At 33.3% G+C, this 61,886-nt stretch overlaps 4 protein-coding genes across 4 annotated transcripts in view; all 4 read left to right on the forward strand.

Annotated features, from left to right (window-relative positions):
- Nucleotides 1–409, forward strand: part of LOC106101000 (zinc carboxypeptidase-like) — a 2,811-nt gene extending 2,402 nt beyond the window's left edge. The window contains exon 6 of the mRNA XM_013280068.1: nt 117–409. Coding sequence (XP_013135522.1) covers nt 117–379 — 263 coding nt within the window. The 3' untranslated portion in view covers nt 380–409. The remainder of the gene's footprint in view (nt 1–116) is intronic.
- A 15,028-nt stretch (nt 410–15,437) lies between these two features.
- LOC106100936 lies at nt 15,438–22,595 on the forward strand. Its single transcript, XM_013280001.1, has 15 exons — nt 15,438–15,783; nt 16,107–16,503; nt 16,696–16,780; nt 16,914–17,116; nt 17,578–17,662; nt 17,744–17,798; nt 17,994–18,219; nt 18,884–19,191; nt 19,312–19,524; nt 19,961–20,153; nt 20,266–20,332; nt 20,410–20,612; nt 20,734–20,818; nt 21,772–21,826; nt 22,268–22,595. Exons 1-15 carry the CDS (start codon nt 15,491–15,493, stop codon nt 22,491–22,493), a joined length of 2,694 nt encoding a protein of 897 aa, XP_013135455.1. The 5' UTR covers nt 15,438–15,490; the 3' UTR covers nt 22,494–22,595.
- Nucleotides 22,596–35,753: 13,158 nt separating this feature from the next.
- Nucleotides 35,754–38,059, forward strand: LOC106101016 (zinc carboxypeptidase-like). Its single transcript, XM_013280085.1, has 7 exons — nt 35,754–36,053; nt 36,258–36,415; nt 36,540–36,766; nt 36,962–37,049; nt 37,129–37,331; nt 37,511–37,595; nt 37,814–38,059. The coding sequence occupies exons 1-7, from the start codon at nt 35,770–35,772 to the stop codon at nt 38,002–38,004; spliced, it is 1,236 nt and encodes a 411-aa protein (XP_013135539.1). The 5' UTR covers nt 35,754–35,769; the 3' UTR covers nt 38,005–38,059.
- A 1,014-nt stretch (nt 38,060–39,073) lies between these two features.
- LOC106101008 (zinc carboxypeptidase-like) lies at nt 39,074–42,229 on the forward strand. Its single transcript, XM_013280077.1, has 6 exons — nt 39,074–39,419; nt 39,704–40,091; nt 40,289–40,373; nt 40,873–41,075; nt 41,325–41,409; nt 41,928–42,229. The coding sequence occupies exons 1-6, from the start codon at nt 39,121–39,123 to the stop codon at nt 42,185–42,187; spliced, it is 1,320 nt and encodes a 439-aa protein (XP_013135531.1). The 5' UTR covers nt 39,074–39,120; the 3' UTR covers nt 42,188–42,229.
- Nucleotides 42,230–61,886: the final 19,657 nt, after the last annotated feature.

A 61,886-nucleotide genomic window follows, 5' to 3' on the forward strand; every position in this document is an offset into this window, starting at 1 on the left:
TAACAATATCTTCGTAAAAAAACTTCAATTTAGACACAAAACTCATAATTTTCCTATCGTGACAATAATTAAAATATCAAAGACTTTGAATTTGAATTGCATATCAAATATTTCAGACGAAGTCAGCGGTTCGAGTTTCGATTGGGTTAAAGGCGTTGCTAAGATACCAATAGTGTATCTGTTTGAATTACGAGATGTCGGTGAATACGGATTCCTGCTACCCGCTGAGCAAATCATTCCTAACAATGAGGAAATTGTCGACTGTCTACTTGAAATGGATAGAACGACGAGACGAATTGGATACTATTCCAGTGCCGGTTCTATGACTAGTTCTATAATTATAGTATTATTAAGCACAGCGATACTTATTGTGAAGTAAATATTAATTATAATTAATAAACACACTTTTAAATTGTTAGAATTTCATTTAAACCTGATGTTATCCCTTGAAGAGTTTAACTATTTTGGTTTCAATTGGATTTATTTCTAACTAACTTTAGCCCGCGACTCCGTCCGCGGGGAATTAAAAAAAAACAAAATTGAGTAGCCTATGTGTTCTTCCAAACTATCCTGTACATCTATGCGAAATTCCATCAAGATCCGTTCAGCCGTTTAGGCTACAAACGCTAACAAACATTCATCCATCCATCTAAACTTTCGCATTTATGATAATACTAAGACTAAGACTAAGATTAAGGCTAAGACTAAGATAGACAATTCCACAACTTAACATAGTTAAATCCTTACCTATATTTATGGCATGTCAACCAACGAGGTGGTATGAATGGTATTTGCAATATATTAATGTTGATCAGTAAGAAGATGCAACAATCATAAACACTAAACAAAGTTCTTGTTAGTATACAGTAAAAGGCAAATAGATGATATCTTTAGAAGAATCATTACTAGACATTTAATTAGTAGCAAAGTTATGATAACAAAGTCAATATAGTATTGAAAGTTTAATTTAGAACTCGTGTTTAAAAATGTACATATTCTGGAAAGAAATTCTTTAAAAACGGGCACCAAGCAATAATTCTCAGGACAGAATGTTTCAGTAATTAACAGAGGTGATTTAGCAATGCAGACAACATTTACTGCCCCCATGAGACTTACAGTAAGGGATCATTTATTTTTACTGACACGACATCATACAAGCTACTTACATTCTCTTGCTCAACAAGAACTTAAAAATATACAAGTAACATTGTTTTTCTTTGAATAATTCATCTAAAACTTTAATTGACTTCTCAATGAATAGGTACACTAGTTTCAAATTTTCTATTTCTAAACCAAGTAATCTTGCTGTTGTTATACTGGCCAATAAATAAAATACACTATGAGATAGTTTTAAAACAATAAAAATCAAATAACAATAAACGTATATAAAATTAGCTAAAAACAACTTCGTAATGGGGCACCGGATGATGTGAGTACGGTTGACAGTAAATGGTAAATAATAATAAATTACGTCCACCCCCAAAAACGTGACGCGTCACTGAAATCAGACGTCACGGCGGGTCTACAAATCATAACACACCTACTGGCACTTCGAACAGGATGAGGGGAGGACTCGTATTTTACTAAAAATATTTTAAAACTATTTATAAACTGATATGTATTTGAAAATTAATGTGTACTTTTGTGTTACCATAAAGACATGGTTATTTTCAAAATTTTAAACTGCAGTATCAGCATATGGTTGTTGAGACGTCATTATTTTCGTTAACTATAGACAACTGCAACAATGGTATAGGTTGTGACTAAACAAGTATACATGTATACAGCACTTATGGCTGAGCGAGGGCCCAATACTGTCAGCATTGCAACGCTAATTTTAAATATTTCTTTTTCTTTTTTTTCATTTCATTAGTTACGTTTCTCATTATTTTGTGTTTAATATTTTTTTTTCATAATTGTAGTGTTGACAAGGATTAAACATTATTTTTTTTTATTTTTAGATATAGATTAGGTGACTAGGTAGGTACGTGTTTTGGTAAATTTGTTTTTCCAAAGAATATTACCTCTAGTTAAATTAAATAAGAAATATTGTTATCACAATAATTCATAATAAAACTATAATATATCAATAGAAAGCGACTCTATTCTTGTCTCTGTTACAAGATTTTTTCAATTTGTATAGTAATGTTTGGTAATGATTCTTTTCATGTATCTATTTTAAGATTTCTCATAATTATTACGACGTGAAAAAGGATTCATAAATATTGTAATGCTCGATATGAAACTTCTAACTTCATACAAACACGTGCTGTGATTTACAAACCGTAACATTCAAAAGGTTCAATCATGCCAATTTCAATCTTATTACTATAAATGCGAAAGTTTAGATTGATAGATTAATGATGTTAGAGTTTACAGCCTAAACTGCTCTCGATGAAAGGCATACATGTAGATGATATTCTGGAAGAACAAATAAGCTACTTCATTACACGCGGACGGAGTCGCGGGCGAAAGCTAGTTTAAAAATATTTAAATTATTATGTAGTTAATTACTCATCAACATATGTAATTAACATCAAATATTTCATGAAGTAATAATATATTAATTAACCTAATTATCAATTTTGAGTTAATTACATTAAAATTATTTCATAACTTTAATCTTTAGTTAAGCTTTTATCGAATTCATTTAATTTTAAAATGATAGATAACGTATTAATAGTCACAAAGTGTACTTCAAAGAGAATTAGCAAGAAGTATACAGACTACATATTTGTATTATCTATGGTTAAGAAATAAATCTTACAAATAAGGTATTGGAAAATGCAACAGAATTTTCTCAACTAATGAAACCTAAGACCAATATTATAACAATCAAATATAACACCCTACAAATATCTTAGTGGCTCAAGGTGCGGTGCCTCCCCTTGCAATGTCCCGCTACACCTAAAATTGTGTTCTACGTTGAAGAGCGGTCAAGATATATGAAAACTATTATATTGTAATTGTTATGGTGTTTTAACAGAGTTAGAGCTCGTTTACCATCTTAGCATTGCAGGGCCGGCTCGCCCGGTAACACGACAACACAGAAGACAGGCTTGAAGTGGGAGCAATTCCGCAGTTCGTCTGGTGAGTGTGGTGCCGGAAGGTCACCTTTAGTCCCTTTGCCTTCCCACTCTTTTTGAAATTGACAGTGGAGGAGACGCATTGGAAGGGGAAATATCCTCTTCGTGTGATTCAGGTGGCCGCTAGCTCGTTTGCCACCTAATGATAATAAAAAATCTTAAGCATAGTAAGTACTTTAAGTTACTCGTTATTCAAAATTGTCAACAATAAAGTATTCATCCGTAGCGTAACTAAACTCTTTTTCAACATTTAAACCATCTTCAACACCATCCATCATTCTAAAGTCGTTAATGAGCTAAAACTAAATATTTTCTTTAAAGTAATTTACCCTTGCACCAATATATCAAGACCTACCATTATTGATATTTATTGCGAGCTCCCAGGTCCGAAGATAGTTGGATGACCAATTTACAATGGACCGGTCTGTTGATATTTTTCTTTTAATTCTCGGATCATATTTATTGGTCGATTCACTCTATATTTAACATCGACACGTTTAAGTTTTAAACTATTATAAAAGCCATAAACAAGTGGCATAGTCGTTCATCGAAGCTTTAAAATTTTATACACGAAGTTATTTTGGACAAAGCGGATGCTTATTTGTATCAATTAGTTGTGATCCTCAAAGGAGTTTATTTTTTGTACCTGTCATTAAATTATGACGGAGAAATTTTATTTCGATATAAAAGTAGACAAATGTTTTCACTGGCATGTTTTAGTTGTAATAAAATACTCTTTTTTTAAAAAAAACTGTTCCCTTATCATAGAGCTATATAAACACGCATTTTTTTTTATCAGGATTCGAAATTTGAATTTTTTTTTTTAAACTCATAATAGGATTTATTTCTCGACAGTAATATTAACTGTTTAATATCACGTTCATCTAATAGCGCAATTCTATTAAAAAGTTACAAAGTTTTCCTTTCAAGTATCAACATAATCGTTATGTTATTTGATGAAAACTTTGAGTGGTGGTAATTTGTACTGAATTATTGCAGTCATAAAATGTAGTAGATCTCTAAACACGTGGACTAATTATTTGTTAAAATATTTGGGTCGTTACTCAAAACCACCATTCCACATTTTACAAGTCAACACAATTATTAGGTTGTGTACATAGTGACATGAATTTTAAAATTTTTTTATGATTACACAAAAAAAATCTTTAAATGTTAAGTATCTGAATTGTACTGCACGATTGTTTATAAGTACAATTTTAAAGTAAGTTTCCACTGAATAAACAATAGCTAAACAAGATTGAAGTCCTTCACGCGACAAAAAAATCGAGTTAACAATTTGTTTTTAAACACACAGTTTATTTTTTCCACAAACAAAGTTAACCATTTAACTAGATTGAAACATAAAGAACGAGCGATAAAAGTCGAAACTGTTACCTTAGAAACTGTGTCTTGGCAGTTTGCCGAGACACAGTTTCTGCAGATAACACTAGCGGAATGGAAAAATAGTCAACTTGTCTTTTAATACGATAACACGTTATGATAAAATAAAAAATATCCTAGTTCATGCCAAACACACCTAAGGAAATGTAATTTTATTGAGAGAATTGAAAAGAAAATATCATGAATCGCCTCGCTTACCGCTTCAGCTTATTAATAAAACCGCAGCTTTTTATCTGAGAACCAATAGTAGTCAATTTTTTTACGCAGCCACATTCTTTGCGCGCCCGGGGACCACTAAACGCCGTTTCTGGTAATTATGTGAAAGTTTGTGACTTCCTTTTGAATTCTCTTAAAACGTATTTTTTGTGACTTTTAAATATTCTGCATCAATTCCCTATCCGTTAATTATTTCGACTAAACTAAATTGAAGTAATCACATATTACGACTTAGATGGTACAATATTCGGAGATTAAATAAACGTATTTTCAACATTATTAAATGTTATAAGAACTTTTTAATTGTGTTCTACAGCTATTGCATCAGGTAAAGTCAGTGTTGGCAGTGACTGGATTTACTATAGCAAATACAATCAAATCAGTTGTGTAATATAACTAGCCGGTTCCATGAGGATTCATCCGCATGAAATTAAAAATTTTATTTTATTGTTTACATTTGTCAAATTGTCAAAATGACATGACATGATGACAACCTTGCTTCCTTGATGTTGGCAGCAACTTATGGTCTTTGTTCCACATTAGGGCTTTTATCCAAAATATTTACCCCCTAAGTATAATGGTGTTAAAATATATAGCCTAAAGCGTGACGTAAGTGTAGGGCTTTTTATTATAAAAATAATTTTTCAAAAACATGCTGTTATTGCTAACATCTTATGCAACAAAGTCTGTGTTTACGCTTTATTATAATAAAATAGATAGTCATTAAACTGTTTTAACATTTGTTTTGACACATTTAACGTGTTAATTTCTGTTTCTGAACTCTTCATACCTGGCGAGCAGCTGTGGGCCATTAACGACCAAGCGCGTCAGCCGAACCAGACACACCTATTCTGGAACCGGAAAGCGATCTTACTCACAGTAACACGAACCGTCAAAGAAACAAAACTAACAAACGCTACGGATAATTGATGGGGAAACGACGTCCCATTTCGTCAGCTGTCTACCGACGATGACATCCGAGATGACATTACTAATTTTAAACCTCACGACACGATATCGTTATGATGTCGTTAAATCCATAATAAGGATACGTAATAAATAAACTGAAGATTATCTTCGAAAATCCAATGGAAAAATAAAATTAAATTGAAACTGCTGGAAAGATGCAGTAGACTGACAGTTTTTGTTCAGAAAAAAAATCACAATCTTAAAGAATAGTGTTAAAATCCAAGATGCTCCTAGAAGTTAAAAGATGGATGGGATAGCCTCTTGAAAAGTGGCTAGCCGTGTGGATTCAGCATAAAGTATTGAAATAAGTAGTAGTGAATTTTTTTGTAGATGTTTTCATCCACGATTTAACAAAAATCGTGTAAACTAAATAGGATTTGTAATAACTTATGACAGTTGAAATGTTCACTGATATTTGTTGTGAAAGCTTTTAGTCTTAGAACTTCAAAAGTATACAAATAGTTAATCTGTATTTAGTTCTGTGTCAAAATATTAAAATTGAAAAGGACAGTCTAGCAACCGAAAATGCAGAAGTTACCAATATAGATTTATACATCGCCGAAGCTACTATCTTCTTACTAATATTATAAATGCGAAAGTTTAGATAGATGGATGTTTGTTACAGCTTGTAGCCTAAACTGCTTAACATATTACGATAAAATTTAGCATAGATGTAGAGGATAGTCTAGAAGACCATATAGACTAGTTTTAATCCTGGAAGTAATTACGGTTTTCTTGGAAAATATCAATTTAATTTTTTCAAGTTTACACGAAAATTCCGCAACGGTTTAACATATCCTTATGAAATTTGGCATAGATATGAAAACGTCTTGAGTAAGACATAGGATATAGTTCAATATATACAAACAGCCATAGACTTTTGTATTATGTTTATATTTACTAGATCATACGGTGGCAAACGAACAAGCTGCCACCTAAATTCGTCATAATAGCGAAGCGCCCACTACTCAAAGTCATAGATACTAAGAAACACAGATGTGTGACCTACATTTTATTGGTACTTACAGTAGGTTCGTATTTCTCCGGAGTTTTACACCGCATCTGGGTAATTAAATAAAAGTGCTTATGGCCACTTAAAGAATAATAGACTAAACAATTATGAAAGAAAATTGCAGAAGTATTCGTTTCTTTTGCATAAATTTAAAAGCAATTTCTTTTGAGCATTCAGAAAAAATTTTCTGTTAGATGCATACTTTAAGATGGATCATATTCCTTAGTGGCTAATTGAAACAAAGCTCGGTTTATAAAAGAGAAAAATTGCTTTGATTCGAGCCAGTGCTTTACAAAGGGAATTATATTCAACTTCAGTAGCTTTCGCTTTGAGGTATAATATTAAAAGAAAATATTCTAAAGGTGCATTTGATGCAATAATGCTTTGAATGTATTTAATACTAGCCAGGATTGCTAGAGTAATTTTAAATATATTAAATCCTGTACTAGCTATCGCCCGTGACATCGATCACGCAGAATTAGAAAAGGAAACTGAATGAGTAGCCTGTGCATACTACGGACTATGTTCGACATCTGTTCCAAATTTAAGCAAGATCTGTTAACTATGAAAAACAAAAGCTATACATCAGTTCTTCATGTATTACTCCAGAATTTGTTTTTTTCTGATCCAAATTTCAATAAGATATGAACCATTTCAGAGAGTATGAAGTATGACGTAGGTAGTACATGGAGAAAAAATAGTTCTAAAGCAGAGGAATATTAATAAAAGTGAAGTGTATTTAAAATTTTTACAGGTTAAAAATAAAAGTACAAAAATAAGAAAAATACAATTTGGAATAAACAAATGCTTGCTAACTTGTACACTTGTTGTATAGAGATTTAAAAATGTACCACAACATAGTAAAGGAAGTTACGGATGTTATGTGTATGGTCAGTGGAGGAAATCCTTTAGCTGACGACGTCCGCACTATTGAAACGAATGTTTTACGTTTAAAGAACATAAAAGCGAGAAACTAGAACATCTTTAAACAAGACTTAAATGTTGTAGTGTAGATTTTATGATACTCTTAATTTCTGTATATTAGAGAGGGCGCACCTTTGAGCAAATTATCACAAAACTGTTCAGCGATTGTCGATTGTTTCGGAACAATTCAACTATTTAGTTGCATAACTAACAATCAAGTAGTATACACACCTACACTGAAGCTCATAGGAATCAAAGCGAGACTAAGCAGTTGTGCGATAGTTTAGTTTGGATGTACGCATGCTTTTATAGTTGTTTACATATGTACACAAACAAATCAACGGTAATACTCCATTACCGAGTCATGTCAAGTCACTCCAGCCTATTGACAGATGATGCCATTTCTGCCGAGAATCGAAGTCGGCCCACCGTTGGGGGAGCGAACCTAACGATCCGTATGATTTATTACTGTCATTTTCCCCTATTCGGGAATCTAAAAGGGAAATATTCCTAAGCTATACCATTCGAATTCAGTCTATTTATGTTACCAATAAATTATAATTTCAGTCACTTCTGTAGATGTCGGTTATTCCCTTTCGATTGGGAGATGGTAAAGAATAGGATCTTATACTTGGTTCGTAATTGCGTTTTTGAACAATTCACTCCCCCACGTAATAAACTTTTCTTGTGCAATTGTTTTATTGTTACCAGTAATTATGAATGATATTCCGTGGTGTTTGTTAAAATTAACTAATGAAATGTTTTTTTGAATTAACAAGTTCTTAGTTTTAATTTAATGTAAAGGAAAACCACAATCTTGTACTTTTGTATACACAAGTTTATTTTTAAAAATTGTTCTGTGACAATAGTTAAATAATTTACAGCCGAAATGGCTTTCGCTTCGATTTATTTGCCATTAAATATTCACAACCTCGTTGTTCATGTTATGGTGCATCAAAAAGGTTGTAAAATATTTTTATTGTATGTATTCGATATCACGAGATCAAACATTTGTGGTGCTGATGACAGAAAGTTGTGATTTATAAAATAGTAGCTGTTCCCGTGCAGCTTTGTCCTCATAAAATTATAAAAACTTTTATGTTTACATTTTTCAAATTCTTACTTGGAAATATCAAATTTACCGTTACCATAATAACCTTGCTTCTATATTTTTGCATTTTGTAGTTTATGTTCCCTTTCAATTTAATTACCTTCTAAGTTTAATAGCGTGAAAATATATAAACTAAAGAATGTCGTAAGTGCAGGGCTTATTACTAAAGAGAGTATTATTCAAAAACATGCTGTGATTGCTGACATACTACGCCAGGAAGTAGTGTGTTTACGCTTTATTATATATGTACTATGTATAACATAGTATAGATAATTAAAAAATAATTAAATAAGCTATGCAAACAAACCCTTGACCAATCCTCAAAGTTGTTACCAAATAAAATTTCCATGTAACCAATTTGAGCATCAATCGTGGAACAAAGTATTACATTAATTTGATACTAAGCTACAATATTCGCCGTGAACACCGCTGCCAAAATTTATGTGGCAACTTTGAAAACATAATTAATTGGCACTTTAAACAAAGTTCGTAACTCTGTCAACAATTTATACACAAAGACATCTGAGATAAAACCCCAAGTATCTTTTCGTTCCATAATTAATTTTCACAGAGATTATTAATAAATTATTATTATAAACAAAGTTTGTCGTGCCTCCGTCGATCCTTTTGTTTTTGTTGGCTGTTTTTTATACGGTATTATGATACTGAGGCTTTTCTTTCCTTTAATGTTAAGGCGATAATGAAATCTGATTACGTGATAACTTTTTTATTTTATTTTTTTATCTCAAGGCTAACTTTTTCATGATGAAATTGATATGAATAAATAAAAAGGGCTTTTAATAATTTCAGTTCTAAATAATATTTATTGTATGAAATATGTAACAACATCGATGTTTGAAAACAATTTTAGTCACATCTTGAAAAGCATTACAAAACAAGCATTGAAATATGAAACGTTCTTTTCATTGTTAGTTCGGACTTTCGAAAATGTCAAGCAGTATTCGCTTTTCATTTCTATGGCTCATTGTACCGCACAGAGTAATGAATAAAAATTTTATGTATATCGAGTTCAATGTAATTTTATTGTCATTTAATAGTACGAGTATTTAAATAAAAAAATACTATAGTCTTGATCATTCAATTTACTTTTTTTTTGTGTTTGTGTGTTTCATTTATAATTTGTATTTAAAGTTCCAACAGGTGTAGTTTAACAGTCTATATATTTTTGTATTTAATAACACGAATCTTTTGAAAAAGATGCTACAAGCAGACAAAACGACGCCGCCCATGTTCGCTAGTAGTACAATATTTATTAAAATAATATCTCTGTTTTTAAGTACTCTGTGGGAATGACTTTTAGTTTGAAAGTTGCGAAGCGTGGGTGATTGTTCTGCGGAAACTTATGAGGGGCTTGTATGAGAAATGTTTTGTCTTATAACTTGTTTATTTCTTTCGGACCGAGTTATCTGTTATGACATTACTGTTATGAATCCCAAAAGCGCGCACACCTTTCTAAATCGTACAACTGTTTAGTCGCGCTTTGATTTCTATGAACTTATAAGGAGGAGCGACTGGATGTTTACTTGTGCAACTAAACAGTTGAATTGGCTGCGAAACAATCGACAATCGCACAATAGTTGTACTATAGTTACTCAACGATGTGTCTCCGCTATAACTTGTAGCCATCGGTTGTCATGATGTTGACATTTTCCATGACTCCATGTCCCGATTTTTGAACTCAATAAACAAAAAAGATCTCGGCTTATATTATCACCAGTAACACTTTTGTATTTTCTTTTATTGTTTTTGTTTAATATGTGTACCCTAATTTTTATTAGTTGTAATTAACGTGATTCAACGTTTGTTATTAAAAAGTAAAATATAATTTTTTTGTGAGCGCTGTGTACGCCTGTCATCTGTATGAAGAACATACAGATGCTTCTTTGTTTTTCATTGTATACGGTATATTAATTTGTGTACCTTTCCAATAAATAAATAAATAACTGTTGAATTCCATTCAAGTGAGATTTTGGTTACACTTTTGTCAAAAGCAGTTTAAAAATTGACGTACGGTAACAACATTTTACGAAAGTGTCGGAAGAGTCGCGGACAAAAGCTAGTTTTCATATAAGGTGATGGTGCAATTCGAAGGTGAGCAAGGTGTGGAAGAGTGTGGTGAGAGCAAGGAGTTCTTCCAGCTCATTGTAGAGGAGATATTCAACCCAGATTACGGCATGTTAACGCAGCAACCGGACTCGCATATTGTCTGGTATTACAAAAAGAAACTGTTTAATATCAGCCGCAAGGGAGTTATTTTCAAGTCAATAAAACAGTTTAGCCTAAGTCGGTCAAATAGTTTGGTATAAGTCGGTAAACAGCTTAGCAGAAGTATCCATAAATGTACAGATAGTCTGCCTCTAGACATCGAAAGCTTTTCGAGTAAAATATGATTATTACAAAAAAAAAACTTAAATTACGGTATGACATGGCTAAAATATCAGCGTGGGTGACATGATAAATTTAACGAGGGGTAAAATATTTTATGTAAGTAAAAACTATAGTTCCGCCCTTATTAATGTCACTCCTATGTTGCCAGTTTGCGTGAAATGAAATTATTGTGACAAGGCAATTTTTGGAAACAGGTACTTTAGAGGGTCAGGAAAAAGCCAATAATAAATGTTGACGTATTAGCAATCGCATTTTCTCTTCTGAGAAATGTACTTCTATACTTAGGGCTTGTCCCTCTGGCTAATAGAATCTCAGATAGCGTAGAAATGACGTTACTGTAAGATAAGGGAACAAAATCCCGTATTTCCATTACATATTTTACACCTTACATTGCTATCAGACAATTTACTATTTGGTGGGGCACGCCCTTTATCTTACTAATAAGTGCGAAAGTTTAGATGGTTGTATGGATTATAGTTTGTAGTCTAAACGGCTGAACGGATTTCGATGAAATTTGGTAAAGATGTAGAGGATACTCTCGATGAACACATAGGCTACTTAATTTTTTTTTTTAATTTCACGCAGACGAAGTCGCGTGCGAAAGTTTGTAATATTATAAATGCAAAAAATTTGATAGATGCATACGTATTACAGATATTGACGAATATATGCGTATATTTTTTACAAGTTTGAAAGCTGGGGTTAGCACATATTTATGTAGCTGACAGTACAAGGCCGGCAACGCATCTGTAGTTCCTCTGGTGTTGCGGATGTCCATGGGCGTCGTGGACGACCTCGGTGTTCTCGCCGTTCGTTTGCTCCCTTTTATTATTTATAAATAATCTTATTATGCGTATATTTTAAGTTAATATTAAATATCGTAGCATTGTTTATTCAAGTATGATTAATGTCATTAATTTCCCGTTTAATGTGCCTACAATGTTACTATTTATTGCCAAATGGGGGACCTCACTCCTCAATTTAGGGGCGCGTCTGACATGACGTATTGCGTTAATTCGTCACATTGTGTTCACTTATAGAGTACGTCATATTGTTATTGTTTTAGTCGTAGAGATTCAAAATATATATAGAAGAGGCATAGACATTTTACTTAAGATATTTTTCACGATCATCACTAACGATATATATTGAGAGCCTCAAACCAACTGTCAATATAATTAATAAAATTATTTAAACTTTCGTGAGACATTTTATAATTAATTGTTTAACGGCTTACTCACGACATACTTTTTTCCGGTGCCGTCACCGGATTAAATAATTAATAATGTAATTAAATTGTTTTAAAATTAAGAGCCAATAGGTTTCGTTGAGTAATATTTAAATGTTTACAATTGACTTTGTAACCGGTGTTGATTTTATTACGAGGTGGCGTACTAAACTTGACAACCGATATAGTACCTTTCACAGAAAGTACCGGTGAAGAAATTTTGTTTACTATGCCTCGTCTAGATGTTATTAAATGTCTTTAGTTTTGTTATATTAACCATGTAATGCTCGAAAATAAGTTGATTACACATTTAAGCCTATTTAGTAAAATAAAGGCTTTTTAATAGGATATAGAAGAGTTTTCTGTTACAAAGACAATTAACATGTAAGTATCACAGATGACAGCATGAACAAAATAAGTGAAAATTCCAATGACTGTAAAATAAATGTCGAGTCCGATGACATCAAAAGTTTTCGCATTAAAAAGGTACATTTTTATTTAACTTCTTAATCTCCTGTCCTATTGTTAGTTGACAGCTACTTAATGGGATCGAGAACTTTCGCTATTAAATGTACAATTTGAAAAATAAGACGCTATTAGATATTTATTCCGCTTGTTTTTATTAAATAACTAGATTTCGCTCGCGACACCATCCGCGTAATGGAAAAAAAACAAAAGTGAATAGCGTATGTGTTCCTCCAGACTATTCTCTACATCTATGCCAAATTTCGTTCAGCCGTTTAGGCTACAAAATCTAAACAAACATCCATCTATCCATCCATCCATCTTAACTTTCACATTTATACTGTAAGATAGTAAGATTAGTAAGATTATAAGAAGAACGTTAGTTGTGAGTGTGGAGGTACATCGGTAGAGGTAGACTTAAAAAGAGATGGATGAATTGCGTGAAATGTGACATGATCAAGAAGGGAGTGATGACTGAGATGACAGATGATAGAGTTATGTGGAGGACAAAAACTTGTCGCGCCGACCCTACGAGAGAAGGAAATAGAAGAGATTGATTTTGTTACTTATTACTTAATTGTTTCATTTCATGTTTTATAAATCAGTGTAGTAAATATGATTTTGTTTTGCAGTGAAACGTGGCAAACTATCAAACGATCAAAATTCGCTAAAACAGCGAAGTAACCATTATAACATATAAGTTTCTTGTACACCATTTTCACTTATATTACTATTGATAATCTTGGTTGATTTACATAATTTTCTCATTATCTAATCTAAATTCAAACGGAAATCCCTTTGAGATAGTTCTGATAAAACCATTTTTTATTTTACGTTCATAATCGTTATATATACAACATATTTATAAATGTATATTTGTAGATACAATATTCTATTTTCAAAAATAGAATAATATATTTTTGTACCAATAGCTTTCGCCTGCGTCTCCGTCCGCGTGGTATTCAAAAAAACAAAAATAAGTAGCCTATGAATTCTTCCAGACTATCCTCTACATCTATGCCAAATTTTATTGAGATCCGTTCAGCAGTTTAGACTACAAACTTTAACAAACATCCATCCATCTTTTCTTTCGCATTTATAATATTAGTAAGACTAATAATTTTTAAATGTAATAAATGAAAGTATTCGTTAAATTTGATCCTCATTTAAAAGCAAGACTGTATTAAATTGCCTTCTCAAGTATCAATATCGGATATTAAATGCAAAGTTTGCGGGATTTTGAGCAAGTCGAAGCTAAGGAACTCTTATCGAGTGATTGCGGTTATTCAAGGGCCACTTAAAACCTAATTTAGCAAATAGAATTTATGTTAATAGTGAAATAAGCTTTTAATATGGTAATAACTAGGGTTATAAGAATTTATTTATGGTTGTTAATGATGTTTAGTTGGTAAGGTAAATTTACAGTTTGTTTTATTTTATATTTCAGACCGGTTCTTAAGTTTCCGTTCCATCATCATCATCGTTCTCCTTATCGTACTCCTGTAGGGTTGGCGCAACTAGTTTTTGTCCTCCACATAACTCTATCATACGTCATGACTCCCTTTTTGATCATGTCACTTTACGCAATCTATCCATCTCTTTGTAGTCAATACTATAAGATTTATATGAAAATTTAGATCGGTTAAAACATTGCTTAATGACATAGAAATGTTTTCTGTTGAAGAGATAATATATTTTTCAACAAACGAGCAAGCAATCATTATAAGTGTCCAAAACAGCGAAGCGACCTCTGTTGATCCTAACTTTAAAATTTAGAGACACACAGGGGACATATTTATATTCTATTTCCAAATTTTTTCCTACTGAATCTTATAAGTAAATAGCTATCACTTGTTTGTTATTTTTACCTTTAAAGTTAAAATGATTAATTTGTATTTGTCAATATTTATTACAATACAATATCCATTACAACAAAAAAATATTTAAAAATACAGCACTCTCATTAAAAGTTTAGTCGAAGGAAAATATCGAGAGAAATGTGACTGTCTACAGTAAAGTTCTAATGAATAATACGAGAAGTTGGACCAAAGATGGCTACATAAGTTCCAATCTGCAGCAACAATTCTCTCTTTTTAATTAACCAAAACTTCCCCTTTATAAAGAAGAAAATTGATTTTTATTGAAAACTGTACATTTGAAATGGAATATAAGTGATAAAGAAACAACTGATCTAATGTAATTTCATACTTTATCCCAAATGTTTGTAATTGTATTTGGTTGGGCATATTATGCGGCGACACGTTGAAGATATACACATGAAAGCATTAAGATTGAACGTGGATGGCTACAAAAGGTAGACGAAGACCGAAGAAAGTATGGAATTGTATGAAACAATATGCTTAAGAAGGTAGTAAATTGAAACATGACAGCTAATAAAGATTTATGGAAGAGCAGCACAGTTTTCCGACCATCCTTAGGTACAAGGACATGTTGGTGATGATGAGGTTGTTTTTCGGATTTCGCTGAAATGTCAAATGCGACCTATAAAATTGATCCAACTGTAGTGTTGAGATGCAAATAAACAAACCAGAACAAAACTTATTGGACACATTTTCTGTCGAGAAGTAAATTAATCAGTTAACATTTTAACGTCAAAGTCATCATCTGTCAGCGATTTGGGTCCTAAAATTTTTTGTGTTGTTAAAATTATGAAATCATACTGTCTAAATCTTTTAATTTTGTTTACGATCTTTAAACTATGCATAAGTCGAAGATATGACAATTTCACACTGTTCAGTGCCACACCTACAGAAGAATATCATTTGAATTTCTTACAAAATTTGGTATCAGAAAAATATATAGATGTTATATTCTGGAAGAAACCATCTAAATTGTACAACGATGTACATTTTATAGTCAATCCTATGGACTTGGAAATATTCAGAGAGAGAACCCGTCATTTTAAATTGGAAACACAAGTGTTATTACGAGATGTACAAAGGTAACAAGTGTTGTTATTACAAAGTAGTTACGTTTTTTTCAAAACTTTTACATGGAGGTAAACAAAGGTTTTTAAATTAAAGACATCTAAACAACTAAAGTATAAGTAAGTTTAGATGTATGCATGGATGTTTGTTAAAGTTTGTAACCTAAATGGATCTCGATGAAATTTGGCATAGAATTAGACGAGAGTGTGTCGGAGAGGTTTTTACATTTTTTAAAATTTTTTATCTACAAATACAAAATACTATTTTTACTCGTATCGTGTTTTAGAACCTTCGATCTCAAATAATTGTATCAAAATAATACAATACTATTTTTCAGTGCGTTCGATTCCCAAAACATGAAAAAGTATGTAACACCAAAAGTAGATTCATTCACTTGGGAGTACTATCATAGTTTAGAAGATATTTACCAATGGATATCTGACATAGCTGTCCAAAATCCCGAGCGAGTCGAACTTCGTACTATCGGACAGTCTGCTGAAGGCAGAGATATTCAAGCAGTTTTAATTAAGAAAGATAAGGGTAAAGCTAACGTGATTGTTGATGGAGGCATACATGGAAATGAATGGATATCCACCATCTTTGTAACATTTTTAATAAAAAGTCTAGTATATGCTAAAGGCGAGGATGATATATTGTATGACCTGGCGAATAAATACCACTGGTATTTAATACCGGTAGTAAATCCTGATGGTTTCGACTACAGTATTAAAAATGTAAGTATATTTTGTAATGTAAACCCTAATAACAATATTTTTTTCAGTCCCAGAAAATATTTACGAGATACCTGTCGATTTGAAATGAAAAGGGTTCGGTCTGCATGGAACGCACCTATATCTACAAATGTCTATCACATGTAGTTTAAAAAGTAAAATGTTTGAAACTCCTAACGAAAATATGTCTTTTAGGATCGTCTATGGCGCAAAAATAGAAGAATATTCAGTGAGGGCGAAGGAGTTGATTTAAATCGAAACTTTGAACATAATTTTGGAAGTAAGTTTAAATTTAAATAAAATATTTTTGATACTGGTGAAGTTTTAGAAATACACTGAAGGGGAAATTAAAAACCATAATCAGCAGTAAAAATTTAATTAAAAGTTAGAATCATATTTTATTAATTACACAGAATACGGAACTAGTACCCATGCGAAAGACGATAACTATGGTGGCACTGAACCTTTCTCGGAGCCAGAATCCAAAGCTTTAGCCGGATTTATTACAAGTAAACGAGATCGTTTGAAATTCTACATCTCGTTTCACTCATATGGACAAAAAATTATTATACCCTACGACGATAGAGTGCAACACGTTGAAAATTTTTCGGAAATGGTAACAATTTTCTGATTTTTTTTGACAAAGATATATGGAAAGAAGAATTTAGTTTAGACTTATTGATGAGTAATAAGAAGGTTGAAGATGAAATTTGTGAAGCTATGGAGGAAACAACAATCTTCATATTGTTTTATAAAATCTAGATTAAATAATTTGAAAGACTGTTTGTGATTCATCTTGTTAAGTTATTAACGGTTTAGACGTTAATTAGGAGGCCCCGAGCTTCTAAGACTAAACAGTCCCCCGAGAGTAAGATCAGATCAAGCTGTAGTGTGCACGCCAGCCCGACTAAACAGGCGGGTTGGTTTGGGATAGACAAACAATCATTTTGACTTTTAAACCGAGCGGTCGTCTAGACATAGGATACATTATATATCATTTAGGCGTGTTCCAAAATTCATTAACCGTGTGATAGTTTAGTCCGTGATATGCGGGGTCTCTAAGACTTTATTTTTCAGGATAACTATGCAAAGCAAGCCATATTGCGAATGTATAGATTGAATGGAGTAAAATACAGCGTTGGCACAACATATGACACCTTAGGTCTGGATAATATTTACCTAAAATGAAGTTAAAAAATATTTATTCTTGTTTGCTTTATGCTTTATCATAATTACATTTTAGGTTTACGTGCCTCTGGAAGTAGTACAACTTGGGTAAAGAAAAACTTTAAAACAAAGTAAGAGTTTTACTTGATTTGTACTTAAAAGTAACTTCGATAAAATGTTTACAAGTTTTGTAGCATCACTGGTTCAATGTATCTATAGATTCTTCTAAGATCTAATCAGTTTCATGGCTCATAATCATCACCTCCCCTACCTTATCGTACTAGTTAATGTAAAAAATAACATGCTTTAGACAAGTTTGGTTTTAGGTATGTGATAACGTTTATATTACGTGACAATGGGAGTTACGGGTACGCGCTACCCAACGACCAGATAAAGCCGACCTGCGAGGAGGCCTTGCAAGGCCTTGTTGAGCTGATGACAGCTCGTCCCAGACGTATACGTTCTGATTTGTTTAATGCGGCCCAGAAACCTAAACTAGCAATCATGATGTTAACAGTGATTTATTTTTTGATATGTTTTATTGTGTTTTGTTAATGTAATGTTTTTATTTTTTATAAAAATGTGTATTAAAGCTTTAAATAGAATTTGCTTGTTATTGTAAAAATAACTTCATAGCTTTTAAAGTCTTTAAGTTGGAATAATAAAATGTTGCAATGGTCAGATTGTTGAAAACCCACGATGTCACAATATAATCTTGAAGTAGATTTTGTAAATGATCGTTATGGTTTACCTAAGCTCAAATATTCTCTTTGCATCTCTCATTTCTGTAGATCAGGAGTATAGAACAAAGACCTTATTATATTTACACGAGCTCTTTGACCTGGGTCATAACATCGAACTATAGATAACTAGCTTTCGCTCGCGGACTCCGTTCGCGTGGAATTAAATAAAACAAAAGTGAGTAGCCTATGTATTCTTCCAGACTATCCTCTACATCTTTACCAAATTTCATCGATATCCGTTCAGCCGCTTAGGCTACAAACTCTAATAAACATCCATCCATCTAAACTTTCGCATTTATAATATTAGTACGAAGAGTATGATTTAAAAAGTTGCAATGTCTTGATAATAATCTGTGATAAAATCCATAGACACAATTTGATGCTCATCAAAATAAAATTGAAGTACAGACGTCAATCTGACAAATCGAAAATACAAATAATAAATTATATAATCGTATTTAAAAATATAGTAGTTTTCTAGAATAATGTTAATAGCATTTCGTGTTGTCATTGTTTATTTTGTGACAATATTCCCATTTGATGAATGTGCGCAGAAAAAATACCACAACCACACTCTCTATCGAGCAATACCGATGAGCGAAAAACATCTAAAATTCTTCAAAGATCTGAACCAATTTTATGACGTAAACTATTGGAGACCACCCGGTAAAATCAGCAAATCAGTAGAGTTTATAATATCACCTGAAGACAAGCCTGCGTTTACGAAAGATGCCGAACATTTGGGCATATACTTGGTGACAATCATGGATAACGTACAGAGGTATTGGTTATTATATTATATGTAAGATTTAAAGAAGAAAATATTGGAATACACAATTTTTTTTAATATAACTTTAAATAGTTAAAGATTTAGTGACGTAATAAACTGTTCGGATTTTAGGGCATTTGATGGACAAACCGTGCGAAGTTACGTTAGGAGAAAAATGGAACAGTTTGATTGGCGGAGTTATTTCAAAACAAACGATATTTACAAATGGTTGTTTGATCTTGGGAATGAATATCCTCAGGAGGTTTACTTAGAGAGTATTGGAAAAACTTTGGAGAACCGAGATATTATTGCAGTTAGAATTCTTCTAGGCACCGGCAAAAGAAGGTAACTTATTAAATATCACACAGCCTAGTGTAAATTGACAAAATTTAGTTATAGTACGGAGATTAGTCTGACGAATTGTTTGTATCGATTTATGCTATGCCGAGTTTCGTCATCGGATAATACGGCTGACCAGGTACCCCACCATTTCGATGCTGCCAATCGACAACAGTGAGATTTTCGAGAAACTGACAAAGCCGCATAGTGATAATACTACAACTCATAGACATCTGCAAACAGATTCATTGCCTACATGTATTGCACAGCGAAGAGGATAAACAAAAGTTTCTTTTTAATATTTTGCTTCTCCGTTATCGAGTACATCTTCCTTCCCATCATTTCCTTGCTATATACTTACTTCCCGCCTGTCTTCTGTATGATTGTGGAGTAAGAACAGAGACTAGTGTTAAATAAAACATCAAGATCTGTATGTTCTCAGACCTAAGGTGATAGTTGAAGGTGGTATACATGCTCGGGAGTGGATATCACCGGCTTTCGTCACGTATATGATGAATCAAATCCTCCACGCGCCAAAATCAAATAATACAGTACTGAAGGAGATCGCCTTTGCATACGAATGGTATTTCGTGCCAATCTTAAATCCGGACGGCTACGAAATAACTCATACTTCAGTAAGTTGATTAAGACTACAGTTTTTTATGATAATTTGTACTGTACAGAATCATTTTTAATTAGGACTTAATTAATCAATGCTTGACATTCTATTTGTTAATATATTTCCAGGATCGTTTATGGAGGAAAAATGGTCGAGGCGTTGATCTAAACAGAAATTTTGGAATCGCATTTGGAAGTAAAATTTCTTACATTTACTACTTACATTCTTAATGTATTTACTAAACTAGTTTTCAATTTAAAATATAATTTCAGCTGTCGGAGTCAGTTTTAGTTCATGGGATAATTCATATTGTGGTGATCATGCATTTTCTGAACGAGAAAGTTCTTCTATGGCTTCTTTCGTGCGTTCCAAAAGCGAAGACTTGGAATATTATCTTGCATTTCATTCATATGGCCAATATATGATTATACCTTACACATTCACGAGAAAACATTTAGAAAATTTCGATGAAGTGGTAAATCAATTTTGAGACATCTTTTTCCAAACTTGAAACTAAGGCAATCGACAATGATAATGAAGATATCATTTGCTTCGATTTACTTGATTTGTATATAAAACATTTGTTTTTATTTCAGTACACAATGGGTAAGAAAGCAGCACTAAGGATTGCTGATAAGCATGGTACCGGATATACTGTAGGAACGGCTTTCGATACTGTCGGTAATGTGGAATTTCATGTAAAATTTAAAATTTCGAAACAAGCTAACTAAAAATTCTCAATATTTCAATAGGCTATCTGTACTATAAAAACATTTCTAAGTTCAATAGAATCAACCTTCGAATAGAACGTCGGTGGCTCAGCGGTTTAAGCACTTGATTTGTAATCTACAGGTCTTGGGTTCGAATCCCGCCATGTACCAATGTGATTTTCCGTTTTTGCGAATTTTCATATGTACATAATTTACCCGACGTTCTTACGGTGAAGTAAAACATTGTTTTTTTTTTTTTATAGCATAAGGTGGCAAACGAGCAAGCGGTGCGCCGCCAAAATGGCGAAGCGACCGCTGCCCATAGACATCCGCAATTGCAGATGCGTTGCCTACCCTTATACGACGGAGGAGGAGACGCACATAAAGAGCATATTTCCCCTTTCTATGCATCTCCTCCACCGTCAAATCCACTTCCCCTTCCCTTATAAGAAAAGGGTGGTAAAGAGAAAGGGACTTAAATTCAGCCTCCGGCACCACACTCATCAAACGAAACACGGAATTGCTTCCATTTCACGCCTGTCTTCTGTGTGGTCGTGGTATTACACCGGGCGTGCCGGCCCATTCGTGCTAAGATGTTAAAGCGGGCACTACCACTGTCAAATGCAAATGTCATTGTGATGCAACCTGCACATATCGGCGAAGAAATTCAAAGATATGTGTGAAGTCAACCAACCCGCACTGGGCCAGCGTGGTTGACTATGGCCTAGTCACCCCTTACTCAGGGTAGGATCTGAGCGACTCGGTGGGGACGTCTAGTGAGCTGGTGATGATGATGACAAAGAACCTTTAATCATCAAATTAAATATTTTTATTTTAATTACTCCATTGTTATTGAAGCTAAGGACTTTTACACAAAACTTATGTCGTAATCTTAACATGCTAACAAAATTAATATAATTTTAGGCTATTTGACATCGGGAGTTAGCGGATGTTGGGTCAAGAAGACGTTTAAAGTCCCGTAAGTTTATTTATAAAGATATTCAATATCAGTAGAAAGGACAGTATGAACTAAATTGTCTATCTACGGCGATGTCTGAAATGCGAGCATATTTAGACCTATAAGAATGATATGGCAGGCGGCAATTTTTTTAACCAACAATGTCATACTGAGAGAGTCATATTTTGACCAATGAGCGGCAACTGACCGGCAGAATGTCGCTATTTATATAGTATACTCATATAGTTAGCGAAATACAGTTTCATTATGTTATAGTCAAGGAAGAATTTCGATAGAAGTGGGCAAAGTTTACTCTAAAAACTAGGTCTATAAAGTGAAATTTGCGCTTCTGACTTATCTAAAGTATTTATAGGAAATTCCTTTGAATGTCCGCTCTAAATCATATTTAATGTTTAATATCTCTGGTGTTATCCCATTCAATTTTTAATTATTGCTTGTTAGATATGTGATGACATTCGAGCTTCGAGATGAAGGTTACTACGGTTTCGCACTCCCTCCGGCAGACATTTTGCCGACATGCGAGGAAACGATGGACGGTGTTCTATCCTTGCTTTCACCAACACAACGAAAATTGTCGGGAACAAAGAGCGGCCAGGGCTACAACGTTTTGGATAGATTAGTCACAGCTTGGAATATATTTTTATTCATATTAGTACGTTACGGTTAGATGTCTATTGAAGACTATATATTTTTGTATTATTCTCTACGCCTGTGTTTTGTAAAGTCCATGTATGCGTTATTGCGATTGTATTAAAAAATCTTACTTTGATATATTTGTTTTTACTTCGTCGAAAGAATTGAATTGTAAAATACAAACTTTTTTTACATCAAACGAGCAAGCGGCCACCTGAAACCGCAGGAATGGCAAAGCGACCGCTGCCTAAAGACATCAGCAATTGCAAATGCGTTGCCTACCCTTAATCAACGGAGAAGATGCACATAAAGAGGATATTTCCCCTTCCTATGCGTCTTCTCCACCGTCAAATCAACTTTTCTTTCCCATACTCTTAAGAAAGGAAAAGGGACTAATATTAAGAGACTAGCTTCTTATATTTCGTATTATAAACCTTTGCTATCTCTATCCTAATGTATACTGTTATTTCTTGCCATAATTGACCAGAATTACAAATTCATAGTACCGAACAAAATGCCCCCAGCATTATTACCTAGGAAAATTAATGAATGTGTTTTAGCGTGCGCAGTTGCATTATTTTACCAATGAATACGTAAACGATGTTATCGTAGGTGGTAATATGACTAATGATCCATGTAATCGTTTAGGCGTCACGACAAATCGTCTGATCACGTGACCTGCACCCATTAATTTTCATTCTAACAACCAAGATACGATGACCTACCTCGAACCCTAGTCTCAAATAAATTGTACGAAATACATGGAACTGCATTCCAACTGAAAGCTCAATTTACAATAGTCGTGTCGTTACATTTATGGCATGAGTGTCGTTTTATTTATTGTAGCGCAATTTCGTACTTTAATATTCGGTTGTTAAAGTTGATTATTCCTTTTTTGCTTGTAATAGGTAGCCCTTTTTACGTCACCTATTTTATTTATCGATATAATAATTTGCAATTTCAAATGCCATCGACTTTTGTTACCTTGATTATAAAAATTAGAATCAGTTTTTTGACAATTTATAACTGCGCTTGGTTCTAAAAACAATAATTGCTTCGAAATAAAACCTATATAATTAAAAAGGTATATTTAATCTAATCTTACTTCTAACGAATATTATAAATCCGAAAGTTTAGATAGATGGATGGATGAATGTTTGTTAGAGTTTGTAGCCTAAACGGCTGAACGGATTTCGATGAAATTTGGTAAAGATGTAGAGAACACATAGGCTTTGTTTTTTTCAAATCCACTCGGACAGACTCGTGGGCGAAAGCTAGTATTAAATAAATGAAATAAAATGATACAATTGCAGAACAGACTGAAACGAATCCACGAGTAGTAAAACGAAACTACGGGAACATTCTCTCGTTAACTTTAATAATCACTGGAGGATACTCTAGATTAAGCGGGAAATTTAAAGATACAGCGAAATTCTTGCCAGCACTCAAGTGGCCCTTCAATGCACTACAGTCTTTGTCTCCGCTGACTGTACGAACTGGGACACTGCACAATTTATTTTATGGTTTTCAGACAATTTTCTCCGTTATGTCCGTGGCGTGTTACTTGAATAAATTCCTGTCTATTGTAATTCGCACATTTATTACTTCTCTGTGAATAGATGGGGGTCGTTAAGATCCTCTTTGAGTCTTACAGAGGTTATGATACGTAAATGGTAAAAATTTGAGAAAATTTTGTTTTCAACAAAATATATTCCGTAAGTAGAGCAAATTGAAACTATTGTGTTTCTTTAGTTGTTTTTTCGTCTTGTTCCTTAAGATATCGCTTAGAACATTTATTAGAAGACTAGCTTTCGTACGCGACTCCGTCCGCGTAGAGTAAAAAAAAACACAATTGTGTAGCCTATGTGTTCTTCCAGACTATCCTCTACATCTGTACCAAACTTCATTATAATCCGTTCAACAGTTTAGGATAAAACTCTAACAAACATCCATCCATACATCTAAACTTTCGCATTTATAATATTAGTACGATGTTACACTTGAAAGTTGCTAGAAACTCAAGTAATCTGAGATTAAGTACAGGTTTTTTTTTGTTTTTTTTTTGAGTTGTGTTTGAGTAATCGACTAAAACCATTGGCATAGCGAACTGGAGTAAAACCGTTGGCATAGCGAACTGGAGGACCGTGGCCAGAGATAGGCCGAAATGGAAATAATTGCTGGACCAAGTCAAGGCTCACAAAGAAGCTACAGAAGAAGAAGAAGAGTAATCGTCTGGTTTTATTTTCGTTTATTGATTCTTTTTAATCTTTATCTCTTCTATTAAGAAACCTTGGAGAAGGATTTCTTATCATACTAGAATAGTTTCAATGTCTTTCTTGAATTCAAAAGCATCAGATCTCACGCCAGATATAGTTCACATTCCTTAATTAGTTTGCTTTTTACCCGCTGACTGTGGTGGTTCACTGTGGGCATTGTTTGCTCAAACAACGGCCGCTCCTGGCAGGATTCCAGGCTTAGGGATTAATTAATTGGGACACCGGGACACTTCCCGACCGTCTTAGTAGACTTTAGAGCTGTTTAATTCCCGGAGTGCATTAGATGTTACTATTTGTTACGAATAATTCAGTTGCAGTAACCGTTTTAACTGAATTTGTTGATACAACTGCATTTACACACTATATATATAAACGTGATTTGAAAGAAATGTCTTATGTCGTGCTATTTAAATCGAAATTTATTCGATTATTAGCTGTTTCCCGCGACTTCGTACATACAAACATACTAATATTATAAATGCGAAAGTTTAGATGGATGTTTTTTAGAGTTTGTAGCCCAAACGGCTGAATGGATCTCTATGAAATTTGGTATAGATGTAGAGGATATTCTGGAAGAACACATAGGGTACTTAATTTTGTTTTTTTTTAAATACCACACGGACGGAGTCGCGAGCGAAAGCTAGTATTAAGATTAAAAAGTAGCCTATAATATTCCCGTCGACATCAGCTACCCTTCAGTGCAAGTCCGATCGATCTAGCCGTATTCCGACACGCGGGCTGCCCAGGACAAACGCGGCTTGGTGACGAACAGACAGACAGAACTCTATTTTAAATGAGATTTTCGTTATCAGCAACGCAAATACATCATCTTTCAGAAATCTGGAATTTTTCTTTTGAAATTACAGACACTCCAATGTTATTATATGTATAGATTTATTCTTTTGATGTAGAATTTACATAGTTCAAAGTAACACGTTGCAATACTTGCAAATATTATTATAATACCAATCCTAAGCATGGAATATTAATGAAAATTTGATTAATGCCATTTATTTTTGCTTTCATTCATATTTTCACCAGAAATATTCATTCGGGGTGCATATAAAGTGGTCTGCTTGAAATTCTAAATATCACTTGATGTGATGACAACTCTGAGTTTTCTATTTGAATTAAAATTGGTTGAAGACAGACGAAAGGCATTAATTTTAAATTGGATGGGTTATTTTTGCTTCTTTATATTCATCGGTGGAATTTGTACCTTGTGTTAGCTTTTTAACTACTTTGACGTATTCTGTATTCTTGAAGATTATTAGTCTGTGCTATAAATCAATACCATTTGTCATAATTTGAAATAACGATATAAGCTTTGTAATTGTGATCCAAAACATTATTTAAAATATTTATGTCATGGTTTTAAAATGTCGTAATTGTGCTTGTTATATTAATAATCGGATAGTAGTCGGATGTCAAAATAAGGGTGTTGCATTAGCTCGACGACACGACGGCCATATTGGTAAGGTATGCTGTGCAAATTGGAAGAAAACATAAGAGGTAATGAAGACTATATTTTATTAAACCTTAACATGGCTGTGACGCCCATACTTGTAACACGTGTACTTTATTTTAATACAAATCAAATGAATGAATGATTATAATGTAAAATCTCAATGCATTAGTTTAAAAGGCAATTTACGAATATTTCTACGACTTAAATATTGCGAGAATATTGATGTTATTCAATGTTCGAAGGAACACGTGCACATCTTTGACTATAGCTCAACTGTTTAGTCGCGCTTTGATTCCTATGAGCTTATATGGAGGTGCGCACACTACTCGATTATTAGTTATGCAACTAAACAGTTGAATTCAAATCCACTTCCCCTTCCCATCCTCTCCTTATAAGAAAAGGGTGATAAAGAGAAAGGGAATAAAATTAGGCCTCCGGCACCACACTCATCAGACGAAACACGGAATTGCTTCCATTTCACGCCTGTCTTTCACACCGGGCGTGCCGGCCCATTCGTGCTAAGATGTTAAAGCGGGCACTACCACTGTTAAAACATAAGCTGCTGTATTCGATGTTAGACAAAGATGTAGAGGATAGTCTGGTAGAACACATAGCGTACTTAATTTTGTTTATTTAATTACACGAGGATAGAGTCGCGACTCAAAACTAGTCGATAATAAAACCATTCAATGAACATTTAAAAACATCCTATTCAGCTACAGTATTAAAGTGACAAAACGAAAGAATAAATACAATGAAAAATCAAATGTTACGAATTTCCAAACTTTTGGCAAATATTAAAAATAAACAACACAAATCAATAGCCGAACATGAGTTCAAAGCAAACGTCGACCGATACAATTAGATAACATCTGGCATCATTCCAAGTTGCAATTTGTCCCTAGCAATCAGTATAACGCTTCCATAAATTTTAACCTTTTGTTTCTCCATTCGGTTTGTTTACGGAGTTGGAAAAAACAAGTTCCCCTATCTCCTAATTATTTAATTAAAAAAGTTACTGGAGTAAAAAGTTTTTACATCTTTAACTCACTTTAGTAAGACATGAATTAATTTTAAGTTTAGTATAATTTCTTTGTTTTTATTTAGATTTCTTTATCATACTTATATTATAAATACGAAAGTTTAGATGGATGGATGGATGTTTGTTAGAGTTTGTAGCTTAAACGGCTGAACGGTTTTTGATGAAATTTCGTACAGATGTAGAGAATAGTCTGCAAGAATACATGGACTACTCACTTTTGTATTATCTATTACCACGCGGACGGAGTCGCGGGCGAAAGCTAGTATATTATAAAAGCAAAAGTTTAGATGGATGGATGGATGTTTGTTAGAGTTTGTAGCTTAAACGGCTGAACGGATTTTGATGAAATTTCGTATAGGTGTAGATAGTCTGCAAGAACACATGGGTTACTGATTTTTGTGTTTTTTAATTTCACGCGGACGAAGTCGCGGTCGAAAGCTAGTTTTAAATAAAGTTTTGGTAGAGAAGACTTGGTTTTCATAAAAAGTTTCAGTAGTTATATTTGCATTTGTTTTTATTTATTATGACTTTTGAAATTGTTTGATCATTGAGATTACAAGCAGATTCAACAACTTAGCTTGCATTTGGTTCTGGATTAAAAATTACGTTGTATTTTTGGACTTCAGTCTAATTAAAGCCTACTTGTACGGCCACAGATTTAATTAGAAACCCGAAAGCTGAAAGTTCGACCTCTTACCTTCATTAATGTTACATTATTTCCCTTAATTTCAAACCACCAACGTTACATAAATCTTGAAATGCGTCAAATTTATTTTTTTCATTTTTCCATCTCTAACAAAGTTTCCAACTTGGCCAATTAATGAATTCGCAACGATCCAAAAAGCTTTTAATTGAGTTACAGAGTTGGATTTATTCTCTTTTTTTCTCCCTTTATTAAATGTTACTGCAACTTTTAGTGAAATTTTAATCAAGATAAAAGCTCTCTAACAGATCGTTTGAAAATATGTTTTAAGAAGTTTAATTGGTTTGATCGTATTTGTTCGCGTTATTTTATCGTTAAGATTTAAAAAAGAAAAGTTGTTAAGTAAAAATAATTACTTGAACTACTAACTTATTGACTACCAATAAAAGTTTTGTTTGTTTTCGTTAATCCAGTATCATAAGACCAATTTAAAGTTAGAGCTTCTTAAATAATTTTTAAACACAAAGAGTTGCCATAAGATAGTTTTAAATACTTAACTGACAAGAGATATTGATTTTCCAGTAACAAAGATACACTTTTAACTCTCATGTATGTCTAGAGAGTAGTGTTGCAAAATAGAGTACCTGAAAACTTCTAAACGGATCATGAGAGCGGGCGCACACCTTTGTCTAAACTATCGCAGAACTGTTGTGATTGTCGATTATTTTGCAGTTAAGTCAACTGTTTAGTTGCATTACTAAAAATCGAGTAATGTGCACCATATAAGCATACAGGAATCAAAGCTCAGTTGTGCGATCGTTCCAGGTGTGTACTCTAAAGCGAAGCGATAAAATAGTACATTAATAAATCGATTAAAGGATGTAACAATAGAACGATGTATCGGGGGATTCGAATCACAATCGTTCCTCTGGCACGACGCCATCGGCATGCTTAAAACAACTGTAGTACAGCTACGTCTGAATTAATGCGCCTGTTTGATGGATTGCATTGCAGAGACGTGCTCGCTTCAGATATATGATGTTATTACTTCGATTGGCAAACATATCTATTTACGTTGGCCCGTTTGTACAAACATTTGATTTTGTGCCTGCCAGTTGGGTGTTTGTTTTGAATTAAAACGTTTTAGGTTTGCGTGTTCTAATAAATTGGTTTGGTATTTTAATTATTTGCTAGCAACTAATGTCGGTTTATTTTGGATTTGATAAATAAACAGTTATAGTACTGATATTTCTATTGTAAGTTGTGGAGTTTACAAATATGTATTCGATGTTGGGGTTTAATAATATAGTTTTTAAATATTTATGTAATACTAGCTGTAACCCGACTTTGTCCACGCAATATTAAGACAAAAAAAGTGGCCTATAAGATGCGTCTATGTCAGCTACCCTTCAATGAAATTCCAGTCGAAGTCGGACCAGCCGTTTCGGAAATTACCCGAAACAAACGCGGCTTGCGGACAGACAGACAGCCAGACAAAAAAATTTAAATGCGATTTTCGTTACCAGCAACGCAAATACATCATCTTCGAACGAAAGTGCTCTAATGAGAGTAGTGTTTTATTCAGTTTTTTATAGAATTTTACTATAGTTGTATGAAAAATTTTATCTTCAAAAATAAATCCTTAGAAACAACTAAATCTCATCATTACCAGCTCACTATATGTACCCACCGAGGGGCTCGGAGCCTACCCTAATATGGGGTGACTAGGCCATAGTCAACCACGCTGGCAAGTGCGGGTTGGTTGACTTCACACATATATTTGAATTTCTTCGCCGATATGTGCAGGTTGCATCACGATGTTTTCCTTCACCGTAAGAACGTCGGGCAAATTATGTACATATGAAAATTCGAAAAATCGAACATCACATTGGTACATGGCGGGATTCGAATCCAAGACCTGTAGATTACAAGTCAAGTGTTCAAACCACTGAGCCACCGACGCTCTTTTAAATCTAGTTTAAAATTATTATAATTCAAATTTAATAAAACAGTATATCTTTATTTTAACTCTATTTCTAAGAATTTCGATCATTATTTATTTAGTCTAACGACCTCCAATTACCAGATTATTCAAAATATCCTATAACTTCAAAATCTCTGGTCACAAACTCATGAATAATTTTCCAATTTAGCTGGTACTAGTATTTGTGAAGCTGCATACTTTAATTAACATTGTACGGGGATTACAGAACGGAGTTTATTTTGCGTTAACATATTGGTATGCTAAAGCCAAACTTTATCGCCTTAATCCTTACCGAGATAATATTGCGATCATAAATAATTCTATAAAACTTTTTCTTGTACGAATTTATATGCTAACCGCGTGGAATTAAAAAAAATACTGAGTAGCCGCATATTGTCGCATGTTGGCCATAAGCTGAACTCAAAGAGTGACAAACGAGGAGGTTCTGCGACGAGTCCACCAAAAAAGGGAACTTTTGCAGACCATCAAGATGAGAAAAGTATCGTATCTCGGCCACGTGCTCAGGCATGACAGATGTGATCTCCTCCAACTCCTTTTGATGGGAAAAGTTGCCGGCAAAAGAAGTGTTGGTCGTCGTAAGAAATCGTGGTTACGCAATATCCGATAACAAGACCTGTAAGAGCAATTAAAACAAAATTAAAAATACAAGACAGTTGATTACAGAATGTTTAGCAGAACCACTGTTGCATATTTCCAATAACTTTCAATAGTGGAGACATTTTCAACTTCTGGAGCAAATCTTTCTAAACTATCATACTGTAGATAAGAGTGTTTTAACTTAGTTAACAATACGACAGTCAATATGTTTATTTCCGACAAGTACACATCCAGCAATTTCGATGATCTCATTCATTACAGCAACACGCATTAGCGACTGCAAGCGAACGGCGTAGACGACGTCCCCTGATTTATCGGACCACCTCCTGCCCTTAACGACACGCCGTGATGTACGGCTGATGTTGGATGGTCTAATGCAGAATATGAAGTGGGTTTAAGAACTCTTTGTCTTAAAGCAAAATTACCTACAAAAAAAGCAATCAATTAAAGAAACAATAAGCCTCGACTAGATTTACCAGTGGATCGATGAGAAACATTAATATAACCATAAGGTACTCTTCCAAAATTATCTATCCGTTTGCTTATGCAGTAGGAAGTTGCAGAAAAGGGTAATCCCTTCATAAGTGATAGTTTCTAAATTATCGGATTATGTATCAACTAAAAAACTACCATATGCGGCATTGGCGTTCTTTGTCCGATGACTGCGAAGTAAATTGTCGCATTCTTATGGTTGTCTTCCAAAATCGCTACCTCTTATAAATTGAGCATCGAATATAAACGGTAACGGCCGACTGCAAAGAACAAAGAGAATTATTCGAAGATGAAGTCAACCACATTATTGCGGTAAGAACGGACGCGAGTGATTAATGTGGGGCGTAATTTACACTCACTTTTCTGTCCATACAAATACCGTTTTATTGTCAACTCACCGATCTGTAACTTAAGGAACTCGCAAGAATTGTTGAGTATCATGTGAATACAAAGACATTTAAAAATAATTGGTTCATATTAATATCTGACATTGCATGAGAAATTATTGTAGTAGTCAAGCAAGTCATAGTAATAAATTGGACTTAACAGGTATGGATGTGTTTATCGGGTGACTACTTACATTATCTGGCAACGGTCCACAACTATAATACCTTCTGAAGGAATTCTGACTTTTCCAATTTCACTTGAATTCTTGATTTTTCTTCTATAAAAAACAAAAGACTATTCTGTATTATTATTTTAAAGGTCTTTCGCTTTTTGTTGAAAGAAAAATGATGTAATTCCAAATTTTTGTAACTATAATACTTTTGGAGAATTTTTAATTTAAAATTATACTACTTTTTGACATTAAGTTAATATCACTTTTGGTATTAAAATGTATTCACTACAAAAGTTAGAGGTATCAAAGAAATATAAATCCAAAATCAGAAGCCAACAAATCTGTGGAGATATTTGATTTTAATTAATTCACACCAGAATCCCCGCGTTCTATTCCTCTCATAAATATTGAGAACTATAAAAGCCCTCCCGCTTCACCAGAAAATAATTTCAATAAAATGATTCGCTCCTTTTTACGCGCACTCTCATATTCTTCGAGATGAGATTATTTGATTATGGTGGGGATTGAGGTCGCGGAGTTTTGACTACGTTTTGTGAACGTGTTTGAGGAAAGGCGTCGGATTTTCTGTTGGTATTACCTTTTTTTAATATACCCTCTTCGAGACTCACTTATGTAAATTTTATGAAAGTAAGTGTGAAAAGGGAGCGTACAATTTGAATGATGTGATATTATTGTTAAAATGTGTTTGGAAGTTAGAACTTTTGATAGATGAAATTGAAGTTATTAAAAAAAAACACTTACTCTCTTACTTAAAGAAATAAGTAAAATAAAACAAAAGCAGAAAGATTATTAGACAGATGTAATTTGACCTGGTAGAGGTACCGGGAGATTAGACACAAATTCAACATTATTGTGGCATCTTAAATATAACCAGTCCCCTTAGTCCAAATAACATTCCAGCTTGAGCATTTTAACAAAACAACAATCTTTTTCTTCAAAACATTTACAAACATATTAACGCTGCACGTAAAACCGCATTATTGCGACAATTTCGATGTTAATTTTGTTCTGAATCGTGTTCGTTCATTTATTTCGTGTTTAGATCACATTAGTTTAATTTTAGCGTTCGAATCGTGCGGTGGGCTGTAATGACGCGGTTCACTCGGTGGATTTAGCCTTAGTGCGGCTAATGATGGATATAAACTGACGATTTAAGTATTGTTATAATCCATATCATAGAAATAGGACTACAAGCTTATAAACCATGGTGTGATTCCACATGATCTCGATCTGATATGCTATCAGCTGTTGTCAATTTCTTTCTAATCGACACAAAAGAAAAGAATCGATTAGAAAGAATTATACAAAATAGTAGTTTCATAAATAACTAGCTGTTCGCGTGCGACTTCATCCGCATGGAATTATGAACATTTTATTTTATTTTTGATTTTTGTCAAATTAAAAATTTCAAAATTACATGACATAATGACAACCTTTCTTCCTTAATGTTGGCAGCAACTTATGGTCTCTTTCCCACATCAGGGTTTTTATCCAAAATATTTATCCCCTAAGTTTAATGACGTTAAAATATATAGTCTAAAGCGTGACGCAAGTTTAGGGCTTTTTATTATAAAAAGAATTATTTCAAAATATTCTGTTAGTGCTGACATCTTAGGCAACAAAGAAGTGTGTGTTTACGCTTTATTATAATAGTATAGATAAATAAAAAAGTTGTATTTTAATAGATACCGAATTATGAAACAAATTTTAAACAGTTTTAAAATTATCATCAAAAATACTTCGGATAATATATCGGATTTGAATAACAGCAATAGACAAAACATTAAAATGCTTATGTAAATTTCGCATGAATTAGTAACAGCAAACATTCAGAGGAAACCAAAAAAAGGACGGACTGTTATATTTTTGAATAGTCGCCCGTTTGTAGCGAGTCCGGAATAAGAGTGAGAAATAAACAGTCTGTCGTGATGGCAGCAAAACGATGACTTCGCGACGAATGCGCAGTCATTAATCACAATTAGCGGCACGGCAATGGTCGTAAGTTGTGTGCACTGAAAAGTACCTCTTTGAAACGCTTCAGTTTTATAAATAGTCGACTAAAATTCATTAAAAGACTCTTCTTATAATGTTCTATTGATCCATAACCAAGTTAACATGAGTATAATAGTCAGATAACCAAAACGAGATCTATCGTTGTTAATTGTAAATCTTGTTATAGAGGAAAGATATACCAATCATTGAATTTATGAATTCAACGTATCATCTCACTAAATTTTTGATGGTTTCTGATGATAAGGGAGTTAAAAATTTGTACTTATTTTTTTTTAAATAGAGTATGTGTTTTTTTTTTATAATACGAGGTGGCAAACGAGCAAGCGTGACCTGAATCCACCGAAATGGAAAGCGACCGCTGCCCATAAACATCCGCTATTGTAGATGCGTTGCCTACTCTAATTGACGGAGGAGGAGACGCATATAAAGAGGACATTTCCCCTTCTTATTCATCTCCTTCACCGTCCAATCCACTTTTTCCTCCCATCCTTTCCTCTTAAGAAAAGGTTGGAACGGAAAGGGATTAAAATTAGGCCTCCGGCACCACACTCATCAGACGAAACGCGGAGTTGCTTCCACTTCACGCCTGTTTTCTGTGTGTATGTGTAACTAAAGTAGTAAATTATTTATAAAATATTACATTAAACAGAGAATGAACCCTAATTGATAGTTCCACTAGCATTGCCAATAAGTTTTTTTTTTATCTACGCAATTAGACCGCAAAGAGACCATAATCTACGAGCTGCCAACATCAAGGAAGATTGTCACTTATGCATTTGAATATTGACATTTCACAAATGTAAACAATAAAATGAAGTTTTTATAATTTCATGCGGATGAAGCCGCACGGGAACAGCTAGTGGGAGATAAAGTTGGAAAGACAGCGCTGATCATTTAAGTAAAAGTCATTTACTAGAATCTTCTAACGGCCAAAATCAGTTGACGATAAATTAGATTATGTTAGAATTCAAACAGAAATATTTTTACTAAACAAAACAATTCGGAAAACACTTCGGTTTACTTATTTTCAAACGTAAGAATAATCAAATATGATATTTAACTATTGTAATATCAGATTTTATAAAGATGGATTAAACCATTGTCTGATAAATTGCTAGCAAATTGTATAAAGCGACACGAAATCGCAATTGATATTTGTGGAACCTGAAAATAATCAGCATTTATTATAAAAGGGTTAATATGAATCAGCAATTAAGCTTGTAGTCGCTGAGCGTAGTGACAATTTGTACTGATGCTCTGGACGAATTTACAAGATTGATTGCCGGTAGGTAATTAGCCACGGATCGGTGGTTAAGCGCGGGCCTCTTTGCAGTTCATTTTTAACTGTCGACATTTTGACAGGTGAGCTGCGGTCGTATTTATTTTACAAACGGAAATTAATGCTGCTGAAAGAGTTGAGCTTTTGCTTTTCGAGCAATTAGGCGCCTTGTGATGAATTCGAAATTCAGTCCGAATTGACGGTTTCGAACGTCGAATCTTTTTACCCGACGTTCTTACGGTGAAGGAAAACATCGTGATGCAACCTGCACATATCGGTGAAGAAATTTATTGATATGTGAAGTCAACCAACCCGCATTTAGGTACGCTCCAAGCCCCTCGGTGGAGACGTACAGTGAGCTGGTGATGAACGCCGAATCTCAAAGATGAAGTGTAAACATTATTTAACATAATTTTAAATCAACTACGCATAAAACAAAAAAAAAACTAGAAACAAATAGTTTTTTTATTAATGATAATAGAAGAAACAGGTTCAAAAACCAGAAGAAATACGAAAAAGATTTACCTCAATAGAACTTCTATGTATGCTATCAGAAGAAGGTACATCAAAAAAGTACTGTAAATAATACCTAGATTATATTTGTAAGATGTAAGTTATCGAATTGATATCAAATTGTAATTATTAGATATATTTTATCAACGTAACTACTTTGATATTGTTAATCTTGATGTAAATAATATACTCAAATAAATACTTACCAAATCTAGATTAAAACGAATATTACAAGCGCGATACGTAGTCGATAATTGTTACACTACCATGATATATAAAAGAGAACTTTAAACTGTTAACAATTAGGTTCAATTTAGAATAAATCATTATGAAAGTATAGTAAAGATAAGTATTACGATTATATTTCATTTAGTGTTAGTTGAAGAAACCTTACACATTAATATGTTAAAATTACTAATTTTGTGTTTGTGTTGTGTATTGACATTGTCAGAAAAAGTTCGTTATGATAATTACACATTGTACAATGTACAACCGGCAACAAAAGAACATTTACAGTATTTAAAGGAACTGTATAAAGCGAATGAATTGCTTGATTTCTGGAGTGTACCTACGACAGTTGAAAATCATGTCAGTGTTGTTTCTCAACCGAAATGTAGGGAAGAATTTGAAAAAGCACTCGAGAAACATGGAATCAGTTATAATATTGTATTGGAAGATATTCAAAGGTATGTAATTTTTTTTACCAGCTTTAGTAATATAAAATATCTGTAAATTTTGCAGAATGGCTTGCAGCTGTAAATTTGAAATGACTGGAATTATATGTTCCTACGTAAAAGACCAAAATTCTACTCAAAAACCAATCTTATCAAATCTTATTTCTGTTATTTTGTTTTTGAAGCCCCGTGTTAACAATTTAATTTATATTTCAGAGTATTTGATGACCAAGCACGGAGTAGAAGGAAACGTGACCATGGAATGTATTGGACCAACTATCAAACTATAGATGAAATTTACGAATGGTTACACGAGCTTGCAAGAACTCATAATAATGTTGTTACTTTGATTGAAGCTGGAAAAACACACGAAGGTAAAAATGATTTGCTAAGATAGATTCGTTTAAATATTAATTGTAGACAAACTTGGTACACATGTAACTGAAATTATTAAAGGTGAAATAACACAGAAGTTTCTAAAACATTTTTATTATATAGGTAGAAATATAACTGGGGTTAGAATATCACGTCGTTCTGGAAGAAAGGCTTTCTTTATCGATGGCGGTCAGGTCGGCGCGGATTGGCTATCACCTACAGTTGTCACGTATTTAATAAATCAGTTGGTGACCGGAGATGATCCTGAAGCTAGATCGGCGTCTGAGGATTTCGAATGGCATATCTTCCCGATTGTGAATCCTGATGGACACCAATTCTCTCAAGATTCTGTAAGTATGGAAGTTAATTAACTATTCTAGGATATAATTTTAAACTATATTTTTGTGTGTGTTCTTGGAGACTATTCTCTACAACTATGTCTCTCATCGATATCCGTTCAGCTGTTTAGGCTACAAACTCTAACAACGATTCATCCATCTAAACTTTCGCATTTTTTTAATAAGTAACGTAACTTTCTATTGCAGGTAAGACTTTGGATGAAAAATCGTAGACCTACACGTAGTTCTGCTATAGGAGTTGATCTATCTAAAAACTGGAATTCACAATGGGCTGGTAAAATATTTGTTACCTAATATAATTTTTGTCTTTGCTAACGCATTTAACTAATCTACAATACTATTAATAATTACAGTAAGCGGAGGCAGCTTCAATCCCTCTGATAGTAATTACGTAGGTCTAGGCCCGTTCTCCGAGCCTGAGACGAGATATGTATCTCGTTATATTGATACAATAGGTACCAATCTTGCCGGATTATTGTCCTTTAGAGCATTTGGTCAAAGGCTACTGATACCATTCGCCCACACCACAGATCCAATGTACAACTATCGGGATATGGTAAGATGCAATTATTTACTATAGCTACATTGTTTATGCATTCACATAAATAATGACCTTTTCAGTTTTTCGATTATCAATAAGGTTTTATTTTCATTCTTAAGTAAGATTTAGCAGTTACTATTAATAGTTACTCGCTTACCGGAAAAGTAGTCTTAATAATTGTTACTTTATTATAGTTGACGATTGGTAGACGAGCTATGGGATCATTAGCTGTTAAGTACAATACACAGTATCTTGTAGGAACATCGAAGGAAGTGCATGGTAAGTAAACGGACTCCTATATCTAACTAATAATATAAATGCAGAAGTTTAGACAGATGTAGGATAGATGTAGGATCTCGATGAAATTTGGCATAGATTTAATTTAGACTACTTGGTTTTTTTTTAATTTCATGGAGATGGAGTCACGGTCGAAAGCTAAATCAAATTAAAGAAAATATTAATTTCTCATATACCCGGTAAAGAAATGTTTATTCCAGATGGTTCTACCGGAACTATCGCTGATTGGGTAAAACACCGCTTCAACCCACCTGTTGTGGCGACATACCAGCTGAGGGATAGATCATGGGGCTACACGTTACCTGTGAACCAAGTTCTACCTTCATGTGAAGAAACATACGATTCCGTTATGGCTATAATCAGAGAGGCCAAGTTTTTAAATGTATTATAGAGAGTCGAAATATCAAAGCCTTTAAAAAATAAATATTTTAAGTATCTGTATTTTATTCTGTGTTCTTTTCTATGTTCTTACAAAAAATCATAATCGTTCGGGAGTAAAATATGATGTCAAATACAAATGTCGAAATTATATTAGTAGACGATTTTGTATTGATAATTATTAAGTACTTTGTAAGTATCCTGCTATCTTCAGGTTTAACATCGACAATTGATAAACGTAGATAATGTAATTGAATATTTCCATTCGTAAATATCATTTCTTCTCTGTCCATAACAGCATCAGATAACGCATTTTCATTTGTTTCTGTGTACAATAAAACTGTCGATAAAATGGTAGTGTGCTTAGCTTAAGTCAAAGTGCATGGCTTAAATCTTAAGACTAAGTAATATATAGTAGTCTGGAATTGAGCCAAGATGTGAAAACAGTTTATAGACAGAACGACGATAAGCGTAAAGTATATCAAAGTATATTTGTAACATATAAATCTGAACACAAAATGGTGGAACGATTTAATTTGGAAGACAAATTAAGAATTCGTTTATACTCGTATTTACATTGTAAGATGGCAAACTAGCAAAAGTCGAACACATATGTACATATATAGTTACTTCATACTAATATTTTAATGCGAAAGTTTAGATGGATGGATGTTTGTTAGAGTTTGTATCCTAAACGGCTGAATAGAATTCAATGAAATTTGGTATAGGTGTAGATAGTCTAGAAGAACACTTAGGCTACTTGCTTTTGTTTTTTTTTAATTCTACGTATTATGTCGCGAGTGAAAGCTAGATATCTATAGAGGTGTATAAAAATATATCTATAAAATACGTTATTCACAACTGCATCTCATAGACTTCCCCATTTACAGATGAATTGCCTGTTTGATTAACAGAGGGCGCACGCCAGTTCAGTTCTAACACATGTTGCAATTAAACAACACGGGTTTTAAAAGGATGTATTATTATTTAACCTTTGATATCCTTAATAAGGTCATAAACTTTTAAAATCCTTAATCCATTTAAATTATCTTTTATCACAACCTTGAGCGATTTGATATCATTAGTACGCGGTTATTATTAGTAAATTAGTTGTGTCAATCAGAAGTGTATGATGGGAAATATGAAGATACTCGTAATAAAATTTATTTTACTATTAACTGTTGTGTCGAGTGCAAAAGTCAGATTTGATAATTATGCCTTATACAAGATATATCCAGAAAATGAACACCACATCTCAGTACTCCAGGATTTGAAAAACAATGAAGATAAATACGATTTTTGGAAGGACCCTGTAATTAGTTCGGAATATGTAAGCATCCTGTCCAGTCCTGACGATAAGAGTCAGTTGGAAAGTGTACTGAATTACAATAACATTAAATTTGTCATCACACAACCAAATATTCAAGAGTAAGTAATATTCTTAATGTATCACTTATTCAGGATTTTCTAACGTTATGTTGCAACTAAACAGGAATTAAAACATAAAAGTAAGTCGATGATGTGTTCGTCCAGAATACCCTCTACATATATGCCAAATTTCATACAGATCCGTTCAGCTGTTTAGGCTACAAACTCTAACATCCATTCATCTAAACTTTTGCATTTATGATATTCGTAAGATTAGAAATTCAATGAAATTTTGGCTACTTTATGTAGATTTGGAGGTGTTAATTTTATTCTAAATGTTATAGGATAATAGATCAAGAGAATGTCGCAACGTATACAAGAAATAATCTCAGAAACATGACATGGACAAGATATTATGATATGGATAGTATCAACGCTTGGTTAGATGACTTGGTATCCACACATTCTGTTGTAACATCTATAATTGGAGGTAGATCTTTAGAAGGTCGTGATATAAAGGGTATCAAAATATCACATGGATCCGGGAGACGTGCGATAGTTCTAGAAGGCGGTATCCATGCTAGAGAATGGATATCACCGACAGCCGTCTGCTATATTATTGACCAATTACTAAGAAGCAGTGATAGGGAAACCAGAGCAGCTGCTGCTGATTTTGATTGGTACATATTCCCAGTTACAAATCCTGATGGTTATATTTTCAGTCATCAAGTGGTAAGAATTTTCTTGTAGTTTAAGTTACAGTATAACAAGGTATTGATTATCTTTTAAAAATGCTATTAAATGAGTGGTGATTTTAGTATACTGATCCTAAAAAAGTCTTGGTAAATATGTTGATAAAACTACTTAATTTCACGAATTAATTTGTCATGATTTAAGACTTCACGTGTAATTTCTCAATGTTTTTACAGAACAGAATGTGGCGTAAGAATCGTCGACCTATCGGTGCTAATTACGGCGTGGATTTGAATAGAAACTGGAACAACAATTGGCTTGGTAATTTTTTTTTTAATATTCTTAGGTCATATGTTACAATTTCTTTAATATGTCAGACAGACAGTCGTTAGAATTTTAAGTGAAATTATGTTCATGTAGTAATTAAAATTAAAATTAAATCTTCCAGACTACTTGTACTACTAGAAATTTAAATTTTTAATTTGAACAAAATCAAAACAAAGATAGAATAATTATGACTGATAACAAATAACATTCCAAAATTACATAAATTAATTAATTAAAGAAATTCATACTATAATTTGACATTTTTCGATATATCTGAGTGATAAATATTGATAAACTCGGAAACATTTTATTGATTATCAGAGAATAGATAATAGGGACTGACTAAACACATTTTCCAAAGATTAAAAATGTTATATTCTACGGTAAACAATAAAGAAATGAATTAGTGAAGGATGGGATTGTCCAATCGGAGTATAATTCACGTATGCGTTACCATTCACACAATAAACCTTAAAATTTTCTATTCTTACAGTTCACGGAGCAAGTAGCAACCCCGTAAGAGATGACTACGCTGGACTTGGACCTTTCTCGGAACCAGAATCTAGAAGCCTATCTTCATACCTTTTAACACTACAGGGAAATATAGATCTGTACCTTTCCTTCCACTCTTTCGGACATCTTCTTTTGCTGCCTTTCGGAAATACAACAGATCCCCTAGCCAATTATCATGATGCAGTAAGTTACAAGTCTTTTGATGTCAATTTGACTCATTTAGTTCTCCATACTCGAAGCTTTGTGGTGGAAATCGTAATATTACTATTAAAATTAAAAGTGAAAGAAAATTAGCAAACATATGTTTGTAATTTAACCAAGAGATAGTGATTCAGATTTTTGATCAATGCAAGGTCTAAAAAGTAGAATATGCTAACGATGTACATTTATAATTTGACGTTGAATATAGTGTTAAAAATTCTTTTGCTCTAGATGAATATTGGAAGAAGAGCAATGGGAGCCTTGTCAGTAAGGCACGGGACAAAGTACGTCACAGGAAATATCGCTGAAGCTATTTGTAAGTGCATCAATTATATTGAGATCTTCTATTTTGCCTTCTACACATTCTACTTCTTATGGTGAAGGAAAACATCGTTATGCAACCTGCACATATCGGCTAAGAAATTCAAAAGATATGTGTGAAGTCAACCAACCCGCACTTGGCCAGCGTGGTTGACTATGGCCTAGTCACCCCTTATTAGGGTAGGCTCCGAGCCCCTCGGTGGGGACGTATAGTAAGCTGGTGATGATGATGATGATGATGACATTCTACTAAGGAAGATGATGATTTACAATCTCTTTTCTGGCATCTACTTTTAATGACAATAATAAAACTGTAATAATTAAATCAAACCACTTAGGCCACTGGCTTCCGCTAGGATGTCTCGCTATTCCAATACGTCTGAATGACATTGACATTGACTTGTCAGTTAGAGACGGGACATATATGCCAATAATCTAATGTTACGCCAATCCTCCGGCGCAGTACTGATTTTCTTCTTAACACTACTTTCATATTAACTATTATATTTTCAGACCTTGCAACTGGCGGCAGTATTGACTGGGTCAAAGAACATCTTCAGGTACCTCTGGTATATTGCTATGAGTTACGTGATGATGGAACATATGGATTTCTTTTACCTGAAAATCAAATCCTACCCAACAATGAGGAGGTCATGGATTCGGTAATCGAACTGATCCATCAAGCGAAACGATTTGGATACATGAGTAGTGCATCTACTATTAAAGCTAGCTTGTTAATGTTAACAGCTTTAGTTCTAACCTATGTTTGTTAATAAATAAGATTAAGTATGTTAAAATAAATAGTTAATAATTTATTATGCTTATTTCAATGTTATCAACAGATCAAAAGATAGTAGACAATCTAAAGAACTTACAATTACTATATACGATGGACATCATACTAATATTATAAATGCGAATGTTTAGATGAATGGATGGATGTTTGTTAGAGTGTGTAACCTAAACGGACAAACGGATTTCGATGAAATTTGGTACAGATATAGAGGATAGTCTGGAAGAACACATAGGCTATATACTTTTGTTTTCTTTTTTAATTTCACCGGGACAGAGTCGCGCGCAAAAGCTAGTACTAAATAATTACCTACTAAAACAATATCATGTACAAATCATCAAATCTTATATGTACGAAAGATTAGAACTTGGATTAAATTTGAAAAATCTACATTAAAACCTCTATAAAGATTTTTCACGTAAGTATATAGTTATATTTTATAATCATCATAACTATTTAACAGCTAGTATTGAAATCTCATTATTTATCTGCATATGAGTGGAGAGATTCGTAATCGAACACCTTACAATGTGTTATAAAAAGTTGGATAAAAATAAAATTAAAGCACTACAGCCACTTTTGCTATTAAACTTTAAAGGACTTGTATTCACGAAGGCCGCAGCAAAACACCATGTGAAGATTCAGCCGTCGGCCATTAGGCTATATGAGAGCGGTCAACTAGAAAGAAAAGCTTTATGCAGGATGCAGCAATGTTATACCAAAATGTTTGTAGTTCGCATCAAATTTACAATATCTGAAGAAGTTTATAGACATAAATGACTCAGTTTGAATTCTTCTCAGAGCATTGCCCTTTTCTACCAGTGGCTTACCTTATTAAGAATTATCTGGATTTGTTCTGGCCACAGCATTCCAGGCGTAGATTTTCATTTATGTTTTTAAAAAAAATTACACAGTTTTTCTTGAGAATAGCATAACATATCTTTCCGATGGTTCACTTCTGTATACAGCTATTCCCAGGACCACGGCTAGTGGTCGAGTTATCGCGATCACGGCGCTTTGAAGCGCTCGCCCCCGGCCACTCGGAACTACGCACGGATTCCTCGCAAGTTATTTTCAAACAAGTTGGTTACAAACTAAAACTAATGTATCAACGTATTGTACTTTGATCAAATTTTAATGTCTACAACGAACATACTGTGAAATTACAAAAGAAAGTCAGTAAAAACAGACGGAAAAACTGTATATTTTACATAAGAGAAGGATCAAACTGGCGGAATAACCACCGAAAAGATCGACGACGCACATGGACATTTGCAATACCAGTGGAACTATGTGTTGCTGGAAATGGCACGATTGCTTCTAGAGTTAAAATCCTCTAAGTCGTTTTGGTGTGGAAATACCAACGAAGATAGACTATTCTAAACTAGTTTTGAATAGACTATCTACACTTATTATAATAAAGCGTAAACACACACTTATTTGTTGCCTGTCAGCAATTACAATATATTTTTCAATAATCCTTTTTTTAATAAAAAGCCCTACACTTATTTCCATTAAAATTAGGGGGTAAATATTTCGGATAGAAACCCTAATGTGGAAAAGAGACCATAAGTTGCTGCCAACATCAAGAAAGCAAGATAGCCAAGCTATGTCATGTCATGTCATGTCATTTTTACATTTGCAATTGACAATTTATCAAATGTGAACAATAAAATAAAAGTTTCATAATTTCATGCGGATGAAGCCGCACGGGAACAGTTAGTTAAGTTAGTAAAATACCTAGTTGTAGGCTAACTGTTGCAAAAACTGTACTTTTCATTAAAAGTTCATGAACATTCGACTGGTAAATAGCGTAAACGAATTGCTAATAAAGGTAACGCTTAATAATACGAAATAACAATGAGTTGAATTAATAAAGTGTGATTCAGCGTCAGTACACAGTTATTGTTAACCCAACAGTTTCACGGCAGGGCACTCAACGGTAATGGATTTTGTGGAAATTAATTATTTTCACTGCTCGACACACCGGCTTTATTCGTATTTCTACAACTTTTCATGTATAAAATTCGAGTTTTTGTCATGTTAGGATTTAAACTCTATTGACTATAGATCAAAGTACATGTTCGATTGTTTTTGATATGAGATCCAGATTACTATTGTTCTCCGTTGATTGTTTTACTTTTTTTATTAACACCTATTGTTGCGACTGATACCTTAAATTTCGTCTGATTTAAATCCTTCAATTTTGATCAAAATAGACGAATTGTTGTTAACAACGTCCTCTCGCAGCTTCGTAAATTGGAATAAATTTTCTTTTATTTACTTTTTTTTTCAACAACCAAAATTACTACCATTCACTCTTTGTTACGCAGGATGTCAGTAAAGACATCAAATTTTTGAATGACTACGTTTTTAATAAAAGCCCCTGCAATTACAAGCTTTAAGCTCTATATTTATACACTTTTAAACTTAGGGAGTGAATAATATGGAAAAACTGTAAGAATGGGACAAAAACAACTAACCAATACTAGCAAAGAATGAACGTTGCCATGGTTACTTAACTTAGATTGTGACATTTACAATTGAAAGTTTTACGGAATGTAACAAATATAATAAGGTTTTCATAATATCATGCGGATAAAACCACTTATTTGATACTATAGGCCAGCTAAATCAGCACAAAGAAAGTCAATCAAATGTTAGCATTAAAATATTTATCTAAATACGTCATGTCTATGAAGTATTCAACAGTTGTAAATACAAATAATGTAAATTAAGTTGTCAGAGTAACAAAACCATTAATTTCTCGATCAGTTTAACGCCTTATTGACCAGCGTAAAGCGATAGAAAATACGTGGGATGGGATATATTGATATAGTGAGATCGCGTGCTTGCCGCCTACAGAAGGCTTATGCAAGAGTTGAGTAAGAAATAATGGGAATTATTTATAAGATTTCTTAAATAAAAAAACTATTTCTGTTGTCTGACGGATTTTTTATTTACTTTTATTAAGCCTTTTCATTGGCTTAGTATTCTATAGTTAATCAGTGCTTAAATATGATACTTTAAATAGGAAAAAGAAATACATATATTTTGGCAGTTCATGGTAAAATATCGATAACTTTTCGAAAGATATAACAATATATCGATATCTACTTACAGACATCCCTATGACTACTCAAGATTACGTGACGCGTAACCGTGTGGTAGCGACTCAATCGAATCCCTGTTCCGACGTGCACGCAATCGCCACCGCAAACCATTCTCTGGTACTGCTTCCGCGCATAGATTTACAACCTCCAGATGGTGCATACAAATTCGTAAAAGTATATACTATCCTAATATTATAAAGAGGAAGGACTTTTATAAGTATTATAACTCAAAAACTACTGGACCGATTTTAAAAATTATTTCACCGTTAGAAAGATAATTTATCTGTGATTAACATAAGCTATATTTTTGACGCGGGTGAAGTCGCGAGCAACAGCTATAGTACATTTAATCTTTCATTGGTCAACATTATGAATCACGCCTGTAATCTCGAGAAGTAAGCAGAGATCGAGGACAAACAATTGGCACAATTTTCTGTGCTTTTCCATATTAATTAGTAACTAAATATTGTTTGGAATTTAACCTACTATAGAGATATTAATAAAAGGACATTACGCATCGATAGTAATTTTATGTAACTTCACTCTTTTTTTTATATCATAAGGTGGCAAACGACCAAGCGGCCACCTGAATCCGCCAAAATGGCGAAGCGACCGCTGCCCATAGACATCCGCAATTGCAGATGCGTTGAGGACCCTTATCCGATGGTGGATGAGTCGCACATAAAGAAGATATTTCCCCTTCCTATGCATCTCCTCCACTGTCAAATCCACTTCCCCTTCCCATCCTCTCCTTATGAGAAAAGGGTGGTAAAAAGAAAGGGACTTAAATTAGGCCTCCGGCACCACACTCATCAGACGAAACACGAAATTGATTCCATTTCACGCCTGTCTTCTGTGTGGTCGTGGTATTACACCGGGCGTGCTGGCCCATTCGTGCTAAGATGTTAAAGCGGGCACTACCACTCTTTACCGTAGATTAAATATCTCAGATTATGACATCTTTGTTACCGTGTAAACAATATTTTTAAATTTGCTTTGTTTGTGGGAATTGTACCGTATATTGCCAAACGTATTCGCGAACAGAAATTCAATTTCTAGTTTGTTTCGATGCGAATTGGTGCGTGTTTGTTTTTTTTATTCACGTTGCAATTTGTACTAGGGCGATATACAATATTTTACTATACTAGTTATACAAAAGGGTTTTTTATATAGTTAATATGTGATAGAAAACGAGCAAATGGTATAGCAAGAAATTACTGCTCATAGACGGCTGCAAAGTCTAAATTTATCGAGATTGGTTCAGTTGTAGGCGGCAAACTCTAACAAACATCCATCCATTCATCCATCTATACTTTCGCATTTAAGTACAAGAAAAGTAAGAAACAGTGGTAGTGCCCGCTTTAACATCTTAGCACTGCAGGGCCGGCACGCTCGGTTTAATACCACGACACAGAAGACAGGCGTGAAATGGAAGCAATTCCGTGTTTCGTCTGATGAGTGTGGTGCCGGAGGCCTAATTTAAGTCCCTTTCTCTTTACCACTCTTTTCTTATAATGAGAAGTTGGAAAGGGGAAGTGGATTTGACTGTGGATGAGATGCATAGGAAGGGGAAATGTCCTCTTTATGTGCGTGCCCTTCTCCGTCGTATAATGGTAGGCAACGCATCTGCAATTGCGGATGTCTATGGGGAGCGGTCGCTTCGCCATTTTGGCGGTATCAGGTGGCCGCTTGCTCGTTTGCCACCTTATGTTATAAAAAAAAAAACAAGACTATACCATAACAGTAACTTGGTACAATTTATGACGCTGGTAATGAACGAAAATATTTATTGTTACACTAAATATTTAATTATAACATAAATAATCCAAATACAACGACATTTTTATATTTTTCCCGATAATGGAATAAAAAAGTAGAAATATTAATGAACACATACAAGTACTGTAATCAAATCTTTAATTACGTTGCGATTTTGAATAGAAAATAAACAAAATTCTAAAGTTTACATGTATGTATGTTTGTTACAGTTAGCCGTCTAAACTGCTGAATGGATCTCTGACTAGCTTTCGCCCGCGACTCCGTCCGCGTGGTATTAAGGAAAAACAAAAGTAATTAGTCTATGTCTTCTTCAATACTCTGCTCTACATCTATGCCAAATTTCATTCAGATCCGTTCAGCCGTTTAGGCTACAAACTCTAACAAACATCCATCCACCTAAACTTTCGCATTTATAATATTAGTTAGATGTAACGCATAGTCTGAAAGAACACATTTTTTTTAATCTAGCGCGGATAGAGTCGCGGGCAAAAGATAGTCTATTTATAAATACAGATTTTTTTAAAGCGGTCTAGTAATTTCTGAGTTTATTTACACACAAAAATTTAACGACACCAATATTTTAAATTTACATCATTAATATAAATAAGCCATATTTTGAATACAGAAAAAGCTCTATTAAACAAAATATTTTGTTTCACAAATTCAAAATAGTCTCTCCTAAACAACACTTGTTCAAAATTTATAAAAACAAGCTGCAATCACTTCTATTGAACACTAAAATATGTGCCAACTCACGACAGAAAACAAAGATGTTTAAACGATAATTGTTATTAATGGCGTCGGTAACCGTTTACATTCGATCGCTACATAAACATTGGTGTAGTCTGTCCCTTTGTAGATAGCTCTGATTTATTCCATAACCTTAAAACATTGTACAATATTTACATGCTTAAACCACGCCAATTAATTCTCTGGCAAAAATCGGTTTTTTATTTTAGCAAATTTAAGAACAACGCCATCTAGCGATTGTGAAATCAATTGGTTAATTTTACAGGACCTTTTTAGATTACATCTATATTACGTCTTGTCTGTTATAAATGTTGTGTTAATAGTGTTTTAACAATTAAAATAACAATGTAGATATAAAACAAATATAATATTAAAATTAGGTACAACGCCATCTGTGGAATTTAAAAGTAAATAGTTTTATTATTTCGATTTGTCTAATAACAAGATAGTATTTTATAGTGTGTGTCAGAAATTATTCGTTTTTTTATTTTTTTTTACTACAAGTGAAACCGTCAAACTATACTATATTTAGCTGACGTTGCACTTTCAACAAAAAGGTGTAAATAAAATAAAAAGCCCCACCGGCGCGCTGAACCTATCTCCGTATCGATCAATTACATTCGGAATAAGAGCATTTCTTATCAATAATGGATCAATCACTATAGTACAACCTATGATTATTGGCTAGTTTGTATCACAATACAGATTATAACCGACGAGCAACTTGTTAATTGCAGAGACTATAATTTTTTGCGTTAGTTTTTAACTACGAAATCAATTTATTAGCTATAATAATAATAATAATACACATTTAATCAGTTCCAAAACACACTGCAACACAATACAACATAATACACTTGAACAAAAAAAAAATACAAACGAGAAAAACGAAAACCAACCATTAACAATCAAAACTAATGGCAAAGAAAATTGAAGAGGAAAAAAAAATCTATCACTCTAATAACAGCAAATTTTACTAATGCTTCACAACTAAGCTACTCTAATAATACAAAGTAGAAAGATTTGTATTTTTGTATGTATTGAAATAACTCAAAAACTGGGCCGATTTTAAAAATTCTTTCACTGTTACAAACGTAATTTATCTGTGAATAACACAGGCTGTTTTTTGTTATTTTTAATTTCACGTGGAAAAAGTCGCGGGCAACAACTAGTAAATATTAAAAATACAATGACCAATGAGTAAAGTCAGCACTATACCTTGACTATAGCGAATAAATATCATTCAGCGTCCAATCAATCGTTTGAGCGAGCGCCCGCCCCCAGCACGTCCACAGCTAGGTGTCGATGAATGTTTTAAAACTTATTATACTATCATGATACATTTATTTGGACAAAACAATAGTATCGCATTCAAACAAATTCTATTCAAATGTTAAACATCTTACCACAGCATAAAAACTAAGACAGCGTTTCAGATTAGCTTCAACGTAAGTCAACCCTTTTATAACATGACGAATTATATAATACTTTTTTTATAATGTAAGGTGGCAAACGAGCAAGCGGCCACCTGAATACACCAAATCTACCGCTGCCTATAAACATCCGTAATTGCAGATGCGTTGCCTACCCTTAATTGACGGAGGAGTACATTAAGAGGTCATTTTACCTTCCCATGCGTCTCCACCGTCAAATCCACTTTTCCTTTTCATCCCTCTAAGAAAAGGACGGACATGGAAACGGACTAAAATTATGCTAGCTATTGCTCGCGATTTCGTCCCCGAGAAATTAAAAAATAATAAAAGACATAGCCTATGCTACTCACATACAAATTACGTTTCTATTGGTGAAAGAATTTTTGAAATTGAGCCAGTAATTTTGAATTATTTCTATACATAGAAAAAATACAAATCTTTCCTCTTGATAATATTGGAATAGATGAATCTAATATGCATAGGCTTGCGAAATGCGATCTTAACCTATCATACTAATATCATAAATGCGATAATTTAGATGTATGTATGTTTGTTAGAGTTTATAGCCTAAACTGCTGGACGGATCTCGATGAAATTTAGCATAGATGTAGAGGAAAGTGTACAAGAACACATAGACTAGAGAAAGTCGTTAACGAAAGCTAGTAAATAACAAAGTATTGGCATCGAATGCAGTGTGGTAATTACTTTTGGTGAAGAACAACCATGTTTAAACACGTGTCTAACTAAACAGTGTCTAGCTATATTTTATTTAAAAAAAAAACATAGTAAATATGAACGACACAATCTCTATTATTCATAGCAAACAATATTTCCGCTTTCTAATATAAAAATGATTATTGAAATAATAACGTCATATTGTCAGAATTAGGTTTAAGTAAACAATAATAGTTTGCCCAATTATAATCACATTGGCTGAATTCGAATGACCCCGGTCGTTACAGCAACTCATCTACTCCACAATAGATCGGCTCGTCATACAAACTAGTATACACAACGAAGTATAAAATTTGGATACGGTATTTGGATCCGATTTTTTAAATATACTCGTATATCTTCTGTACCTAAATAACAGATTATAAATCTTGTAATTTGAATAAGATGTTGAAGAATTAAAATTAAACAACCAACATCTATTTAAGTTACATAAATGATTATCTGAAGGACGTACATCTGGTAACAAAATATGTCGTCCGCATCAATTAATAATGAAAAAAATGATGCAAACTTAGCCTATGTTACTCACAGCTAAATTACCTTTATAATGGTGAAAGAATTTTTATAATTGGCATAGCAGTTTTTACGTGAATCAAATACATACAAAAATAAAAAAATAGAAATCTTTCCTCATAATATCAATGTAGACATAGATTAAATCTAAGACAATGTTAACAATAGTTTGGTTCTCTGATTTACTGAATACATTCTATTAAGTACTAGCTGTTCCCTTGCGACTTCATTCGCATAAAATTATGGTTTTATTGATTACAACTGTCAAATTCAATTGCAAATGTCGAAATACCATGACGACAAAGTATAGCAATTTTGCTTCCTTGATGTTGGCAGCAACTTATGGTCTCTTTCTCACATTAGGGTTTTTATCCAAAATATTTACCCCCTAAGTTTAATGCGTGAAAATATATAGCCTAAAGCGTGACGTAAGTGTAGGTCTTTTTATTAAAAAAAGAATTATTCAAAAATATGCTGTAATTGCCTTGATCTTAGGCAACAACGAAGTGTGTGTTAACGCTTTATTATAATAGAGATAAAAATTGACTGACAAAAGAAAATCTACATCCATGTACAGTTTGAGGTAAATCAAGTCTAGAAAAAATCCCAAGTGAACGTCGTGGGGCGAACAATAGAAATTTCGTTTGAGCGGCACTCGACTGTTTGGGTCGTTTACCGGCTTCCATTTAATGCTGACCTCCAGAAGTGGATATGTAAGCAGCCATGAAATTAAACGGATTGAATGAATGATTATTCTGTAATTTGATAAGCACAGATCTTTCAATTTAGACGACAAATTTAAATTTGAAAAGTATTAAAATACAAGTTGTACTCAATTTAGAAACAAATACTGGATTCATATTTTGAAATAATTACGTCATACATATTTTATTAACGTTCGTTAGCTTTGAAAAAACATAGATAAGAATAATGTTTGTAACACTACACTACAGTACAAATTATCTATTATGGTTTAAAAGTTCACTAGTCAAGACATTTTATGGCCGGTTTCCCAGCTCCATTTAACTAATCGTTAGTGTTTTTGATTCGGTAAGTAGTTACGTACTACATAACTTTAGTTTTACTCCGTCGAAACTTAGGTCAAATCCCACATTAATTAATCACTAGGTAATCATACTAATATTATAAATGCGAAAGTTTAGATGGATGTTTGCTAGAGTTTGTAGTCTAAACGGCTGAACAGATTTCGATGAAATTTGGTATAGATGTAGAGGATAGTCTGGAAGAAGACATAGGCTACTCACTTTAGTTTCTTTTAATTCCACGCGGACGGAGTCGCGGGCGAAATCTAGTGATAAAATAAATGAAGACACCAGCAACCCAGCAACAGACACATATGTCGAAGTTTATCCATAATTTTAACTCGACGTTCATTGGTGTTTAAAACTTTATAAAGTAAAACATTAGTTGTAGGAGAAAATAATCTATTAAAAAAAATATAGGCCAGTTAAATTGAGCTTCCGGTTAAAAAGCTCTGCGGTTAATGCGATCTCAATACCATTCAACTCGAAGGAAAACCTAATTGCACGCCCCACAAATCAGCTCTCATACCTAGCAATATCTAGGTCATTCGAGGTTAAGTTCCAATATTCAATTTACCAGTTAGACCGATATCTGCCCTGTGGCGCTCTGCGCCCATCTCAAAATTGCCTAGATCCATCTATAAGATAAGTGACAAGCGAAATTGATTTCTATTTTTTATTATTAAGATTCTGTTTTGCTTGTTAATGATTTCTTTGAGGGCAGGAGCATTTGATTGGATATCCTAGCACGACGTTGCTTACCAATTACTTATACTAAGTGATTGTCTTATATGTAGTACGAAAATCACTGAGTTGAACGCTGATTGCAGCTTAATATTTGTGTAGTTTATTTAAATACATTTTTGTTTCGTGTAATACAGTTAATTAAGAAGACATTGACGTAATAGAAGAAAATGAGCAAGGCGACGAATGACTTAGAGAAAAAATTAAAGGAAATATTGTGAAAAGGAAATAAAAAAAGGTAAATGGCAAACCTTAACCATGTTAAACGGTTTATACTAATATTATAAAGAGGAAAGATTTGTATTTTTGTATGTATTTAAATAACTCAGAAACTACGGGGGCGATTTAAAAAATTCTTTCGCAGTTAAAAAGTTACGTTTTCAGTGTGTAATATTGGCTATGTATTTTTGTTATTTTTAAATTCACATGGGCGAAGTAGCGAGCAAAAACTAGTTCTTGATATTTCCAAATTACTCCGATTTAGGGTCCTACAAAAAACGAGGACATCTTTAAGGCAACGCATCTGTAGTTCCTCTGGGATTACAATCTGTGGCCGACAGTAATCACCTCGGTGTTATCGCTACTCGTTTGCCTAAAAAGAATCATTAATAGGCAATACTCATACATTTTTCATCATCACATCATCACCAGCTCACTATATGACACCACTGAAGGACTCCGAGCCCACTCTAAGTAAGAGGTCACTAGGCCATAGTCAATCACGCTGGCCCAGTGCGGGTTTGTTGACTTCACACCTCTCTTTTTCTTCGCCGATATGTGCAGGCATCACGATGTTTTCCTTAGCCGTAAGAACGTCAAGTAAATTATGTACATATGAAATTCGAAAATCGAAAATAACATTGGTACATAGTGGGATTGGAAGCCAAGACCTGTTGATTACAAGTCAAATGCTTTCTTCAAACCACCGGTTTCTACATTTTTACTTTGGTAAAATTCCAATAGGTTCAAATAAATCATAGCGCTCGGTAAATCTAATGTGATTCCGGCGAGCTTTGAAAACGTTTCCGTGCCATTGGAGTTGCCGATAGAGTTCTATGGTTAATATTTAGCTGGCATTAGCATATGAATGATACGTGCTAAAAATCGCCCCCACGTGGCATCGTCCGAAAGTACTAGAGGCTAGAGGCTATCGCTTTTGATGTGCAGAAGCGTAAAAGAAATATTTCTTTGGTTAGTGAAAACTTAGTGGAATATTTTTTTGTAATAATTTTTTTTATACGTCTATTCTAAAAAAAATAATGTTATTACATCACTAAATTTAATATTCGGAATAGGTATATCACTAAATTCTCTTATTACCAATATTTTTTTCGTTTTGATTGTATTATTATTATTGCTATTAACATTGAAAAGGTCTTATTAAAAAAAACTGATTAAAAAGTGAATTTGCTGTTGATATATTATTATCAATGTATGAGTAAATGTTAAACGAATAAGAATAGAAATACTTTGGCTGTTTTCTATACTAATACTGAATATTATAAGGGTGATGATATGTATTTTTATGTATATAGAAATAACTCAAAAACTACTAGGCCTATTTTAAAAAATCTCTCACCGTTGGATAGGTAATTTACCTGTGTGTAACATAGATTGTATTTTTGCATTTCACGCGGGCGAAGTCGCGAGCAACAGCTAGTATATTACAACTCCGTAAATCCGCTAACATTTTATAGCTTGGAGCTTGCATGGACACTAAAAGACCGAATGCAAAGCACGTTGAAACGGAACGGCGCTGATTTTAGGTTCTTTTTACGTTTTGCAGCGATAGTTAAAGGGTTCTTTTACTACACTAGTATTAGCGTCGTCTCTCAGGACACAGATTATACATACCAGTTTTTTTTTTACTCTTTAAATCAGTGAAATTGAGTCGGAGATTTTTAAACACAAAGTAAGCTTCTACCTTAATCCGCCTTTTACTACCATCCTCTGATTTTCATAAATAATCGTAGATATGAGATCAAAAACCGACAAATGGACTCTGAGTAAGCCGTTTGTACTCTCTGTTAATAATGTAAGTAGTCTATTATTAACACAGACTAATGTAAAACAGAGAAAGCGGACGAAAACATACTTTGTAGACAATATGCCAATTTCTTTGTAGGATTTTATGTGTGGTTCACTAAAACTAAACTTTATTAAAAACAGTTAATTTTATCTTTTACTAAATATTAAACTAATTGTTTCTCGCAACTTCGCCCACGTGAAATTAATAACAGTTTAAATATAGCCTATGTAACTCCCTGATAAAGTAGTTTTCTAATGGTGAAAGATTTTTCGACATCGGTCCAGTAGTTTTTGATTTATTAAAATACATGTAAATCATTCTTCTTTATGATATTAGTATAGATGAATACAATAAACAAACAAATTTCTCTTAAAATAACTACTCTGTATCACAAAAGGCAGCGAGAAACGCAAATAGCATCGTTAATGTGTTTACGAGCTTAGATTTTAAAACACAATATTCAGAGTAAACAAATATTAGAGTATAGTGACGTGTGTGGTAACCTACTACAAATACAATTAAAATTAGACTTAATATGATGAACCGTAGAATATTATAATATTATAAACTAGCTTTAACCCGCGACTCCGCCCGCGTGATGTTAATAAAAACAGACAGACGATTCTCTACATCTATGCCAAATTTCATCCAGATCCGTTCAGTTGTTTAGGCTACAAATTCTAACAAACATCCATCCATTCAAATTTTCGAATGTATAGTATTAGTAAGATAAGGAGCGCACACCGTTGACTAAACTATAGCACAATTGTTTAGTTGTGCTTTGATTCTCATAAGCATAAGAATACGTTAGTGCGCATACTATCTTATTTTTAGTTGTGCAACTAAACAGTTGAATTGGCGGCGAAACAATCGACATTCGCATAACAGTTGTGCGATAGTTTAGTCAAAGGTGTGCGCCCGCTCTAAGAATTGAATTGAATAAAGATGTTAAGGGAATGGCCAACGTACGTATGGCGTCTATAGTGTCAATCAGCGGCACTCAGAGTTGAAACGCATGTTAAACTAAACAGTGTCTGAATATATTTTTGTGGTAAAGACCACGAGGACATAGATAAACTTATAGCAAAGAAAACGTTAAAAAAACGGTAATAAAAACCCTAATTTCACGAAATTACTATCCGATTTCTTGGTGTTCTAATGTTTTTTTTTTAATATTAAAAACTAATTTTCAATTCTATAGTACAAATCCCGCGACTTTGTTCTTCCACATTCAACAACTCCAACCCATTTCAATCACCCCCTCCATATTGTGGAAAATAATTTTAGATACAAACAATGTATAACCTAAAAATGTAATTAAATTGAAAACCCTGAAGCTCGTGAATTATCCCACTAACGTCTTAGTTAAATAAAATAGATTCATTAATCACTACCCACTCGGTATCGACTAGTTTACGAAGGAAACACTTCAACAAATATACGGGCGATGTAATTAAATACAAATTGATTTCTATTTACAACATTTTAACAGTTTTAAAAATAAGGAAATTTTACGAAATTCGGAATAGATGTAGATGTTATTTTGAAAGAAACCATAGACTACTTAAGTTTTTTTTTTTTAATCCAGAGTTAATCGTGGGCAAAATCAACTTAATACATATTGCAGTCACTGTTTTATCAGAGGAAGTGAAAGGGATATCCATATCTTTAAAACAAATTATATGGCTGAAGGATTCTTCTTAATTTATTAACCTCTTATTCTAAATTAATGCTAAAGTTTAGATGGATGGTGATCAAGGAGTTTTTAGACGTTTTTAGAGTTAAGCCATTAGAAAAGAAGAAGAATTTAAATTATTTTAAATTACAACACATTGTCGACGTCATCACTTTTTTTCTGTACATATTTTATCAATACATATGTTTCCGTTTAAAATTGTTTTATTTCTAAATCTTTTACGATATACAGATGGATAGAGATACAGAACAGATATAAATGAAATTTTGTACAAATGTAGCTAATATACTGGAAGAACACATAGGCTACTCATTTTTGTTTTTTAATTCCACGCGGAAAAAGTCGCGGGCAAATTTAAATATGTATTACAATTCAAACAATAAACGTATTCTGTTAAAATATGACATAAATTTTGTCACAAGTACGACTCTGGTTCTAAAAATATTTATGAAAATAAGCGATCACTTTAGGTCTCGTGAATGGAATTAAATAAAATGTTATCAGTACAATTATATCAGACTTAATTACATAGTACATTTCTTTAATGTTTGTATAATGTCTCGAATAAAACACAGACGTTTTCTTAATGTGGTAGTTAGTTGAAGTATTCATCTAAAACAGGTGACTGCCGCCGTAATAACTTATGTTTTAAAAAGTTCTCGAACGTTCGAAAGGTGGTACACGTGTATTCAAAGATTGTTTATTTCATAGAATAATAGAGAATAGATTAGATGGTAGTGTTTGTATTTTATAGTTATACACTTACGTGACCATTCATCATGTAAATCTATACTATTATAATAAAGCGTAAAGACACACTACTTTGTGGCGTAGGATCTCAGATATCACAGCATATTTTTGAACTCTTTCTTTAATTAAAAGCCCTACACTTACGACACGCTTTAGGCTATATATTTCTCGCTATTAAACTTAGAGGGTAAACATTTTGGATAAAAACCCTAATGTGAGAAAGAGACCATAAGTTGCTGCCAACATCAAGGAAGTAAGTTTGTCATCATGTCATGTAATTTTGACATTACAATTGATACTTTGACAAATGTAAACAATAAAATAATTTTATGCTGATGAAATCGCACGGGAACAGCCAGTGTTCAATAATAACGTAAACAAGAAAGTTATGAGATCGAATGTGGCTACAAAGGAAGACATAGGATTTATGGATGGAAAGGGGATATGCTTAAGGAAGTATTTAGATAACGGCTAATAGAAAATTAGTACAAAGTGTGCCGACTTAGAGCGCGCGCACACCTCTGACTAAACTATCGCACAACTGTTTCGTCGCGCTTTGATTCCTATTCTTATAAAGAGGTGCGTACACAACTTGAATTTTAGTTGCGCAAGTATACAGTTGAATGGGCTGCGAAACAATTAACAATCGACTATCGCACAACAGTTCTGCGATAGTTTAGTCAAAAGTGTGCGCCCGCTCTTAGAGACACTGTCCGGTTGATAATTTTTTTTATATGAGAAGGGGACAAACGAGCGGCGGGAACACGAAGGTGGCCAAGGACGCCCATGGACATCTGCACCAGAGGAACTACAGATGCGTTGCCGGCCTTTGAGGAAATTGTAGGCTCGCTTCTTAAAGGACCCTAAGTCGTATTGGTTTGGAAATACCGCCGAGGATGACCGGTAAATATAAAGTAAATTTTGTCTGCTAAATTAATTCTTAACCGAGGCAAAACATAAAATAGAAAATATAAGCTTTGAACAGTAGTTTTTAATAATGGTAATACTGTTGCAGTAGTAAATTACGTACCTCTTTAGTTTCATTCGAAAATGAACCGGTTATTACGTTCTTGGTTTTAATAATTAAAACCAGCATCGCTAGAATTTTAGAGTAAATGTTTTGTGTAACCACATCATACTATCATACTTCATCTCTCTCTCTTTCTCTCTCTCTCTTTCCCGATCGTTTCCTCATTCCTGAGGTTCGCGACCACTCTCCTTGACACTCTCTCATACTTCATACAAATATTGTAAATGCGAAAGTTTAGATGGATGGATGGATGTTTTTAAGGGTTTGTAGCCCAAACAGCTGAACTTCTTTAACAAACAACATAGTTATCATGAAAATTGGTATTGAATTTTACATATCATCATTTATCATACATATCTGTATAAGAAAAATAATATTAAAAAATCCCTTTACAATCACATATTAAAATAAAATATTGATATATTCTCTCTGGTTCCGAGAACTCCATTCATATTCAAGTACCGGCAACTCACTCAAAGCCTTATCGCGGTCCACAAATATACGTATAGTTAACTTCGTCTTACAGATTTGCAAAAATATTCCTCCCTAAACACTGGAGACAGGCGCCAACCTATTCGAACAAGAATTAAGAATATAAATGTAGATGCGGCATATTCCACTTTTTTATTTTAATCTACACGTATTAGTATTTATTATTTTACTATAATAATAGTGTACAGGGGAATGATTTTTATTTGTGTATTTATTGAAATAATTCAAAAACTACTGGGCAAATTTAACAAATTCTTTCACCATTAAAAAGCTACATTATCATAGGACCATGTATGTGCATTATTATTATTTAAATTTTACGACGGGACGAATTTGAGAAACAGCTAGTTATAAACATTTTTTTTATTTGGTTGCCAGAGAAATATTTGGTATACTTTAATACTCTGCTTTGTTTTTTAAAGAAATTGAAACATGTTTTGCGAAATCTGTTAATAATTGTGTTGATGGAAAAGACAAAAAAATAAGAAGTTACATGCAGTTACTTAATTTGTAGTTTCTTTGGTTTATCTACCCTGTCGTCAAAGCAGTGAATTTTCAGAATTCAAAAAATCACCGAACAATATATTACGAGGTATAAAACCGGTGAAAACTACACGAGGCCGCTCCAAATCGATCAGATTTAGCATAGGCACAGAATTAATTCGCAGCAACATCAAACCGATGAGCACTTGGCACGATCATCGACTTCAATATCAATCGTCGAATGTTCAAACATGGCCGCGAGCCAAAGACATTGTGCTAACATTGACCGAAACAATTTAATGGAAATAATTTTTTGATGCAAACGGAAGCAAAATTTTAGATTAATAAAGTGAATAATCATAATAAAATGACTATACATAAACTTTTTTACCGATTTAATATCTTAATTCCCAGTAGTGCAGACAATCCCAGTTCGCCGCCTCGAAAGACATGTCCTAAATAGTCACTTCTAAACTAGTATTTTTATTTTAAACAAGCTGTCGCTCGCGGTTTAATAAGCGCGAAATTAAAAATATAACAAAAAATATAGCCTATGTTACTAACGGATAATGTAACTTTTTAAAGGTGAAACAATTTTTGAAATTGGCCCAGTAGTTTATGAGTTATTTTAATACATACAAAAATACAAATCTTTCCTCTTTATACCATTAGTATAAATATAGATTTAGATAGATAAACTGAACCTAACTTGAATTCTATATAGCGCAGTAACTAAGCTCTACAATAAAAGAAAAGACAATATACCTCGTCCACAGTTTCTTTCCTTGACATCGCGAAATGCCAATGTACACAGAAGCGCGACAAACTTGCGCCTCCGATAGGAAGCTATTTGCATAAGATCTTAAAACAGCAATCGGCTGATCGCTATATTTTAGCCTCCAGTCAACATTGAGGTGTTCACAACTGAAATATTTATTTAAGGAATGTAGTACAAGCAAAATACAGATTAAACTATTTTCAATAAACAAAACTTTATTATTCGATTTCTTAATTTGTAACAATATCCGGAAATATCAAATAAAAAAACTTAAAGAATAGTGCAATCAATAAACTCATTTTCTCATAAATTAATAAGTGTTTAAAAACCGTTGTTATTTTATAATGTATTTATGATTACAAATACATTATACAATCTATGGTAGGTATGAGAGAGAATAATGTTGTCATCATTTTTATTAAATTAGAAGTGATTAATGTTAAAACATTAGTTATACTGTTAAGACGTAGTTGTAAGGTAATTCCTCGTAATTCCTCGGCATCCGAAGCGCTCGACGCGACACCTCACATTCCGTTAGTGCTTACGTTGTTGTTGATTTATGAACAAGAGCCTCCCATTACGCGGCCGCCGTACATTTTGGGTGTTAAATTTCACTACATATTTAGACTGGCTTACGTACCGTACATACACAAGAGGGCGCTGCAGTGCCACGGTTAACATCGACTGTGTATTTACAAAGTGCTTAAAAATATACAAAGTGTAAAAAACTGAGAAAAAAGTGAATAAAGTGATGTTTTATGTGCTAATCTAACTAGTGATATAATAGGACTATTGAATAACTCGAGTGATTAGACAAAAATGGACAAATATTAGACTTGTAAAACCAGTGCTATATTTTCAAAAGTTAACGTATTATGATAACAATAATCAGTGAAAATATTAGAAAAATAGGCAAATACGTTGTTTTCGTATAAAAACAGTGAATAGTGACTTTAAAAATTGACCAGAAAGTGATAACTTTAATTAACAAAACTAAAAATCAGTTACAAGTTTAAAAATCGAAGTCATCGCTGGAAATGTGATGAAAGCGCCACCTAGTAACGTCGTTGACATCAATTAACGATCCGTACTTAGCCGCATGAAGTAAATGAAGTCAAAGGTCACAGGAGGGCGCTAACAGTAGCAGTAATAGAAATAGCGAAACTGTCACCAACGACATCTTTTAACAAGTGACATAAATGTCCATTACGATAAATCATTCTGTCAAACATCGCCAAACATAAATTAAATTCCGTACCACGGCCACTAGAGGGCTCCACCTGTAGGAATAAATACATCTCTTCATTTTATTGCAACCATTTTAAACTTATTTACTTTTAAAAATCTATAACAATGGAAGAAATTATGGTGACCCTACGCTTAATTCAAAAAGAACTAGAAGACCAAAAAACTGCAATAAAAGACAACGGCATAGAAGTTGCAAATACAGTTACGGAAAATGTGAATTTAATTCTAGACGAGAAATTAAATTTTCTCGAACAAAAATACAAAACCTTAGAAGAACAATTTGAAAGACAAGAACAAAGACTAAATATATTAGAGAAACAGGCTAGAAACCGAAATATAGTACTTTTTGGCATTGAAGAACAAAATTCACCATTCTCTTACTTGGATTTAGAAACGGAAATTATCAGTTTCATATCAAAACATCTCAAAATTAAACTAGATCGCAAAGAAATTCAAGAAATCAGAAGAATAGGGAAGAAAACAGAAAATATAAGGCCTATCGTGATGACTCTGACAACTACTGGTAAAAAAATTGAAATTTTTAAACAAAAGAAGCTGCTAAAGGATACAAACTACTACATGAAGGAAGATTACCCACAACACATACTAGAGAAAAGAAGATTATTACAGGAACAAGTAAAGATAGAAAGAGAGAAGGGTAACAAAGCTATAATAAAGTACGACAAATTAGTTATAATAGGAAGACACGAAATAAACAACACATCAGGAAACAACAAACGATCCTTCCCGACATCGCCTCAAGAAACCCATAATCGCTCAGAAGCATCCCTTAGAACTCAACCAAAAAAGAAAAACAAATCTGCACTAACCACCTCACAAAACACAAGTAACTGTTCTGACAACATAGTAAAGCCGGGGATTCTAAATTATATAGTAAACAAAAATCCAATTAATCAAGCTCTGGCAAAAAATAATGTAAATCAATAGCAATCGGCACCCCCTCTCAATAACAAATTAACTAAAAAACTTAACACAGAAAACCATCTTCCAAGCCGGCTGGTCACCGTGGAAGTTGTCGACCACCACCCTCCAAAGAAACAAT

The sequence above is a fragment of the Papilio polytes genome, unplaced genomic scaffold (assembly GCF_000836215.1).
Source record: "Papilio polytes unplaced genomic scaffold, Ppol_1.0 DF824024.1, whole genome shotgun sequence".
Taxonomy (NCBI): domain Eukaryota; kingdom Metazoa; phylum Arthropoda; class Insecta; order Lepidoptera; family Papilionidae; genus Papilio; species Papilio polytes.

What these genes read in the sequence shown, in the direction of transcription:
- LOC106100936 (XM_013280001.1), top strand. Translation starts at nt 15,491, where the DNA reads ATGAAATCATACTGTCTAAATCTTTTAATTTTGTTTACGATCTTTAAA. An exon ending in CACAACATATGACACCTTAG is followed by an intron (nt 17,663 to 17,743) that starts GTCTGGATAATA and finishes ATTACATTTTAG; the next exon opens with GTTTACGTGCCTCTGGAAGT. An exon ending in CTAGGCACCGGCAAAAGAAG is followed by an intron (nt 19,525 to 19,960) that starts GTAACTTATTAA and finishes GTATGTTCTCAG; the next exon opens with ACCTAAGGTGATAGTTGAAG.
- LOC106101016 (XM_013280085.1), top strand. Translation starts at nt 35,770, where the DNA reads ATGTTAAAATTACTAATTTTGTGTTTGTGTTGTGTATTGACATTGTCA. An exon ending in TGTACAACTATCGGGATATG is followed by an intron (nt 37,332 to 37,510) that starts GTAAGATGCAAT and finishes ACTTTATTATAG; the next exon opens with TTGACGATTGGTAGACGAGC. An exon ending in AACATCGAAGGAAGTGCATG is followed by an intron (nt 37,596 to 37,813) that starts GTAAGTAAACGG and finishes TGTTTATTCCAG; the next exon opens with ATGGTTCTACCGGAACTATC.
- LOC106101008 (XM_013280077.1), top strand. Translation starts at nt 39,121, where the DNA reads ATGATGGGAAATATGAAGATACTCGTAATAAAATTTATTTTACTATTA. An exon ending in ACACAACCAAATATTCAAGA is followed by an intron (nt 39,420 to 39,703) that starts GTAAGTAATATT and finishes TAAATGTTATAG; the next exon opens with GATAATAGATCAAGAGAATG. An exon ending in AAATATCGCTGAAGCTATTT is followed by an intron (nt 41,410 to 41,927) that starts GTAAGTGCATCA and finishes TTATATTTTCAG; the next exon opens with ACCTTGCAACTGGCGGCAGT.